Here is a 59,683-nt window from a genome sequence, read left to right as displayed (position 1 = left end):
GTAACCCAGAGTTTATCTAAGCTCATCTCGCTCAAGAATCGCCTAAGGGTGTACATAAACCCCCCGTATCACTACCACCAGTTGAAAAGGAGGCCCGACCCGGGATCCCTCCCCCAGCAGTCCCCTGCCCGTGGGGAGAAGGAAAGGCAAGGAGGCTATCTGGACCACAGGCCCAGTAGACAAGAACCTATCCAAGGAGCTAGCCAGCGTAGACTGTCTAAGCACTCAGACGCGGGCTGATGGTACCCCATCTTATATGGATCTATCTCCTGAAGTGCGCGTGTGTGACCGTTGTTCCCAACTGTCCCATCACATAGCGGCAGCTCCCCGGAACGGCGTGAGCAATTCCAAAAGATGCCACGTCCAAGTTGTAGTACGTGGCGAAAGTCGAAGGGGACGACCAACTCGCCGCCGTACACACATCCTGAAGTGAGGCTCCCTTTGCAAGGGCCCAGGATGCAGACATGCCCCTCGTAGAGTGAGCCCGCAAACCCTCCGGGGGGTTGTGCTCCTCTTTCGGCATAAGTCAACTGTATGGCTTCCACAACCCATTGTGAAAGTCTCACCTCGGTTATGGGAGTCCCTCTTCTCTGAGGGTCCCATGCAACAAACAACTGACTGCCCTTCCTAAAGGCAGCAGTCCTGTTCACATACAGTTTCAGTGCCCTGACAGGACAGAGACTGTTCAGTCTCTCGTCCTCCCGCCGATGCGAACGGGGGCGGGTGGAAAAGCCGCCAAATCTACCGGAGCACATCCGGAAGGAAAATTCTTAGGCAGGAACGACAGGTTTCGGCCTGAGCGAAAAACCCTGTTATCGTTCCCACTGAACCTCATGCAGCTTGAGCTCACTGAGAGCGCATGCATGTCACTAGATCGCTTCGCTGTAGCCAAGGCGACCAGCAGGGCGGTCTTTAGTGAGAGAAATTTCAAACCCACTGTGTCCAGTGGTTCGAAGGGGGCTCTTGACAGAGCGTGTAGCACCAAGCTAAGGATCTAGATTCCGGCCGAGCACGCTTGACACCCCTCATGAACTGACGAATCAATAAGTTCTCACTTATTGGTCTGTTGTCCATACCCACATGGTAGGCCGAACGGCCGCCAGGTTGAGTTTGACCGAGGAGTTCCCCAAGTTTCTATCCAACAATTCCTGCAGGAAGGTTAGGATAAGAACCACCGAGGCTTGAAAAGGAACCACCCGTTCCGGCCTCGCAGCACACCGGCGCACAAACACGTTTCAAGCCGTGTTGTACCGCTGTCTAGTTGAAGGGGCCCTGGCTCCCAAAATCGTCCCAATGACTCTAGGGGGCAAGCCCGTGGCTACTAGGGTCGACCCTTCACCGGCCATACCCAGAGATCTAGGTCCTGCGGGCGCGGGTGGAATATCTCGTGACCCGCCTGGGTAAGCAGATCCCTCCATAGAGGGAGCTGCCAGGGCCGGTCGTAGAGGAGGGGACAGATGTCCTGCCTCCAGGATCCTCGGGCTGGCGCCACTAGGAGCACGCTCGAGCCCTGAACCCTCACCCTGGCTAAGGTGAAGGGAATCAACTCCAGTGGAGGAAAAGCATAGAGTAGGCCCTGAGGCCACCGATGTGCCATCGCGTCCAGTCCCAATGGGAGCAGTCAGGGAGAAGAAGAGTGGACACTCCTCGTTCCCGCCTGCAGCGAACAGGTCTGCCACCGGTGTCCCGAACCTGTCCCAGATCTGTTCCACTACACCCGGGTGTAGGGACCAGTTGCTGTAGCGGAGGGGACCTCTGGACAACAGGTCTGCACCCGCGTTCAGAAGTCCCGGGACGTGGCAGGCTGTCAGTGACAGAAGACGTCTGTCGCACCAAGTCGAAAGCCTGTATGCCAACGTGTGCAGGCGTAGGGACCTCAGTCCACCCTGCCTGTTGATGTAGCACATCGTTGTCGTGTTGTCGGTACGGACGAGGACATGACAACCCCGTATGAGCGGCTCGAACGCTTGCAGCGCGAGGAAGACCGCTAGGAGTTCCAGATAATTGATGTGGGCGGACCTCAAGGTTCCATCCCATATCCCTCTGGCTGACCTGCCTTCGTGGGTGGCCCCCCACCCACTCAGGCTCGCGTCCGTAGTGACGACCTTCCTGGTCAACGGTAGACCAAGGGGGACTCCCTCCGTCAGGATCCGTCTGTCCGACCACCATCTCAGGGCGAGCGTGCATTCCCCGGGGATTGTCACTCGCCGCGAGAGGAATCTGGTGGGCACCCGTAGAGACCTCAAACAGCGCTGAAAGGGTCTCATGTGGAGTCTGCCCAACCGCACCGGAGAGATGGCCGATGCCATCAGTCCCGCCATACGTAGGCAGATCCTGAGTGGCAGTCTGTGTCCTCTCTGGAACAGGGCCACGCACTTCAGGAAGGCGTCGATCCTCTCCGGGCTCAACCGAGCCGTGAAGGAGACTGAATCCAGTGCTATGCCTATGAAGTTGATCGACTGGGCGGGCACCATAACACTCTTCTCGTGATTTATGGTGAACCCTAGGGAGGACATATGGGACACCACCCGAGTGGTGTTCCACAGTGCCTCCTGTGGCGAGCCCGCACTCAGAAGCCAGTCGTCGATGTAGCTTGCTACACGTAGACCTCGTCGCCGCAGAGGGGCCAGAGCCGTCTCGGTGCACGGTTGACGAACACCCTGGGGCTCAGGGACATCCCAGAGGGGAGAACCGTGTACTCGTACACCTTCCCCTTGAAACCGAACCTCAGGAACTTCCTGTGAGGTGGGTAGATAGGGATGTGAAAGTAGGCGTCTTTCAGGTCTATAGACGTGAACCAGTCGTTCAGGCGTATAGAGCGCACGAGAGACTTGGCTGTCAGCATCTTGAAGCGGAAGGACTTGAGGTACCGATTGAGAGCTCGTAGGTCCATGATTGGACGTAGCCCCCCCCCCCCTCCTTCTTGACCAGGAAGTAGCGTGAGTAAGACCCGCTGCGACTCTGGCTCAGGGGTACCTCTCTGACAGCCTTCTTCTCCAGCAGAGTTGATCTCCTGCTGGAGAACCTGACCCGCCTCACCGCGTGCATCGGAGTAGAGGACTTCTCCGAATGCAGGGGGTCTCATAGCGAACTGGAGCCTGTAACCTCTCGCTATGGTGCGGAGAACCCAAGGAGACGCTCCGCACAGTTCCCACTGTGTCAGGCGACGCGCAAGGGGGTTCTCCATCGCCAGGGGAGCGCGTCGTCGCGCAGGGCTGGCGCCCCCTGGTGGACCAGAGAAAATTTCGGCATGACCCGTCCTGCCAGTGGCGTTTAGGCCCGCCACAAGGCCAAGGTCCCGCCCCACTGTCGGAGAGCCCGGGGGCTACTCCTGGCAGTGGGTTCATGTCCCCCCGATGTTGTTGTCGTTGTTTTTGTTTTAATGGCGTGAAGGCCTTCATTACAGGAAATAAAACAGGTACAACATTGGAAACAACAACATGTCGATGATCGGCTGCACCCGTGGTGATGCTCCGCATCGTGAGCCCCCGCCTCTTCCTGGGCGGTCTGAGTGTGAGAAGAACACTCGAATCCAGGCTCGGGGGGGGGAGGGGAGACGTCTGGTCTCGTCTCCCCTGGGATGGGGACGGTGTCACTTGCTCTGTGGCTCCCCACGGCCTCTGCCCTGGCCTCGTCTGGGGCCATGGGGCGGGCGGCCGTGGCCACGCCCAGCCGGGCGTCTGTCACGGTTGGGGGTGTCGGCCGAGGCACCGGACGGTGCCAGCTGGCCTCCTGCCCTCTCCTGGTGGGGCTTGGAGCCAGAGCGGCCACCCCTACCACCGCTGGTGTGTTGGGGTTGGCGTGCGGAGGGAGCTCTTGGAGGAGCTTGCTGTCCGTCGTCCACCTTGAAAAGCAGCCTATCTAGAATGCTAAGCATGCTAGGGTGGCATCGGCCATCCAACGAGGTTGCTACTCCCGACCTCGAAAAGGTTAGCTAAACAGCTAAACAACCCTAGCTTCACAATGTACATACCTGTAATGTTGAGGGAAGCAGTCGGTAGTCGAGGGTCGCTGGGGAACCACGTCGAGTGAGACTCGTGCCTTTGGCCGCTGCGTGAAGTAGTAGCAGCGGTAGTTGTCGGTGAAGGCCTAGGACTGCATCCGACATCTCGTTGTCGCAACCACCCGGCTCGGGGGAGCCTCGTCGGTGGGCCGATGAGATCCCGCTGGAGGGAGAGCAGCACCCAGAGCCAGCCGGCGAGGCCTGGCTGATGTCTTGGGTCTGGCTCCACAGGCCTGTTTACCAGTGTGGTGAAGAGCGTGTGGAGCTTGTTGTTGGCGGTCCGAGCCGCCTTCCTGGCAGGGGAGGAGCCCAGGGAGGACTCGTCATGGTGTCTCTGAGACGCGTCAAGGTTGAGGGGTCTGGAGAGAGAGGACGAGGTGGTGGGCCTAGGCCTCGAGGTTTGGGGCTGGTCGGGACAGCCGGGCTCGGAGGTGTCGACCAGGGACCTGTCTTGGTGACTCTTGACGCGTGAGATGCGTCAGCTTTTCTCCCCGTCTGCGAAGCAGAAGCAGCAGGGGTAGAGACCAGAGGTCTCGAGAGCCTGGCGAGCATGCTCTAGACCCAGGCAAACCATGCAGCGAGAGTGACTGTCCTCAGGGGACAGCAGGTTGCTGCATTTGCATGAGAAAATTCCCGGTGGCGTTCCTCCTCGGGAACCCGGGAGGGCTGTTGTCACCCCTGCTGAAGGTCCTCCTGGGTCTGGTTGTGCTGTGTAGCGTCACCGCCAGTAGCCATGTTGCCTAGTGTAGTTTTCCAACTGTACACTGAGGTGTAATAAGGCTAGAAAACTAACCAGGGTCTTCCGACACAGGGAAGAGTCTTGTAGGTCAAGCACAGTTGTAGCTTAAAGAAGGAACCAGCAGTTCAAGACATTGTAGAAGCACTTCTCCTTTAAGTTATAATATAAAATTATAAAAGAAGAAGGTGGTGGAGTAGAAGAGTAGGACTCGTGGTGCTCCACTGAAAATCAGCTGTCTAAACAGAGAGGACCACGTTGTGAAACTGTGGTGGCCAGAGAGGCTGTTTAGTTGCGTGAAAGAAAGGCGCCGGACTACGGGAAGGCCGCAAAGCCTGGGGCTCGCGTAGCGCGGCCGTCGGGCTGGTGCTGTTTAGGTCTGACGACACAGAGCGATGCGGCGGTTCGTTGGGTAGTGCGGGTTGCGTAGAGCAGGCCCGTGGCCTTCGATAGCAAAAACAACCGTGCCAAAAGGAAGCTAGAGAAGCTGTAGTCAACGCCTGACGGCTGGAAACTAGCTAGTGTCTAGCGGAGCTAAAAGGCTATAGCTGCGTTAGCGGGAGCTAGCTAACCTAGGAAGGCTAGCGAAGCTGCGGCTGGATAGCAAGCTAGCGTCGTAACCCGGCTACGGTGGTTGCTTGTTGTTGGTGACGCTAAAATCAACGCCTAGCGGCAGAGGATTAGCTAGAAACACCGGTAGCAAGCGAAACAGCGTTGCAGCTTGCTGCTTATGCGGGTTGTCTGTTGCCAGGGTTCTGTTGAAGTTGCGACTGAAACATACCCACTGAGGGTCCTCCTGGTCTGGTTGTGCTGTGTAGCGTCACCGCCAGTAGCCATGTTGCCTAGTTTAGTTTTCCAACTGTCCACTGAGGTGTAGTAAAGGCTAGAAAACTAACCAGGGTCTTCCGACACATGGAAGAGTCTTGTAGGTCAAGCGCAGTGTAGACGCAGCTAGAAATATATATATACATATATAAAAAAAATATATATATATATAATAAACATATTTAATACATGTTAAATGTATATCCAATATATTTAATAAATAGCTACAGGACCACAACAACAAACCATAGATTGCATATTACATATATAATATATACATATATATATATATATATAATAAACATAATACAAACAGTAGCTAGAGGCAACAGGAGTAGCAACAGGAGTAGCCGCTAGAGGAGGCTAGAGGTAGCTAGAAAGGCTGCTAAAAGCAGCTAGCTAGTAGCTAGGGTCTTCTACCAAACTAGCCGTGGGCCGTGAGGCCGTATGGAAGCCTGTGATCGCGTGGAGCGGGGGCTTCCGAGCCGACGGGGTCTTGCGACACAACGTAGTGAGAAAGAGCGTGGTTCAGCGCGGGCTGAGGGAGTCTGTAAAACTGCGTGGTAGCTAGTAGGGTCCCTAACAGTTTTCGAGGCTTTAGCAGCAGAGAAAACAAGGGAAAACAGAGCTAACAAGCTGGGGTTGCAAAACGGAGGCTTAACAACTCACCGTAGCAGAGCAGCGCAGGTTGACGTCCGCGGATCGCTTCTTTCCGACGAGCGGCTGTCTCGTCCATTGTCGGCTGGCTCTTGTCCAAGGGCCAGGCAAAGCTTCGCGGCTAACGTGAGGTCTTCCGACGCTGGTTAGGCTAAGCGAAGAGCTAAGCTAGCGTTTGTCAACGCTAATAGAGCTATGTTCAAGAGGCCTCTCGGCACTGCTTGAAAAAGTCCTAGAAACTTACCTAGTTTCTTTTTCTATGTTCGTGAGTGTAAGACCACCGGGTTTCCACCGCGAATTCCAGGGTACAAGTGAAGCACTCGTCCAGGGGGAATAATAGTCTCAACGGAGTTATGGAAGTGGTAGTCTTAGAAAATACATCTGTGTTAGCGCAGAAAAAGGCAGGAATGACGTCTTCTGGCTGTGCGCTGCTTTATAGGCTCTGGGCGGAGCTTGCAGCCACAGTCGTGACAGACAGCTGCACGACCCAATCAGTATTGTTTCGTGAGTATATGGATTTATTCTGTGTTGGCACCATGGAAATGGCGCCACCCTTAGGCGATTCTTGAGCGAGATGAGCTTAGATAAACTAGAGGACAATCAATAAGACCAATCGAAACGTGTATGCAAATACTCGGAACTTGCACATCTCCACCCCCCCCCAAACACGGGTAAAGAAACCAAAAAAACAAGGATACTTTGCCTAATAAATGTAACCATATTTAATGAGTTTAAATCAACTATATCTGTTGGAATGAAAACCTTCTTTAACATTCGAACTGTTAATATGGAGGAAAAAAAACGAAAAAACACAAAAAACTAAATCTAATTTATTTTCTGCCTTTTCATTCTAGCCGGGTTGAGCCTCATTTTGTGAGCCCCAGTCACAAATCATGACAACAAACAAATATTTTGGGCTTAACAAAGAAGAAAAACAACAAAAAATGTGTTGTACCGTGTCCTTTTTTTCTTCTTTCTAATTAATTGTTCGGCTTGTTGTCATGATTTGTCACGATCCGAGTTGGCTTTGTTCGAGGCTTACAGATCTTTAAATAAATACTTTTTGAAATGTCAATGGGAAAAATGCATGGGGAATTATTTCCTGGGCCTGTCGTCGTCATGAAAGGGGGCGGGACTGCGACGCACTACAGCTGGGATGGGTTAAATGCAGGGGACGAATTTGAACAGTTGAACGGACATTCCCACTAGGCCGAGGAAGAAATGCCACTTGAAAATGTTGAAATCATGGTGGCGCTATAACAGGCCGATTCTTGTTATTACCTATAACTGCACCGATTTGCGTAAAACGTTGTATGCGCACTACCACGAGATCAAGGAAAAACCCTTTGCCCTAGCACCACCAGGAGGCAGATTTTTGCAAAACATTTTATTTACTACAATTTTTTTCCTGTGGCGATTTAAAATCGATATTTCCAACCCCCAAAGCAACCGATCTCGCTGTCATGATCCGCATTTGCCATTTTAGCGTGTGGTACTGTATTATGATTTTCGTTCAACCCGCGATTTCTGTCTGTGTAGTGTCTATGTATGCGTTTACGACAGCCAGTAAGCCCGCCCACCCTGTAGACTGTCTCTGATTAGCTTACCCTGAAATCTGGCCCTACGTTAGCCAATCAATGACCTCTTCTGCCACGTGCTTTTATCAAGTTAGGGTGTATCAAGCCATGTGGCCTCAGAGGCTAGTATGACTGCACAAACGAAACTGTCAACACAGAGAGCGCTCTCTCTCTCTCTGCACTGCAGTCAGCAGCACAGAGACGCCTGTATGATAGACTCACGGAGCTGCGAGACTTTTCACTGATCACATAAGTTGACATAACGCCATAACGCGGGTAACGCTCGCACAATAACTATAAGGCCGTTATGGAATGGGGAAATGTAATGCGTTAGGTTACAAGTTACTGCAAATAGTAGTTACGTTATGTAACTTAACGCGATGTAAGGGCGTTAGTCACAACACTGATAGTCAAGTGATCAAGACGAATCCGTCCGATCTTTCATATTCAATCCTGATTGGCCAATTCCGAAGTTTAAACATTGCTAGCCCACAATAACCTACTGTACCTGACCTGGCGGAGACCTGTGCTCCGAAGAGCACTTATTCTAGTTATAGGATATATGGGCTGATATTTGGGCTGATATGGGCTGATATATGGACTGATATATGGACTGATATATGGGCTGATATGAATGTAGATGGAAGTGAATGGGTGATTGAAGTGAACATGTGATTGAAGTGAATGGGTGATTGCAGTGAATGGGTGATTGCAGTGAATGGGTGATTGAAGTGAATGGGTGATTGCAGTGAATGGGTGATTGCAGTGAATGGGTGATTGCAGTGAATGGGTGATTGAAGTGAATGGGTGATTGAAGTGAATGGGTGATTGAAGTGAATGGGTGATTGAAGTGAATGGGTGATTGCAGTGAATGGGTGATTGCAGTGAATGGGTTATTGAAGTGAATGGGTGATTGAAGTGAATGGGTGATTGAAGTGAAAGGGTGATTGCAGTGAATGGGTGATTGCAGTGAATGGGTGATTGAAGTGAATGGGTGATTGAAGTGAATGGGTGATTGAAGTGAATGGGTGATTGAAGTGAATGGGTGATTGAAGTGAATGGGTGATTGAAGTGAATGGGTGATTGAAGTGAATGGGTGATTGCAGTGAATGGGTGATTGCAGTGAATGGGTTATTGAAGTGAATGGGTGATTGAAGTGAATGGGTGATTGAAGTGAAAGGGTGATTGCAGTGAATGGGTGATTGAAGTGAATGGGTGATTGAAGTGAATGGGTGATTGCAGTGAATGGGTGATTGCAGTGAATGGGTGATTGAAGTGAATGGGTGATTGCAGTGAATGGGTGATTGAAGTGAATGGGTGATTGAAGTGAATGGGTGATTGCAGTGAATGGGTGATTGCAGTGAATGGGTGATTGCAGTGAATGGGTGATTGCAGTGAATGGGTGATTGCAGTGAATGGGTGATTGCAGTGAATGGGTGATTGCAGTGAATGGGTGATTGAAGTGAATGGGTGATTGCAGTAGTACATGTGGCCACGTTGCTAAGCAGCCTCAGGGACCATTAATTACATTAAATATTCATGCCTGTTAATAATGCAGAATTCAGTCTCCAATTAGCAATTAATCACACTGAGGCAGCGTTAAAATTAGAGGAACAGATGACTAAAATGACTTAAAATTCCTTTTAAAATAATCCTGCCCCATAAGGTATAACAGTATAGAGTTAAAGGACCGCTCAGGATCTTGCTGTGTGGTACATATTTCCGTAGGGACTCTGTGTGCATGCGTGCATGCGTGTATGCGTGCATGCACAGGCAATAGCGTGTATGCGCGTGACATCATCATCATACCCGGAAGTTATGCGGGAACGCCTACTGAGTGGCAAAAAACTACTTTCTGGCCTTCATAGCCCATACATCCAAACAGAAAAGTCCTATATTTGATTGCATTAAATGACTTTAAACAACATTAAATTCACTTTGTCACTCATTTTGCCACTCGATCTGCCATTCACTTTATGCATGCGCATACCCTATAGCATCTACTGCACTCTCTGAGTATACACTCACACAGATGAACAGTGTTATGTGTCTCAGTGTGTTGTGTTTTCTCCGTTTGTGGTATGTGCTCTCTCAGTGTGGTGTGTGTGTGTGTGTGTGTGTGTGTGTGTGTGTGTGTGTTAATAGTCATGTGCACACTGCGGAGGCCTCGAGGTAGAACTTTGTCTTTTGCCTTTCTTGTTCTCTGACCTCGATCCCCCTCTCAGCAATTGGTGTAAATAACAAATATTTGGTTATATTCAAAGTTTGTATAAAACCACATTCTATACAACTACTTCACTATGAATTTGGGTGGTGATCGTGTTGATTGGCTTACTGCAGTACTGTGAACCACAACCACACCAACCACTTAGCTGTCTGCATTCTGCATTATAAGTGTTGCAGTCTACTAAGGCTTACAAAATAATATTCTCAAGGCTTTTTTCAGTTGAACATGTTTGTTCAGCGGCACGGTCCGTCAACGAAGTGCAGCTCTTTGCCCATTTTGGGCGGGAACCCCTTTTGGTGTCAGCATTATGTTATGCTTTAGCTATTCTACAAGCTAGCAGATCTACAAGCTCATAGCGTGCCACCGAGTGGTGTCCTACGAGCTTGTAGGTCTGCTATTTTTGAAAAATCGAAGAACGACTGACATAGAAACATAGCTTTTTCAGAAAACTGTCAGGATGTAGAAGACATTTTTAGAATCTGATCTCAGGTCAAAATGGGTTAAAAGTAATACAATGATCACTAGTAATATACAACGCTTTGCTTGGTGTCAGTTTATCACAACCTGATATAAGTCACACACGCCAAAACCGAACAAGTTCTCTGTGGACAAAATAGTTTCATACACAAATGCAGCCCAGCTGTTTCGTGTGTCAAACTTTAATCTCCATCCAACATTGCCGTAGGCCTATGCCTTTGTTTTTGTATCACCTCTCCAATGCTTTTGACATGAATTTGTCTCTGAGATATATAAGAGAGGTGACCTCAGGTGTGCAAAAGGACCATTTCAACAGAGAGGTAACCTGCTCTCTGAGGTGACCTATAACCTCCACAGACAACCTTTCTTCCATATAACTGTGCATGGTACATTGCTAGTATACAGCATCAATCACAATTTGCGTCTCTCTCTCTCTCTCTCTCTCTCTCTCTCTCTCTCTCTCTCTCTCTCTCTCTCTATCTCTATATAGGTCTCTCGGCCTCAGCGTCCCTCGTCTCTCTGGCGTGGATGATAGCGTCCTACCAGAAGGTTCTCAGGGACTCTCGTGATGACAAGCTGCCCATGTCTTACAAAGCGGTCGTAGCTCAGATGCTTTGGCACTTCTTCACCATCGGAGCGCGTACTGTCGCCTTCGCCCTGTTTGCCTCCGTCTTCCAGCTCTACTTTGGCATCTTCATCGTCAGCCACTGGTACGTCACCTGGTTGGTTTTTACTAGCCCATATCAATTTGGGTCTGACTCGGCCATGGTACCATCGTGCCAGCCTCTCTGTTCATAAATTACATAATAAATCAAATTAAGTTCTAACAAATTATTGTTATTATACTATATATCTTATATACTCCTTACACAGACGCGAATAAGTCTTTCCCTGACTTCCCCGGGTAGATCCACCTCAAAGTGAGACGACGGTGCATATTCCTATCAATTCTTAACTGTTAATTCTTAACAACAAAATGTTAAGTCTCAAGGTCGATTTTGATATCAGACAGGCTATTTCTATTAGTCAAGAATAAACAATGTGCATAACGTTAACCGTGTAAGTTCTATAGTCCAATTGTCATTGCTTCTACCTTTCTGCAAAGTGCAAACAGTCCCACTTGTAGAGTTTATTACGACGGTACTTGTCAACGGTGTCAACATTCTGCGTAGCGCGTATGCATTGGGTAGCACTGTAGCAGCAGTGTTCTTTCAGAACGGGGAGGTGGGGGAAATTGGGAAAGGGGGGGATCTACCCGGGGCAGTCAGAGAAAGACTCCTTCGCCAGTGTCGCCACACAGATTCAAAAATATTCAAATACAATACAATACAATACAATACAATATTGTACTTAAGGTGTCTTAAGGTGCTCTACATGCTGGCTAACCATTAGAAAAACCCTCCCTCCTTCAGCACCACCATCTTTGAATCCTATTGCCATTACCAATACTAATTCCCTGTTGCGTATGCCACTTTCATCCTAGCCTGCCTATATAAATACAGTCGTTACACACTAACAGTAGCTGCAGTTCTATCTATCCTAGTCAGTGTAATCTGCTGTGTGTCCAGGTGTGTGATGACCTTCTGGATCATCCAGGGAGAGACAGACTTCTGCATGTCTAAATGGGAGGAGATTATCTATAACATGGTGGTGGGAATAATCTACATCTTCTGCTGGTTCAACGTCAAGGAGGGCCCCAGCCGCCTGCGCATGACCGTCTACTACACCGTCACCATGGTGGAGAACGCTGCCCTCACGGCCGCCTGGTACACCTACCGTGGCCCGCACACCTCCGACTCCTACGCCCTGGCCGTGGTCTGCATGGTGGCGTGCAGCTTCGCCCTGGGGACCTTCTTCATGCTGGTGTACTATTGCCTGCTCCACCCGGACGGGCCCGTGCTGGGCTCCAGGTGGGGCGGCTGCGTGGTGGAAGAAGGGGAGGGCGGCGAGGGCGGGGTGGGGGGGGTGATCGACTCCTGCCTCACCCCGTCCCAGGGCTCCCAGACCCCGGGAGGGGGATCGGACAGTGCCGTCACCAGTCCCCCGAGAACCCTCCCCAGGACTAGAGACACCGGGGAGCCGGTCCCCGGAGAGAGGGACAGGGACAGTTGTGTGCCTGTCTTCCAGGTGCGCCCCTCGCCTTCTTCCTCTCCAGCGCTTCTCCACAGAGCTGCCTCCTCTTCCTCCCGGGCCCACGATGGCCCCGTGATCCGGATTGACCTCCCCAGGAAGAGGTACCCAGCCTGGGACGCACACTTTATCGACCGGCGGCTTCGCAAGACCATCCTGGTCCTGGAGACCACCTCACCTGTCAGTCCTCGGATACAGTACAGGAGTTCCATGATGGGAAGCAAAGAGGTGCTGGAGTACGAAACCACAGTCTAAAGGAACCAAGATGGAGTTCCATCCTTACAGAATGTGTTATGGGATTGTGGCACAGGTTTCTCATTGGACCCAGTAGACCTGTAACATGGACTGGGAGCTTGAGGAATGAATGCAGTATCTTATACTGGTTAAAAATGTATAATAGTAATGTTCTTGAACGCTGACAAAGCAGAATCTGGAAGCAAGCCTTCATATTGTCAATTAGGGCCAGGACACAGTCCAGGAGCTGTTTCTGGACACGTGTTTGAAAGGTGGTTCTCCAAAATGTCTGTGACTAAGTTTGACCCATAATTAGCACCAAGGACATACTAAAGCAGCCGTATGGATGCTGGTGCTCGAGAAAGTACGGTTCATTAGGTAACTAGTGAAGAACAACAACAGAGGGCCTTAAATAAATTCTTAAAATATTGAAAATAAAATGTGGGACTGATGTTGATCTAGAATCGCTCTCTTGGACCCAGTACAGGAGTAGCATAAATCGGTGCTAAAGAGCATATGAGGGGTACACAATAGTGCTAAACGAGATCTGAGTGGCTCTTAAACTCAATCTCACAGCGATGGACTGTAAATCATTAAAGGGAGAATGAGATAAGAGTTGGGGTGGGTTCTTTCTTAGATATTAAGAACGGCGTCTCTTCTCCTGGGAACTGGCTAGAGTAGAAGCAATCTAACCCAGGGACCAAGGACAAGGAGAGAAAAGAATATAAGTGAAGGGTGGTGTTTCTGCGAGACAACAGGGGGGTGTCAGCTTAATCAGACCTTTTAAAAAACCTGTCCCTCACCCCCGGGACCCAGTGTCATGAAAATGAGCAGTCAGTTCAGCAGAGGGATATGTAGGCCTAACAAATTTGAAAGAAATATCCAGTATTCAGTGAAACTATGGAAATGTCACATGCTATGCGTGTTGCACTGCTGTTGCACTTGTAGCTTTAGACCCCCCCCCCCCAAAAAAAAAGAATTATTGTGTCTGTGTTAAAGGGAGGTTTCCACAGTGGTTCCCATAATGTGTCATGTGATGTGTTATGTGATGACGTATCAGAAAAAGGCCTCTAATTCAACTTTTGCTACGGGCAATAGTTGGTGTGAGATTATAATATAAGCTATTACAATGGGCTGCTACAATTGGAAGAAGCTTATTTCATCAGCCTGTGTACCACCATGGTCTACAAACAGTCAAAACTGTTTGTAGACTGGTTCTATTCAAATGTCTATTCTAGCTCTATTTGCCAAGTAAAAACAAGTGCAAGGAACTGAACCTTTAGCCAAGTTACTGTGAAGCAACTGTGGAAGGAAGAGGTTTGCCAGGATAACTTTCTAGTTGTACCAACCTTTATATCATGAACGCTCCATTCTTAGGTAACACTAATTTCTCAAGACGTAGTCCGCCGGTAGTAGCGATAGGCAACAAAGGGCATGGAGTGCCTCGTTCACGGGGAATCATTGCAATTATCCCATCATGAGCAGTGAGTTACTAGCTCTCACTGGTGATAAAGTTGAATACATGCAGGATTGTATTGATGGCAACAGAAATGGCTGCTAAAGATAATAACACTAACAATGATAATAATGATTTTAACATTGGGCGCTGATGATTAATTTAATTACTGTCAAACATGACGGCACCATGGGTCAATCCACTCAGTCGTGTCTGATGAGGGAAAAAAAGGCTCTCTTTATCTGATAGGATCGCAAAATAATAATAAATAAATAAAATGAACCATGTTATCTTTTAAGGTAACAAAGCTTCGACTTCAACAGAGCAACGGTGTACGCACGCTGATCCGCTCAGTGTGTCGTGCATGCAGCCCCGGACATCTACGGGCATCACAGAACTGTTATTGCCCCTTCTTGTCTGGCTGAACGCCGCTTAATTGTCCCTCCAAGAAGTTATTCGCTGATAATGTATATGGTATTAAGCTACAATTTGGCTTTTGTGCAGCAAAGCATCAAACTGTCAACAGACAGTACTGACTACTGACTACTAACTACTACACTACTTTCTGTTTTTAAAAGGTCAAAGGCCATGGAAAGGATTTAGATCTCATATCAACCAAAAGCTGTTCCTTACAGTAAATGAATGCACTTACATGATTATGTTGTCCACCGAAAGGGCAAATATACTTTTGGATAGACGAGATACAAGTTATTCTGTCATTGTTACTGCTCTCACTGGTTAATTGAGTTAATTGATGACAACAGAAATGGCTGCTATATGAAGATAAGAATGCTAACAATGATAATGACTATAATGATTCTAACATTGGTGCTGATGATTAATTTAATTACTGTATGTCAATCACTGTCATGTCAAACATGACAAAAAAAAGCATAAAGACGACACCTGGGTCCAACCACCCAATCATGTCTGATGAGAAAAAAAGGCTCGCTTGATTGGATCGCAAAAGAATAATAATTAAAAAAAAGTGTTGTATTCAAGGTATTGACTTCAACAGAGCAACGGTGATCAAAAAAAGGCCAAAAGTAAAACAAAAAGAATGCAGCCATCCTTACTTTATTACAATGAGTATTTATGTTGCGTTCGTTATTGATTTATTTATTTTTGTATTGGTTTATATCTATTTATCTATTGTTAAGACTTGCCTGGTGAACACGTCTTTGCTATGATTCTTATATTAAGATGTACAAATGGAAATATAGATAGTTTTTTTTTTTTACTCATTCTATATATCTGTATATAACTAGAGTGGCGATATACTAGAACATGTGTGTGCCTGTATGCGCGTGTGCACTGTGCATGCGTGCTTGTGTGTGTGTGTGTGTGTGTGTGTGTGTGTGTTGTGATTTGTAAGGACGTATGTATGGACGGATGTATGATCTATGATGTATGGACGGATGGATGTATGTATGGATGTTCTATAGAATTTTTGATAAAGCTGCTTCATAACGGAAAACAAGTAGAAAAAAAAAATAGTGAAGAGATGTAAAACAAAACAGACAACTCAACAAGCTGTGCTGAAATCTGTAGATGGATCTATAATGTAGTAAACATGGCCCTCCGGCCCTCAATAAAACTGACACCTGGCGTGTGTGTGATTTCTTTAGTTGGGCAAGGAGTGTGCTTTATACGCGAGCACTAAAATATTCAGTGTCAATTAAACTAAGCATCTACAAATGTATCCATTTGGTTCCATTTGTACACAAATTAATACATAAGCACTGAGGATGAGTTAATCATCTATCTATAAATGCATGTCTGTGTGTATGTGTGTGTACAGTACGTCTGTAATCGGGAGTAATCATTTCCTCTCCCTTTGGCATGCTGAAAGGTGGATTTTCAGGCCTGTTTTAAAGGACGCCAGGGATTTGCATTTTTGTCAAGGCATTCCACACTTGGGTGGCAGTGCTGTAGAAGGAGAATTTGCCCATGTTTGTTTTGAAAGTGCGTGGTACCAGATCGTTGTTCTCGCTTCCTCTTGTATTGTGACTATGGTAGTCGCTCTGGTATGCGCATAGAGGCATAGAGGGCAAAGCTGCATTTACAATTTTACATGTCAGTCCCAATTTCAATTGCTTAACTCTGTTTTCTATCCAAAGCCACCTAGACTATCAAAATGGGTTGCAAAAAGATGGGTCATGGGCCCCAGACCGAGGAGTAGTAACATTAGTTTGTTTTGGGAGGTTTGTAGCTTGGTCTTTAGTGTCATAGGGATGTTTGAGAACCAAGAGGTGCAAGCATAGTCAAAGTAGGGCTGAATTAGGGCTCCCGCTAGAGTCTTGAGAGCACTTTTGTTGACAAACGAGGAAATTCTGCCCAGAAATCTGGTTCTTTCGTTCACTTTTTTGATTACCCTTGCCATGCTTTCACCTGTTTGTGGTCAAGAATACACCCACGAAATCAGATATGTAATCTCTTCTTTGCTGGAGATTACTATGTCGTCAACTCTGACCTCGAAATCATTTCCATTTACTTTACTGAGAGCATGTTTGGACCAAAAAAAGAAAGGATTCTGTTTTTCCGAGATGTAGTGAGAGTTTGTTATCGGTAAGCCAAGTTTGGATTTTGGTGAGTTCCGAACTGAGAACCTCCTCTACCTGCATTTTGTCCTATCCCCCGAGATCAGGAGTGCTGAGTTGTCGGCAAACAGGAACAATTTGCAGTTACAGGCAGCATTCACGTCGTTAATGTAAAGTAGGAACAGTAAAGGTCCCTGCACACTGCTGCGGTTTTTCACATTTTTAGCTGCGTTTTTCCGTGCGTCCAGTGTGCAACCACCTTAACGGCCTATAGAATGCTTCCTTGGGGAACCACAGTTCACTGGTAGGGGAGAGGACGTGGTTCCTTTGATGTCAATTATTGTTCTCTTCCCTCCAGGTAGGATTTCATTTCATCCAGTTTAATGATGCACTATCATCATTAAAGTGGCATGGCATGGCATGGCATCGTATGGCATGGCATGGCATAGTGCGGCAATGGCATGGTGATTCAGGTGATTTAATGTGTTTTTGCTATAGGTAAGATGTTTGACCTAAGGTCAGCAGCTGCGGATCCTCCTGTCATGTTTCTCTCAGTCTTAGACTCCTGTCATGTTTCTCTCTCTTCAGAGCTAAGAGCCCAAGAAGGCGAGAGAGGTGGATGGAGAACGATGACGGGAGGCAGGTACACACAGAACCAAGGAGTGAAAAAAGGAGAATAAAGTAATATAGGGAGCCAGGGAAAGGAGAGAGAGAGAGAGAGAGACCTTTGACCTTTAAAAGCACCTTTATCAAAACACTGCAGTACATAACAAATGTCACTTCACAGTTGCAGTTAACTCATATGAAAGGGTTAGAAATAAAGATGACAACACCTCTCTTTCAAAAAGAAAGGCACAATTCCCCGTCCTGCATGTCTCCCTGAGCCCAGAAAAGGCTAAAAGCCTCTAAATTGTCCACTAGTTTGTATTAGGAAAACTCCACCCTAAAGGCGTGCTGCCACCAGTCCTTCGAGCACTTGTACTGGGTGTGTCTTCCCAGTTCCCAGAGAGAGAGAGAGAGAGAGAGAGGGAGAGATGAGTTGAGATGAGATGAGATGAAGAAAGATGAGGGTATGTGCCAAACAGATGGGAAGGAGAGAGGGGGCGAGTAAAGGAGACAGAGGAGGAGAGACAAAGACAAAGAAATGACAGGAAGGAAGAAAGGAGAGAAGAAAAGGAGGAAAGAGAGAGACTGAGAAGAAAACGAGAGAGGTGAGCGAGGGTGGAGAGAGGGAGCGGGAACGCAAAAGCCACTCAAAAGATAAATGTCCCGTCTTTGTCTCCTGTTGCCTAGGTAACCGGCTGATCGTTAAGCCGCTAGCCCTATGGTCGCCATGGAGTGGTTACCTTGACGATGGCAGTAGGTGGGAGTGGTGTGTGTGTGTGTGTGTGTGTGTGTGTGTGTGTGTGTGTGTGTGTGTGTGTGTGTGTGTGTGTGTGTGTGTGTGTGTGTGTGTGTGTGTGTGTGTGTGTGTGTGTGTGTGTGCCTGCTATTAGTTTGACGTGTGTGGCAATACAAAGTCATGACCGAGAGGTTCAACTGCATGCGTGTGCGTGTGTGTATGTGTGTGCGCGTGTGTGTTTTGACCTATGGTTTTGACGTACCGGGAATCACATCACAAGATTGAATGTCACACTTAATGGCACATGAGGAAGAAACACACATGCTGCCGTTTGTGAAGATCCTGTCTGCAGAATCACTGTTCAATGCATTATTATTATTACTATTATTATTATTACTATTATATCAGGACAATATCAGTCACCAGAAAAAAGCATGTTTTCGATGAATCTATCATGGATAAAATGGAGTTAGACGTTACAATTGGTTTGTATATAAGGGCTGGGCACATTGAATATCAAATAACTAAATACTGAATCGAGCAACTTAAAACTGTCTGGGGTGTTCACATGAACCTGAGTAGAGGATAAAATGACCAAAAGTTTTTTTGAAACTGAAATATCCCTTTAAACCCCATACGGTTGACCGGAGTCCCTCAGGGCTCTGTGTTTTCCATTATTGTGGAGAAAGCTTTGGGCGATCAACAAGCTCACAATGTGATGCAAATGTGTCACCTTGCATGAGCTTGTCAATCTGATACTTTCAGCAAAATTAGCTTTCCCCATAATGTGGATGCTGCCTGGAGTTTAATTGGTTAAAAAACACATTGTAAGTTTCATACAAGATCACCATCCCTGCTCCCCCCCCCCCCCCCCCCCCCCCTCTCTCTCTCTCTCTCTCTGACACACGCCCTCATATTCTCACATATACAGTACAGCACAGCACCTGTAAACACACGCAAATGTACACATAATTTCACATATACAGTATGTCCTACATAGGTGTGCACACACTCACTCATGCACGCACGCACACACACACACACACACACACACACACACACACACACACACACACACACACACGTGTGTGTGTGTGTGTGTGTGTGTGTGTGTGTGTGTGTGTGTGTGTGTGTCCACATAAAGGCTTTAGCCATGCAGTGTTCCATCATTCTCCCCCCCACCCCCCTCTCTTTCCTCTCATTCTTCCTTGGGCAGGTTATTAGCTGTGTCAGGGTGACCTATAGGATCTGTAAGTGAAGAATGGCAGGGACAGAAACCACATCTGATGTGCATAATCATTAATATGTTTTTTAAACTATTAAATAGTGTTTCTTTAAAACCTTGAAAAGTATTCATTGTGATACTGCTAAATAGCAACTTGAGTTGAAAGTATTAGTTCTGTTGATCCAAGCCAGAACACGATTGATTGATTGATTGATTGATTGATTGATTGATTGATTGATTGATTGATTGATTGATTGATTGATCACAAGCTCTGAAAATGCATGTGGGCCACCCATCTGACCACCTAACTGGCTGCCGTATTAAGTGATCAGGAGTGTGGTCTTTTGGGATTTGGGCCCTGATCCAGAAAAGGTTGAGAACCAATAACCTCTAGCCACATCTGGAAAGCCAATGGGCCTCATTCATAAACTTAAATGATTTACTTAGCTACTTAAACCCAGTGAGTCCCCAGGGGTCTATAGCCGCCCAACCAACCCTCCACCCCCCCTACCCCTCTATACTCTTTGCCGAAAATAGCTGATCTGGAACAGTTGTTCTCAAAGTGGGTACCACCCTAGGGTACCTCAACATGTATCACTTCAGTTTGACCAACTTTAGACTCTTAGTCAAATGGACCCAAAGTTAAACTGTACTTCGTGCGTTCTTTTTCAGCCTGCTACACCAAGTATCTTCACCAGAAATAGCAAATCTACAATAAGCAGTAAGCTCACAACGCGTCACAACGCAGATTGGCTATTTTTGTGAAGCCCGCAGCATGGGATGCTGGGGTTTAGGTGGTTAAATGTCAAGTAGAAAAGTTATTTACAATCTGTCCTAATGGAAACTGATATTATCTCCAATTTTCCTCGTGACATACTGTAACTTTGGGGGAAATAATTACATATTTAGGCATTTAGGCATGTTTAATTCAAGAATAGGGTCAGACACTAAAGGGCTCATTGTTCATGTGTTTAATTAACGAGAAAGCAGCATACACATAACTAACATATGGTTGCCTGAAACTGTCATAGTCCCTTGATTTTGTGCATGCCCCCGGAGAAGAATGCCATTAATTGTCATTAGGCCTACCATACAGATGATGAATGTTCCTACATTTCAAATTTGATGCAAGTCTGCTCATATTCATTTGCAAATCGATGCCCTGGCAACACTATAAAAGGCAAGCAGACGGGTGGTGTAAGTGATATTTTGGCGTGGTTTTGTTTTTGAATAAAAGGTTAAAGCACTATATTCAAATAGTGACCATTGCTACCGGGTTTATATATTTTAGGTCAGGTTAACAATTTATGAAATGAGGAGAGAAAGTCCTTAATGGCCTCAATACATAATGCCCCCATTCCCATTATGCAATTAACAGTTTGTTGTTGTGCATATCTGGAACAAGACAAGTCTAATAATGACGTGGCCTCCCTGTCAAACCTTCAACTTTCAATATTAAGTTACTAAGAGTGATTTCTAAGCTATTTAAGCTGGGCGAAACACACAATTTGTTTAGTGGCAAAATTGCATTATACAAACTGATTGTGTGCAAATAAATGCGACACTTATTTGTTCATGGTCCATGGAAACATTAATAAATAGGCTTACCAATCAAATCAGATCTTGTTTATTGAATGAGACTCAAACGTTATCCTTGAAACCTTCTCTCTCCTCTCCTCTCCAGTCTTTGCCACAACACTGCCCCCATGTGGTCAGGTGAAAACGATCATTCTGGATCCAACAAAATTACTACAATTATTATTTCACTAATAAATTTTACTTTTTCTTGTATCTTTATTATTTGTATACATAACAAAAAGTTATCATTATGATAGTATTATATGACCTTTAAAATGCATTGTTGGCATTGGCACCATTGGTCCATCCATTGGATTACGTGCCAATAAAGTTCTGCCAACTCCCCTTCATGATGACTGTTCTGCTTCTTTCACAATAGGAGGCCCGGAACAAGCTGCAATCGTTTAATATCAAATGTATTAACAAACCATCTGAAGATTCGACAGATTCCCGATTATAGAGCTCCTAGCCTCCTCCTGTTTGTGTGTGTGTGTGTGTGTGTGTGTGTGTGTGTGTGTGTGTGTGTGTGTGTGTGTGTGTGTGTGTGTGTGTGTGTGTGTGTATATATCAGGTCAGATGAGAGAATGGACCTTATCAGCCTCTGGTGGAGTTTCCTCTCAATCAGGAAGTGGACTTCCTGTACTTCCTGTTCTCTCCTTTGTGTGTGTGTGTGTGTGTGTGTGTGTGTGTGTGTGTGTGTGTGTGTGTGTGTGTGTGTGTGTGTGTGTGTGTGTGTGTGTCCATGACCACAGGAGAGAAACAGAACAATCACAGTCTGGACAGAGAGAGAGCGCGAAAGAGAGGACAAGAGTGAGAAACCTGAAACGCAAAAACTAAAAATAATATTAGGAGACAAAAAACAGAGAGAGAGAGAGAGAGAGAGAGAGAGAGACAGACAGACAGACAGACAGACAGATGGAAAAAACTGTCTGAAAGACACTATTTCAGCTGAGACTGAAACGCATCCAGGGAGAGTGTCGGCCAACGTGTGCGCACGCGCGAGCGTGTGTGTGTGTGTGTGTGTGTGTGTGTGTGTGTGTGTGCGCGTGTGTGTTGTTCCTAACCAGCAGATCATCATCCTCAGCACAGAGTCAATAGGCCTGTCAGTCACTACAACAATGGAATATGAGCCCAAGAAACCCAAAAAGGTGAGTTTCATTTGTAGTTGTGTTGTGTTGTGTTGTGTTGTGTTGTTTTGTACGAGATGTGAGACTTGACATGAGTGGCGCACGAGTGTGTGTGTGCGTGTGTGCGTGCATGTGTGAGTGTGTGTGAGTGAGAGAGACCTATTATGAGTCTCAGTGGGGAGCTGTCACTGATCCCTACTCTCCTGCCAGTCAGAGCTGTCAAACTACTGGGTGAATGGACATGCACGCACGCACACGCAGGTGCATGCAGACACGCAAGGCATGTGCATACCAACACACACTAAGCAAGTAGAAACAAGCATTTCTCCTGTTATCAGTTACCTCTCTCTCTCTCTGTCCCCTCTTTTTTCTTTCTCTCTATCCTCTCTGTCTATTTCTATCTCTCTCTTTTCTCCTCCCAGGGTTTCACGTCTCCCATTAAGCGGTTGGTGTTTTCTAAATCGGCTCGCAGACAGGCGGAGAGGGGTGGTCCGTTTCCACGTAGACCACTGCACACAGTCCCCCTCTACGCTCCCGACTACCTCATCCACCCCGACAGACTGATCTTTGACTACGTTGAGAAGGAGGTGAAGGTGAGAACAGGACAGGACAGGACAGGACAGGACAGGACAGGACAGGACAGGACAGGACAGGACAGGACAGGACAGGACAGGACAGGACAGGACAGGACAGGACAGGCTTAGGGTTGACGACAGAGTACAGCATCTTGCAATGGGTCTGGTCCACAAGATTCGCTACACCACCAAGATACCCATGTACCTGTCTAAATACTTCCTTAATGTCAACAAATTCCACACCCACAACACCAGAGGCAGTTCAACAAACCATGTGCAACCCAGATTCGGCACAAACAAGGGAAAAGGGAAATTAATTTTGCTCCTATGCCACCAAAATGTGGAACGCCCTAACAGTCATTAAGACATGCAAATCCCTTGACTCCTTCAAAACTGCTCTCAAAGGGCACCTACGAACGGCTGCAATTCGAAACTGGCCCCCGTAAAATTTGAATCCCCACCCACCCTTTTTCCCCCTCACTGTACCTCTATGATGATTTCCTGTTTTGACTATAATAGTAGTGTAAATTCGTACGTCTCTAATTGTTTTGATGAATTGAAAATGGTGGGCCCTATTGTAAACAAGTGTAATGCTTTATGGTGTCGCCCACTCACAGTTACGTTTTTGTATTGAGTTGTACTTGAAATGTACTGTAATTCTGCAAACTGTTAATACATCAATCAATCAATTCTTTCATTACTTTCCTTGGCGCCAACGTGGAAGCTTGCCCTTGAACTTTCTCTCTGTCTTCCTAGTTCCTGGGTCACCTGACCTGGGTGTCGTGTTCTCTGAACCCGTCCAGCCGAGATGAACTACTGCAACTACTGGACACTGCCAGGGTGAGTAGACCATTACCTATCTATGAACACTACTGGACACTGCCAGGGTGAGTAGACCATTACCTATCTATGAACACTACTGGACACTGCCAGGGTGAGTAGAAGATTACCTATTTATGAACAACTACTGGATATTGCTAATAGTAGATAATATATATACCTTATCAATACCTAAATATGTGTACTATGTCCTTACATAAATGATCAATAAATCAATCGTCTGTCTGTCTGTCTGTCTGTCTGTCTGTCTGTCTGTCTGTCTGTCTGTCTGTCTGTCTGTCTGTCTGTCTGTCTGTCTGTCTGTCTGTCTGTCTTTCTGTCTGTCTGTCTGTCTGTCTGTCTGTCTGTCTGTCTGTCTGTCTGTCTGTCTGTCTGTCTGTCTGTCTGTCTGTCTGTCTGTCTGTCTGTCTGTCTGTCTGTCTGTCTGTCTGTCTGTCTAGCAGCAGTTGAAGGTTCTTCCTCTGAAGTTGAGCGTAGAACAGGACTGTATTCTGAGTATGTCAGCTCGCTGTGTGCTTCTCACCTGGAGAGACAATGAGAAACTACTGCTGAGAATCCCAACGCACGAGATTGCTGCTGCCTCCTACCTGCGGGATGATGCACTGCACCTGCTGGTGCTAAAGACAGGTAATCACAGTATTAGAAACTATATTTACTTGCGCAAGCAGAGCGCGCAAGTAATGTTTTCGCCCGGTCTCTTCCGCCGTGACAGCTGTCCCGCCATTCGATGTTTATGCAGAAAAACATCAAATCTGTGCCTGTTTTGCTGGGACCAAATGACCACAAATGACCATATTTCTTACGTCATCATTTAGAGCTAGTCATACGTATACTATATACATAATCAGTCAAAATAAAATAGCAAATTGTGCCTGATCTGCTGGGACCAGAGTACGTGGTGTGTATATGTATGACTAGCTCTTAATGATGACGTAAGAAATATGGTCATTTGTGGTCGTTTGGTCCCAGCAAACCAGGCACAGATTTGCTGTTTTCTTGCATAAACATCAAATGGCGGGACAGCTGTCACAGTTTTTGGCGCAAAGTAACCACAGTATACCGCTAATCAACTTACAACTACACACTTTATACAGTGTCAGTATAGAGTATAGAGTATATATGTATACCTATATAGTATATGCCTATATACTATATATATACTATATATTTCTTACGTCATCATTTAGAGCTAGTCATACGTATACTATATACATAATCAGTCAAAATAAAATAGCTAATTGTGCCTGATCTGCTGGGACCAGAGTACGTGGTGTGTGTATATGTATGACTAGCTCTTAATGATGACGTAAGAAATATGGTCATTTGTGGTCGTTTGGTCCCAGCAAACCAGGCACAGATTTGCTGTTTTCTTGCATAAACATCAAATGGCGGGACAGCTGTCACAGTTTTTGGCGCAAAGTAACCACAGTATACCGCTAATCAACTTACAACTACACACTCTATATAGTATATATGTATACGTATATAGTATATGCCTATATACTATATATATATACTATATATATTTCTTACGTCATCATTTACAGCTAGTCATACGTATACTATATACATAATCAGTAGAAATAAAATAGCAAATTGTGCCTGATCTGCTGGGACCAGAGTATGTGGTGTGTATATGTATGACTAGCTCTTCACCCAAACTTATATAGATAGAAACTTGAATCATACTTAATAATACTAGGTGTTTATATGCATAAAGTAGGTAGGTAGCAAATAGTTACATCTAAAAATTATACATTTCAAACGTTCCTTCACAGAGATACTGAGATTTGACAGTTTACAGCGGTCGAAAGGACTTGCGCGCTCTGCTTGCGCACTAGTTGGCCATTTATGGCCTACTAGTGTGCAACAAGCAAGTATGCACTCGACAGAGTGCAGTTCTAGTTCTATTTATATCTATTTACACTGGTATGGATTGACGGCTATATAGGCGGATAGGCTCACAGTGGTACTGTGAGCTATGCCATGTCTCTCTCACACACACACACACACACACACACACACGCACACACACACACACACACACACACACACACACACACACACACACACACACACACACACACACACACACACACACACACACACACACACACACACACACACACACACACACACACACTCACTCACTCACTCACTCACTCACTCACTCACTCACCCTGACCCCCTGCCAAGGTCTGAACGTGGACACAGTGGTCGCCGGGGGTGACAGTCTGGAGAGAAACGCCGGAGACGCCCACCGCCATCAGACGGTCAGCTGCAACGCCGACCCCAGGCCAGCAGGGGGAACCATGGAGAGGAGGCATACCATCTGTGGGCTAGACTGGAGGCCATCCCTGAGCAGGAACAACAATGCCCAGGACAAAACCCAGAACCTTGACAGAGGAGGAGAGAGAGGAGGTGGAGGAGGAGGAGAGAGGGGAGGAGGAGGAGGAGGAGGAGAGAGTGGAGGAGGAGGAGGAGAGAGGGGAGGAGAAGGGAGTTTGGAGAGGAAGAGGGTCACTGGCAGCTGGGAGAGGAGACCCCAGCAGGCGACCAGTCGCAAACCAGGCAGCTGGGAGAACCGCGGTCGGAGGCCGATGAGCGGCAGCTGGGGGGTGGGGGGAGGAGCCGGGGGAGGTGCGGGCAGCTGGGAGAAACGCTACCGGGCGGCGAGGGGAGGTGCCGGGAGCTGGGACAAGAAGAAGGGAGGGGCGGGAGGAGCGGGAAAGGCGGGTGGCTCGGGGGGAGGCAGTTGGGAGAGGAGGGGAGGAGGAGGAGGAGGTGGTGGTGGCTCGGGAGGGGGGAGCTGGGAGAGGAGGCATGCCTGCACGGGGAGCTGGGAGCGAGGGAAGAGCTACGGGAGCTGGGAGAGGAGGAACCACAACCCACTGGAACCTCAGCCCAGTCCAGATGCTTACTGTAACCTGGTCCTACTGGCTGTGGAGAGCAGAGTGAGCTATGTCTGTCTGTCTGTCTGTCTGTATGCCTGCCTGCCTGCCTGCCTGCCTGCCTGTCTGTCTGTCTGTCTGTCTGTCTGTCTGTCTGTCTGTCTGTCTGTCTGTCTGTCTGTCTGTCTGTCTGTCTGTCTGTCTGTCTGTCTGTCTGTCTGTCTGTCTGTCTGTCAAACATTGGGGGAGGGGACCCACATGCCCACAGGCATAGCTGCAAAATATCATGATGTAATTTATATATTTTTATACTGCCAAGTTAGTTGTATACCTGTGTGCGTGTGCGTGCACGTGCGTGTGTGAGAAACAGTTGAAAGGAGTGACGCTAACTCATTCTGACACACATAATGATGTTATTAAATAGTATGTTGAATTGACCTATATGATGTAATGCCTCATGTTATGTAACTGCTTGTGTGTGTGTGTGTGTGTGTGTGTGTGTGTGTGTGTGTGTGTGTGTGTGTGTGTGTGTGTGTGTGTGTGCGTGCGTGCGTGCGTGCGTGCGTGCGTGCGTGCGTGCAGGACGCGGCAGAGGAGTACTGCTCTCTGATCTGTCAGATGTTTCAGATCATTTATGGACATCAGACTATAGAATGTGTGGACAGAGCAGGTTTCCATCACTCCGTGCCTGATCGCTATTGGCTGCAGAGGAGTGAGTGACAACTGCATTCAACCTTTTAACCAATCATGTGTCTTAATATCCTCAATAGATTTCTTGAATTGATTGACACTCATGACACATAACTTTACTGTCTTACAGGGTTCAAATTAAACATGAGCTTTTCCTCATTCACTGTCTCTCTCTGCCTCCAGGTGACAGCTGTTTGACTGACATGTCTTACAGTTATGACAATGACTTCAGCTGCTGTAGTTCTTAGTAAGGAAGGATCACACACACACACACACACACACACACACACACACACACACGTGCGCGCGCGCGTGAGAGCTCGCTCTATGTCCTTGGGGACGTCAAAGGCACCTTGCCATTAAAATGGGAGTCTGGGGGTTTGAAAGCACTGTGGTGCGTCTGACTTGGTATCTAAACAAACACAGCTGGCCGTGTTCGAATGAGGGAAGCCAGGCATGCAGGGTGGGTGGGATCTTTGGATTACTGCGCTATAGCGACTCCTGGGAGGGAGTAGGACGGAGGTGCTACATCCTCCCGGTGGAGGCTCCTCATTAGCAGGTGAGCCAGTGAGGTACAACAGCAGTGGGGAACACAGAAATGCCTGGCATAACGAGTTGGCATAGCGATTAAGGTATAGGAGTCAAAACAAAAGAATGTTTTAGGTATTGTAGCTCTATGTTACTTAGCCGTGACAATGACCCTTTCCTTCATGTGGACCTGAACAGTGTCCCCACAGGTCCATGTTGACAGGTCTTTATACCATCCTGGTGGGCATGTTTCATTACAACATGGATAGTATGCTGCATAATTATGCATACAAAGCCTAATATAAACCCATGTTCTGTATATGCTCTCTCTCTCTCTCTCTCTCTCTCTCTCTGTAGTGATGGCTCTCAGGATGCGTTTGAGTTGTACTACAGTGAGACGTACAGTGAGAGTTCGTCTGTCTCTCTGCAGGACTCTCACCGTAGTCTAAACAGTGACCCAGGAGACAGTAACCCTGCTCTGCTGCTGATGCAGGAGTACATGATCACGGTGTGTGTGTGCGTGCGAGCGTGCGTGTGTGTGTGTCTTTCTGGGTGTTTCTTACTGTGTGTTTACATTTGTCTAATTGTCATTTCCTGTCTTGACTTTATCCTTTCTTCTGTGTTTCTCTCTAACCACATGCATGTGTGTGTGCGTGCGTGCGTGTAGCTGCGTAGTAAACTGAGCCCTGCAGAGCTGCAGCAGTTTGCTGTCTTACTGAGGGAGTACAGACTGGGATCATCTCATATCAGCCACTTCTGCTCCGACCTGCTGCAGTTGTATGGAGACAACCGCAAGTTCCTACTGCTGGGTGAGACATACACACACGCACACATGCACGCATGCACGCACGCACACAGCTCACACAAAAACATCTTGAAACTGAAAGCCACAAACTCTAATGAGTGGTAAAGGTGAAACCACCTCTTCCTCTTACTGTGTGTGTGTGTGTGTGTGTGTGTGTGTGTGTGTGTGTGTGTGTGTGTGTGTGTGTGTGTGTGTGTGTGTGTGTGTGTGTGTGTGTGTGTGTGTTGTGTGGCCCCAAAGGGGCCCACATGGGGCTGATGTCATGCATTCTCTCAGTGAACTCCCTATGAAGATCCTTCAATACTATCTTATGTTCATATTCTCTGTTCATAATAGCTGAACATTGAAAATAGCAGACGTACAAGCTCACTCATTGCGTTGTGAGTTTGTAGATCAGCTATTTTCTGTGATGACATTTGAAAGTACTCATTTAGCAGAATGTCCCTTAAGTACAAGTATTGAAAATTGGAAATACTCCAGTAAAGTTAAAAATATCCTAAAAAGTGTACTAAAGTTTAGTACTTAGTAAAAAGAATTACACCACTACCCATGCTTAATCCCATACCATGCTAACAGCACCTATACACAGCAACATCCTCAGTGCTGCAAGCTCGCCTGTAGCCGACTGGCTTTGATAAGGAAATGCAGAGGTGTCTGATGTGGCGTTGGTTGCGTTGTCCGACTATTACTAACCCTAACCCTAAATCTAACCCTATCGCCCTAACCTCAGTCTTAACTGGCCACATAAGTCCCTAAACCTCATATCAGTCTTAACTGGCCATGTCAGTCATTTCACTCTCGTGTTTCCTAAATCACAGTGGAGAGTACATGCAGTCAGCTCCAGGCGAGCCTGATTATATTCAAGTCATATTAAGAAACCTTCTGGTGATTATCGGTTGATTATTGACCTGAACACTTGAAGCGGGTGCACCAAAAGTCACCTTTTTGGTGGACTACTCCTTTAAAACCCATTCTGGACGGCAACCCTTTTTGGTGTTTTAACTAAGCATTGTTATACTTTCGCTATTGAAAAATAGCATATCTACATAGCGTGCCACCGAGTGGCGCGCTACGAGCTTGTAGGTCTGCTATTTTTTTTAAATTGTGAAAATATGCCTCAAATCTTTGAATAAATATTGTTACAGAGTGAACATTTTAACTCAATTCTTTGCTTCTGGGTTGGGGTCCCTGGAACAACATATTTTCAGATGGGGGACGGAGGCATATTACATATAATCTTTGGGGTCCTTGACATGAAATATTGAGCACCACTGATACAGAAACATGAGGTATTTCAGAAAACTGTCAGGATTTTGAAGACATTTTTTAAATTTCGACGTCAGGCCTAAGGTTATATGTCCTGAGCCAGACCTGTAACAGTGGTGAATGTGGTCTATTCCAGGCATGCGTCCATTCATTCCTGATAAGGATGTCGGAGCGTTCGAGACGTTCCTGGAAGGCATTGGGATCAGAGAGGGAGGGATTCTAACGGATAGCTTTGGACGCATCAAACGTAGCATGAGCAGCACGTCAGCCACCGCCATGCGAGGGTGCGTTGTTTGATTTCACGATGATATATATTATGGTTATATTGACACTATAACTATTGATGGTATAAATTGTAGTTGGTTGATTAAACACTGTATTTTGCGTACCAGGTCTTATTACTTAACTTAAGACCTGGAGGCGTGATCAATGCCATTTGGCTATTCTGAGTGGCCAAAGAGCATTGACCACGCCTCCAGGTCTTAAGTTAAGTAATAAGACACTTAAGACACGTACTAAGTACGTAAATAAGTACTTAAGACACGCAAAATACAGCCCTATATAGTGAAAGTAGCACACCACATTGCGTCGTGATTAAATACTGTGTGACCTTGTAGATTGGCTTTTTTTTTTTTTTTTATATCTATCAAAAACATTATGCTTCATCATGATTTGACAAATGCAAAAAGTAATCGATAGAATAATCGCTAAGGAAATTACCTTAATATAGTAGTTTGCATTGATATGACATTGAATACAATTTGACATTGATTGTTGTTGAACAGATATGACAGCTGGTCATTGCCCTCAGGCTCCCAGGAATTTAATCAACGCATGAGTGACATCACACATGACATCGAGGCCCTGGGATTCCAGGACACGCATGACGACATCGAGGAGGAAGATTACTATCTATGATAGAGGGACGGGTGCAAAGAGGGAGAGAGAGGCAAGGGAGTAGAGAGAAAGAGAAAGGAAGGAGAGAGAGGAAGAGAGGGGGAAAAGAGGAGGAGAATAGGAGATACATGTATACACTGACAAGATACATTTGAGTAAATCTACGACCTATGAGCTAAAGTGGATTTCGGCAGTGGAATCAAACTCTGACTGTATATCCTGTACCAACAGCCATCCAGAACACTATGTTGATATACAACCAATGTAAAAATAAATATTTCTCAGAGAGTCTGTAAACGTCTGTGTAGTTTTGGGGTTTTGAGATCAAATCTACTTTGCCTCTAAATGACATTATGAGCACATGCCAGTGTCTCCTAAAAAGCAATTATTTTCCATTTGTGGCTCTGGGCCAATAGCTTGTCAGATGTTCTGAGAGAGTTGTTGACAAAGAGCAGGAATAAAACCTAATTCATACTGTGTCGCACGACAGTGTCGTGTTCTGAAATTAGCATCCACGCACGGCACGCTGTGAGCTTGTAGATCTGCTATGAATCAGGCTTTCAGGCTGTGTTTCCACCAAAGCATTTGTGTGGGTGGGGTCTGTTTCTTAGAAAAAATATCATATATAATTTTGCAATATTCAGTCATACCCAGATTGGAATCGCATGTTTAGGGGCATCAGGGGCATCAGGGCACACCTCAAGAATGATTGACAACCCAGGGTAGACGGCAGGCCTGGCAGAAACGATGTGCACCCCATTTTCCGCACACTTTTCTAGTTATTATTTCATACTTAATAGACTGCAGGTCACACTTCCTGGCAGAGTTATGCAAAGCAAAATTGAAAGCATGGACCTAGTTGAGCTATCATTCAGGACCTGGTGTACAGTAAAACCATTACAGAAGTGTTGAAAGAATGTCATAAAATGTGACACAAATGACTGTCATACCCATGATCAACACAAGAGGGCGACTCAATCCATTCTAAATGTCTGACAGACAGTCTACACTACAGGTAATATGCACATGGTTGTATTAGCCCTACATATGGTATTAGCACCATTAGCTAATTAGGTAAGAGAAACCATTAGCAATAATGGCTAGAGCTTTATTCAGAGAGAAGAGAAGATGTTTGCAGGGGACAGAATACTCAGGATCAGGAGAAGATTGTTTTTGTAACCCCCCCACCCAATCTGTCTCCCTCCACTGTGCTGGAGGGAGAGAGATTCAGATCGAATCAGGTCAGCATCATGACCTTTCCCATGATGCATTATAGCTTCTCTGCACTGTGATCAAGTGGGGGATAGAGAGAAAAACAACGAGGGGGCTAGAGCAAAGAGTTCAAAAGTGACAGAAGTAAGGCAGAGATCTCAAAGGCTTGTATCACCCTGCTTACTTGTTTAATAAACAAAATGTGTGTATTGTTTGCGTCGGAGTTGCTAACTGTGTATGTGAAAGCATGTATGTGTGACGGGAAGGAAATACCAGTGGCAATGATGTTGTGGGTGTGCGCTCAGGGCAGGCACATGTGCACAAGCTGCACAAATATGAGACAAACTGATCCCTGACTTGGGTGCTGCCTTTAATTGGTTAATTGCTTATATAAACACACGTGCAATATTGTGCAGTATATATGATCATTGATATCAAGATTACTAGATCTGATATTGCAGGGATGGTCTGGATGATGGCAGGGATTACCGAGCACTAATCTGATGATCAACAGTGTATGCACTATACTCTAACCCTGACACGCATGCATGCACAAACACACACACGTCACACACACACACACACACACACACACACACACACACACACACACACACACACACACTCCCTGGAGTGTGCAGCCCATTTGACACACTGAAACCTCACCAAGGTTCCATAACAGAGAACCAGGCCAGCTCTGTAAACAAAAGGAACAGATAGGCAGTCATGGATATTCCCCAATACAAAATGGTTTCTTCTAAGAACAATGTTTAGAATATAGACCAACGTTGGCCAAAATAATATAAACATTATATTTTCAAGATATTTGGAAATTATGTATTTTAAGTGGACACATTCAAATAAGGGTCCAATCCAGGCCAGAAATTGCATTACTTTAGGCCCTAAACCTAAAGTAATGCAATTTCTGGTCTGGATTGGACACCAAAAAACACCAAGGCCAAATTACACTAATGACCCTAAAGTTTAGGGTCATTAGTGTCATTTGGTTTTGGTGTTTTTATTATTGAAGGAATGCCCAAATCCCAGGTCAGGAAGGCCATCAAATAAAACAAAATGTGTAAGTTAACTTTAATTTGAATGCATTTTATACAAGCCATGAGGCCCATAGGGCAGGAGCCTATCTCCTGTTTCTGTAGCATGAGGCAGCTCGATGTAAAAGTACATCCCCTGGATAAGATATGACGCTGTCGCAGGTTTTTTGATTGATTGATTGATTGAAATATTTATTAACAGTTTGCAGAATTACAGTACATTTCAAGCACAACTCAATACAAAGACTGTTAACTGTGAGTGGACGACCCAATAAAGCATTACACTTGTTTACAAGAGGGTCCACCTTGTTCAATTCATCAAAACATTTAGAGAAAAATAGACACTTATATAGCCAAAGAACAGAACAGAACAGGAATTCATCATAAAGGAGGTAAAAAGGGAAAAGAAACATATACAGTGAGGGGGGAAACAAAGGGGGGGGATTCCGATTTCATGGGGGCCAGTTTCGAATTGCAGCCGTCCTTAGGTGCCCTTTGAGAGCGGTTTATTCACATGTCTTACAGGGACTTACAGGGACTTAATTACGTCTTACCCCCACGGCCCCAATCCAACCCTTGATTCCTGAGTGCCAAGCACAGAGGCACTGGGTCAATTAAGGCCAAACTTGGGCAGAAGGAGGCAAGTTGAGTGAGTGCTACGGTGGGAGAGAGATTAATGCACTTGCTCTCCCTCAACTTGGGGGCCAGCACGCCACTTAGTTTTCAAGGCCATGCGGTTCCTGCCCTGGGCTCATGTGCCCAAAATATATTTTCAATAAATTTTCAATTTAATTTGGGTCTATAATACCTGACTGATTTATTTATTTTATTTCACAGAATGTACGTAGAATGGGCTCATTTCAAAGTCAATTCAAAAACTGTTACTTTGACTTGTTTACATCAGGGCCCTCCATTTTCAATTAATCAGAACATTTAAAGACAAATATACACACAATGCATGTGAATTATATGTGAAATTAAAATATAAATACTGGTACTGTACCTTGTCAATTGTTATGGAGCTTTTTCCTCCACCATGAAACACTACTGATATACATATTATTTAAATTAAGTCACTCAGTTATATGATGAATTCCTGTTCTGTACTTTAGCTACATAGAAATGTCTATTTGTATGTCTCTAAATGTCTGTATGTCTTTAAATGTTTTGATGAATTGAACAATGTGGACCCTGTTGTAAACAAGTGTAATGCTTAATTGGGTCGTCCACTCACAGTTGACAGTCTTTGTATTGAGTTTGTGCTTAAAATGTACTGTAAATTCTACAAACTGTTAATAAATATTTCAATCAATCAATCAAAACTCACTAAATATACTAGTACTACTTTTTTAATGTAAAATTATTCCTGAGGAGGCGCGTCTGACGCATGTCCTGACTCATGGACGGGAGACTCCAGACATAACGGATGATGATGATGATGATTATGTACATTACAACTACGAGGCCAAATTCCCTCTACCTACTCTGGAGCCAATGAGAGCAGAGGAGGGGCGTGAACCATCCTCGCGCCCGGGTAGGTTTTGTTTGACAGTAATGATGAGGGTCTCTATAGAGTTGTATTTTACTTCCTCCTCAGTGTGTGTCACAGGGTGGGAGATGATGGCGGCCGCTGCTGCCTGCGGTCCGCAGCACGGCAGCACCGCAGCGGCATTAGCCACCTCTGTCAACGGCAAGAAAACAAACACTAACAGAGACAACGTCCGCAGAAACCGTGAGAATTCGCGGCGGAGACAAGCAGCGCTCCTGTTCCTCAGTAACATTTCTCTGGACGGGCGGCCCGTGCTGCGAAGTAACGTGCCACTACTGCTGGAGAATGGAGGAAGCGGCAGCCACCACCACCAGCGCCGCCGCCACAGAGAGGTCGACATCGAGGGAGAAGACTTCGGTGCCTCCTGCTCCTCCTCGGCGGTCGCCGGTGGGCTCTCCCCGGAGACGGCTCTCGGCTACGAGGCGTTCCCCGGCGGCGTCCTGTCGACCTCCGTCAGCTGCGGGAACGTGAACGCCGGCCATGTGTCCGTGTCGCCGCGGATGGGGCTCCACAACGTCGTGCCCCCCATCCTCGTGCTCCCCTCGGACTCCGGGTTCAATGACATCGGCTCCGCGGAGGTCCTGCTGCCGGAGCCGTGTCGAGGCTCCTTCTCCTCGCAGGGCAACCTGCTGATCTCCGCCTCGCCGTCCAACACCAGCCTCCTGTCGCCCGCCGCGGGAGCTGTCCCCCCGCGGAAGTCCTCCACGCTGCTGTCGGTCCAGAGCTGTACCTCCGTCTCCTCGGAGCCCCGGCAGAGGTGAGAGTGAGACTGAACTACATCTTTATTTCTTTGTATCTCCAGTGTATTTAACGCAGTGAGCATACACATGTGATTGTCTAATTTGTACTCCCTCAGGCAGACGTTAGAAATGGAAACATTAATTTATGATGATTGATTTTAAGTAATTAAGTAGCTAAATCTAAAATATCTTCAGTAGGCATAGTAATTAAACGGCATGCCTTCTTCCTCTGACACGCAGGGGTATTTGACAGTCACTTTGGAGGAATTTAAAGTTTAAACCATGCGGGGATGTGTATAATTATTGAGATGAAGTAAGTAGTTCAAACTAAGTACTAGCAGAAGATGTAATAAATAACAGTGGATAAATCCACATAAATTATGCAAAAAATAAACAAAATACATTGTAATATTCAAAAAGATAATGCAGTAGTATAATATTGTTTGTCTTAAGTCTGAGATTCTGGATGGAGTGAATTGTATGTATCATCTCTCATCCGGACCATGACTGGCTAAAACGTATAATCCCTCTAATCCATTTTAGTCCCACATCCATTGTGATCAACCAAGGCCCTGTATATTTTGATGTAACAGTGTTTAACCTTAGATTGTTTTTTGTGATGGACGGTTCATGGGATAGAGAGACTAGAGTTTATTTGTCTGACCTAGAAAGAATATATCAACTGTCTAGCTGGTGTTTATTGTTTACCAGACTGAGAAATTAACAGAGACTCATGATGTGTTGTTGAATTACTGCATATTCATGTACAGTATTTGTTTTGTGGGTGGAGAGAGACGGAGGGACTTATGCTGCTGTAGGCTATGTGAATGTACTTATGTTAACAGGGAAGTGAGGACACTGTGTGTGTGTGTGTGTGTGTGTGTGTGTGACTGTGTGTGTGACTGTGTGTGTGTGACTGTGTGTGAGACTGAATTGGCAGTGTTTCAGACTTCACTATCATTCCATGGGGTGTGTGTGCATGTGTGAATGTGATATAACTGAGCTGGCAAGATTTCAGGTCTTTGCTGTCTCTAGTATGGTGTTTGTGTGTGCACAGTATATGTGATATGTACAGTAATTGGCAATGTTTCAGACTCTGAGGTCAACCGTGTTTGCGCGCACGTTGTGTGTGTGTGTGTTGCTGACAGACTGGCATGCCATTGTCTTGGCGGTACTACTAAGTACTAATTTAGAGAAAGATGGTGTCCTCAGGAGATAAATATCAGACAGCCTGCAAAAAAAACCAATATCTTTTTGTAACTGTTTGTTTAACACCCATTTTGGAATGAAGCCGATTTCTAGAAAGCCCTTTAAATCCTGACCTAAGCTTTCTGAAAAACTTCAAATATTTATCTAGCAGCATCAAAGTTTTTTAACCCCAACAGGGGTTCCCGTCCAGAAGGGTTAGAACCATAGACTGTAAAAAATATGGACAAAGCGTTCCCCGGGTCTAACATGAACGTAAAATGAAGCCTGTAATGATATGCTAATTCCTGATGTAAGTCGCCATCTTTCTAGATCCGTTTGGTACCAGCTGGCCATTGGCTGGCTCCGTTTTGTACCAGCTGGTCATTGGCTGCCCAGACAACGAGGCGGGACTTCCCCCCTTCTTCTCCGTTGGTTTTTATTTTGACTCGAGTGGGAGGAGAAGACCGATCATAGACTGTAACGGTAGCCACGCCCCTCAGAACATACGCGACTTTATGGTCATTTTTTTTATTAATGGGACCATAATCTTCCAAAAAGAATATTATGACATTAGAAATGAGACTTTAAACTAGTGACTGGAAGAAGAAAGTATTCATGACCATGTTTATTAAGGTAATACAGTCTAGGTGAAGTTGGGCCAAAATACATGGGCCTCTATGGAGCTATGGGGCTTTTTGGGTCCAGTCCAGCAGTCCAACAGGCCATTATATGAACTACCGATTTCAAATGAGGCTTCACGAAATATCTGGCTGACTGCCCCCCTGGTTAGAACACCAAAAAAGCTTCCCGCCCTGAATGGGTTAAATAAATCAAAGTAAAACATAATCTGAAATACAAAGATGAACCCGTGTCTACATGTATCCGAGTATAATATCATAATCGCAACATTTTGAAAATCCTTGTCAAGCCAAAATCTCATTGTGTGGATATTGTGCAGGCCTTTCCAAAGGCTGTATTGTCATGACTGAGTTGAAACTTTCTTTTGCGGTTTTTTTCTTTGTGTTGTACATCCTTATTTGACCCAAATTGACCCTAATTTGGTTAAATTTTCTTCACTGTCAGTTACGTTAAGATGATTGTTTTACTTTGTAGCCGACTGTAAGAAAAGTCTGTCTGTCTTCACACTCTTTTCCAGAGAAAGTCTGTCTGTCTTCACACTCTTTTCCAGAGAAAGTCTGTCTGTCTTCACACTCTTTTCCAGAGACCATTAAAATGAGTGAGCAGCAGCACACATATATTTATGTGTGTTGTCATGGAAAATATGACCAGGATTTATAGTTCCGTAGTGATACAAATTACAAAATAAAACTTGTAAAACTCGTAAAAAGCTGACTGTGTCATCCCTGTACTGATCCTCTTTTCGAATGTTCGAACTTGTTAGTACTGACTTGTTGAACACGGCTCATTTCCATCATGGTGAGTGAACAAACCATCACTAACAAGCAAATGGCTTTGTTTTGTTTTTAAAGGGGATGTCACTCTGATCTGTTGAAAGCTTGATGAAAGCTGAAATGTAATTTGCAAAAGCAGGCTTCACTTATGTGACAATGTTTTGGTGCACAGGCTACAGAGTCCCTTCTTGCCACATTTAGTATTTATTCACTGATTCATAACTAATCCAGTCTGGGGACTGGGGAGCAATACTCCTCCAGGCCGTTGGTTTTAAGGTCACGGTTTGCTTTAATGTCAGTAAAGATAATTCCGCCTTAACAACACTACTGAACCGTATATACTGTGTCCACCAGTGACAGTGAGTCAGCAACTCTGATGACATTTTGCTGCTTCTTGGCTGTGTAGTGGGATGGTGTAATGTTATGGTGGCTGTCCAACCTTCACCAACCTGTTGATGATGTGTTTTGTTTGCTTTAGTTTTATTTGGAATAGTTATATGATTGTATTGGCATATGACCTACGGAAACATTTAGTCTCACTTGTGTTCTTAGTGTCTCATCAAGGGAGTGTCAACAAACGGCCAACTCTGTGCTCTGTTCTTCATAGCAGTGTCAGAGACGAGATTACTTTAGGCTTCATGGTGCACAGGGTTCTCTCAAGTAATTGCGATTAGACAATTATGTAATAATAATAATACAACTTTATTTATACAGCACTTTTTTTAAACAAAGTTACAAAGTGCTTGAACAATCAAAACAACAGTAATGATTGTGACAGGCCTAGGCCGTGAAGTCGATCAGATCAGCGGTTATCCAGAACCGCCGATCTGGCGAATATGCCAATATGTGGGGCACATATAGTAGATACCTCTGGGATCTCCATATACAGTGTATGAGGGACACAGCACACAGACAGACTGATACAGAGATCTCCATATATGGTCATAAAATGGACACACACAGGCGTGCGGGTACAACTGATACTCTGACACGTACGCATTCAATGCAGCAGTTATAAGTATAACCAGTTGGGGTTGTCTCGTCTGTGGACAGCAAATGATGGGGCATAAATAAAGTCCAGTTTAGCTGGCAAGTAAGTCAGTCTGCAAACACACAGATGGCTCTGTGATCTCACGAGACTCAGTGGTCATTTTATTAAGTTTACACACCTACTACCAGGCAGGTACAACACCGATTTGTACATCCTTTTCATGGGCAATGAGTTGGCAATTCAGCGATGCTGGAAGCTCATCTTATGATACGTTAGCTTGTAGATCTGCTATTTCTGCGACTGTTTTACAGTTATTTGTGCACTACTGTACTGTGTACTCACTGTACTGTAGTCTCACTTTTAGCTTTCATGAGACTGACCATTGTCCTCTTACCTTTCGCCTTAAAGGTACTGCAGACGGGCATCGATTAACGCAGACGTTGTTGCCTGGATCAAAGACGGGTCTGCTCAAGAGGGGCGTGACAACGCAAGCGTAGAAAAAAACAGCTCAACGGAATCCAGGGCTAGTCAGTTGCGGGTCTGTGCACAAAATGCGTGTGACAATTTCATGGGACCGCGGCCATGTAAATTAGCTTGCGTTGTTGCCTTCTCCGCATGTACAGAATTTTTTTTAATGAATTACTATCACACTAAACCCAAGCGTTTAGGTTATAAACACTTATTTGTAACACTTTTTAAACATGTCAGTGTTTAGATTATAAACAGAAGAACATGTTTAATCGCCAGTAACACTTTTTAAACACATAAACGTGTTTAGTTTTTACAATCAAAGTCAGTCATAGGTGTTTAGAATTCGAACACTAGGTGTTCTCGTGAGGTGTTTGCGTGAACTTGTGTTCTACTGTATTTTATGACCATTAATAAACATTTGGCATTTTATTATTACACACTGGTGTTTAGGTTTTAAACGCGTCACATGTTCCAGGGATTTACAGTGTTGTGTTAATCGCTCCTCATCTGAAATGACCTTAAGAAGGTTGGTTTAGGCCTATAGATTCTCAGTAAACTACACACAGCAGTGTTTCTCAAACATTTGATATGCATAGGCGACAGACCCCCATTTGATACCCGATTTTCTTTTCTTTTTTTATCTGTGACCCCAATCTACACTGTAATTAGTGTAATATCCACAGTGTTCATTTCCGTGTCCATTGTTTTTCTCCAAATTGTACACTCAGAGTTACAGACCCTTAAGGTCAATTTGGTTCATAGAATTATGAGTCATTCTGCTGGGGAACCCACTCAAGGACACCTGGGGGGGTGCCCAGAAACCACATTGAGAAGAACCAGTGCTGTACAGGAGGGTATTTCTTCACAACTCTCTGTCACGCTTCTCACTATTCGTATATACTGTACTATGTACTGTACATCAGAGCTCCCCTAGGCTCCAGCCAATAGGGGTGAAACACAGGTGCGACCAGAGAGGAGTATGAACGCTCTGTTTGTCTAGCAAACATGAAGAAACTTAATGCTTGAGGCTGATGCTAATGTTTCTACTTTCTATTTGAGAACATGATGTCACAAAAAGAGCTTTACAGGGCTCCAGTGGACCCTGTAGCCTCTATTGACAGCTGTACTGTACTTCAAATCCATCATGCACGCGCACACACAGTTACAAGTAACACACAGTGGTGGAAAGTAAAGTACATTTAGTTAATTACTGTACTTAAGTACATTTTGAGGTCAATGCTTTTGTACTTTTACTCAAGTGCATATTGAATTCCAGACTTTTACTTGTACCAGAGTATTTCTATATTGCAGTATTGACAGTTGTGAGTAGTAGTACCTTTTCCCACCACTGGTACCAGTAACACACAGTGCATCAGATGGCACTCATTGCAGGAGGAAACCGACTGTGTTAAGACCTGTGGGAGCACGGTAACCTTCAGAGTTTTGCATGAAATGTACAAATGTGTTGTAAAATAATGGTATGCTTTGTTCTAGTGTCACTGCCTGAAGCACATCTAGATAACACTCAAATAGACACACACACACACACACACACACACACACACACACACCCTCTCGCTGTTGCCCTGTGTTGCACCCTTAGTTTCTCAATAGCACACGCGTGCGTCATGGCTAACATGTTGTTGCTGGTCATCCTTGATTGGAAAGCACTTTGCGTCAACTGCTGTTTTTAAGTGTGCTAATAAATTAAGATGACTTGACACACACACACACACACACACACACACACACACACACACACACACACACAGCCATTAATTTAACTCATAGTTGTGTGGATTCATCAGTGTGGACAGACAAACCAGGCGGCTAATTTCTCAATGTGAACCTCGGCGTAACTGTTAATCTGAATTGTAACTGTTAATCTGTTAATCTGAGTGATGTAACATCTAGCAGATGGAGTAGCCCAGATTATCACAACGCTCACTGGACTGTCTAACCCCACTGTGTGTGATCCTTTATTTAATATCTACCCAACTGCCCATATGTTTAATTATGCAACTGTGTGTGTGTGTGTGTGTGTGTGTGTGTGTGTGTGTGTGTGTGTACACACACTGACACACACACACGATTTGGCCAGTTCAGTGTCTGACGTGTCCGTCAATGTCATGGACGGACAATCCCTGGACAGCTTGTCCTTCCACAACATACCCATCACAGTACTGTCTGTCTGTGTCTATTCGCGCCTCCATGTGTACTCGATATTTGTGTGTTTTATGGATTTCGTCAGTGACATTTAATCTATAACTGTGTGTGTGTGTGGGGGGGGGGGGGGGGAGGATTTAATGCACAGGGTATTTAAGACGAGCTGTGTGCCTGACGTCAGTCTCTCTCTGTAGAGTGACGGCTGACCCTATAAAGCCTCTTAGATCAGAGAGAGAGGGAGAGAATGGAGTGGAGGTAGAGAGTACTGAGGCAGAAATAGGGTTGTGTTGATAACGATAACGACAGATAAAAGGGACAAATAAATGTGAAGTGAGGGCGAGAGCTCGAAGAGCGAGAGAGAGAGAGGGAGGGAGGGAGATTAAGGAAGGGGTTTTGAATGGCAGTTAGAGAGCCGGTTGAAGGAAGACAGAGACAGAGATGATGTATGTTTGTACTTTCTATTCCGAGCTAAAACACACTCCTCTATTTATAGTTGAACTACTGTGGGAACGGGAAACGATAAACAACTAGACTGATGAACCGACAGACAGACGGGGTCCCACATAAATAATATTGAGCGAGAGAGACTCAACTTTAGTTATGTCATCTTTATACAAGATCTATTTTGGGACACGTATAGACCAACAGATACTGTACACCTGTCCAAGTTAAGCCTGTTTTCAGCAGACAGTGAATGCAGAAAGATTAGCATGTGGATGAATAAAGGGCAATAAATAGAACTGTAAGGTAACAAGGTGGAATCTTCAAATATGGAGAGAGTGAGATTGCAGAATCGTAGCTTGATACGACATAAGGAATAGTGCATATGAACGTGCAGTGCAGTCATGATTAAAGTTGCCTTCTAGTCACCAGACAGTATTTACTGCTATTGTGAAACTGGAGGAGCGCTGTTTGTATTGGTTATTATTCTAATCTATTATTAGCCTCCTTTATCCCTCACTCGTTTGACGTTTCCACCAGCCCTCTGCCCAGCTGAATACATTTAGGACAGTTTTTGTCTTGCTGGAAATATCTGACGACTCTATTGTCTCATATCTACAGATCTAAGGAGAACAAGAAACTGTCCTTGTTGGTACAGCTAGTCTGATGGTTGGACAGTTGGAAACTAGTCCGTGGGGGGGGGGGGGGGGGGGGGGCACGGCACGGCACGGTGGCACAGTAGGTAGTGCTTTCGCCTCACAGCTAGAAGGTCCTGGGTTCGATTCCCGCTGTGGGTGCTGGCGGCGTGTCTCCTCCTACGCGTCATCAGTGCCTATACCCGAGGTGGGGTTGTCGAAAGGGCCTTTATGTGTGGAGTTTGCATGTTCTCCCCGTGTCCCCTAGGGTAGGTAGGTACCCTCACAAAAATAATGCAGTAATCCCGGTCTCTAAACTGCCTCCCCCTGGCCAGCCGGGGCGTCCGATGGAGGGGAAAGGAACTGGTTGGAATAACGTGTTCCTTCCATGGTCCAACCAGGGAAACTCCCCTCTGTCAGGTGTAAAGGAGCAACTTGGACACTCAGGCATGAAGGAAGCATGAGTTCAAGTCCGTTGCTCTCCCCATGTCCCCCACTAGGTTGGAAGAGGGTGTGTAGAGCCCAGGATCACATTAGATACTTGACACAGGGGTGAAAAATGGGTTACAAAATCGTGGGATAAAAAAAAAGAAAAGAAAAAAGAAACTAGTCCGTTGTCGGCGTTGAGCAGCTAGTTGTAGTGGTGGACAGCTAGTCTTAATGGTTTGACAGTTAACACTAGTGCAATAATGCCATTGGATAATTGACAAAATTGACATTCGAACTGTCTGAATTCAGAAATGTCAATCTTGAGTATCGTTTTGGGAAATTCAACAGACTAGTGCATTGTTGTAGTTCAGGGTGTGGTGGTGGCTGTTAGCGTTAGGAGTGTGTGTTTGCCTCTAAGCAATAAGGAGCATCTTGTGAGTTCTTCTCCGTCTTGTTTAGTTTATTCTTCCCTAGCTTTAGGGTCAGGATGTTTCACAGAAGCGTTGATGGTTGGTTGGTTCGTTTGTCGTGTTTTGTGTTGATCTGAACCTAAAATCTACAACTAAGTTACAACATGACAATGATCTCATCTCATGCACACATGCTGTACTATGTTATATATCAATTATCTCCATATCTCATGCACACATGCTGTACTATGTTATATATCAATTATCTCCATATCTCATGTTATCCCATTTAGGCCTGACGTAGAAATAAGAAAAACGTTCGCTCTGAAATAATTATATATTAAAAAATAGCAGACCTACAAGCTCATAGCACGCCACTCGGTGGCGCGCTATGAGCTTGTAGATCTGCTATTTTTCAATAGCTAAAGTATAACATAATGCTTAGTTAAAACACCAAAAGGTGATACCGTCCAGAATGGGTTATATATCAAGTGTGGCTGGCTAGTGAGTAGTGGGTGAGTCACTTACAGTATGGTCACATACATGTACAGTAGAATCTACACTGTTAGTTGGAATGGAATGGCGCTCTTAAGCAATCTATACAATCTCTTCTCTCCCTCCAACAGTCACTCTTTTTTTACCCCACTAACACTGATTGTGGCGAGCGAGCAAATAGGTTCTCTAAATAGGTTCCTAAAACTCTGTAAATAATGACGTCATCATCTCTAATCTGATCAGCCAATCGGCATGCTCCATCAGCACTGGAATGTTCCTGTTCCCACAGCGTTCCGGAATGCTGTGTGTTCCCATGGAAATGGAACTCTTTGACGTTCCATCTCCGTTGAGGAGCTAGTTGTAGTGGTGGACAGCTAGTCTTAATGGAACTCTTTGACGTTCCATCTCCGTTGAGGAGCTAGTTGTAGTGGTGGACAGCTAGTCTTAATGGAACTCTTTGACGTTCCATCTCCGTTGAGCAGCTTAGTTGTAGTGGTGGACAGCTAGTCTTAATGGAACTCTTCGACGTTCCATCTCCTTGTCCCCGAAGCGTTCCATTTCCTTGTCCAGTGCCAGATGGCAGACAGCACTGCCCACTGTCTATATGTTTAAGTAGACAATAGACTAATATCAACTGTATTTGTCTGATGATGATCATGTGTTTCCAATTAACAGCAGATCAAATGCAGCAGTACCACTTTAAACACAAATTCGGGCCTTTTGCTGTTTTTGGGATTGACTATAGAGCTGTGTAAACATCAATATCATTAGTCAGATAAAACGGAAGGCAACACGCCGTTCCATAGAATGTCGCCATGGAATGTTTCCTCTCTCCAGAATGAAAACATTCCACAGAACATGGAGTGCTGTGGAATGAGGCTGGGAGTGAACCCATGGAAGTGAAACGTGATGAATCGTCTGCAGATGCCGATACGTATCAATCACTAGCAACTAGGCCTGTCGCAATTATTTCATAATCGCCTAATTGCAAAATTATTTTTCTTTTTTTTCAAAAATAATAGATCTACAAGCTTGTAGATTATTTGCCATATCTGCCCTGTGCAATTTGTGATTACGAAGCGTTAAAGGAAATGGTAACATACATTCCAATGTTCAATCCAGCCTGTTCACTGGCCTGAGGGTCACAGAGTTCTGGTCACTCTATATGTTGAACACAATGAAATCGTTAATCACAATTATTTGTATGACAATGAATCATCAACTTAAATTTGTAATCGTGACATGGGCTACTACCAACATCACCATCAGTATTTTGTTCTTAACCCATTCTGAACGGGCACCCATTTTGGTGTTGGCATCATGTTATGCTTTAGCTATTGAAAAATAGCAGATCTACAAGCTCATATCGCGCCACCGAGTGGCGCGATACGAGCTTGTAGCTCTGCTATTTTTGAAAAATCGAAGAGCGACTGACATTTCTAGAATCTGATCTCAGGTCAGAATGGGTTAATCAGACCAGTGTGTGTCCAGTGGAAACCTCGTATGAATCTGATCTCAGGTCAGAATGGGTTAAATCATTTAAATCATTTTAAATCATCACTGACTCCATGCATCTATTCTCTCCCCTCCCCATTTCTTCCTTCTTGTTCCCCTCCCTACTTCTGCTCCCATCCCTGCCCACACGCCCCATATTGTCTCTTATGTCCCCGTCTTCTTCTCTCCTGTAGGAGTCGTAACCTCTCCGGTTCTCCTCGACCTCGTGTGGCCAAGAAGGTTCACTTCATCAAGAACATGAGACAGTATGACACACGTGGAAGCAGGTACACACACACACGCAAGCATGCACACACACACACACACACACACACACACACACACACACACACACACGCAGTTCTGGTCTATTCTAAATTGTAATTTAATGAATCTAATTTGAATGCTGGGCCTGGGTGAAGCTGGGTGTACACTACAGTTCAGCCAGTTCAGCGGTCTGTTCACTGGCCTGAGGGTCATAGAATACCTGGTCACTCTTATGACGATAACAACAATAATAGTTCTGAGAGTGTATTTCAAAACATTTTTTATTGTTGAAATAGACTCTGCTGTAGTTAAAAGAGGAATTCAGTTAATGTTGGGTTGTGGTGTTGGAGCCAAACAACTATAACTAGAGTGTACTCGGGAGTGGAGCGCAGACAACCACCAAGGAAACGCACTCAAATCTGTCCATTTCTTGACAATACAAGAATATTATCTAATTAGGAAAGTAAACATGTATAGTATTTCTTCAATTTAATGATGTGATAATTAATCCCTAATGAATAATCAAAATGAAATGCACATGTGTTAATTTCAGTTTAACTCCCTCCCCACCAGTGGGACTACAACTTAATTCACTGGAACAGTTCCTTGTTGAACTTGATAGTAATGTTAACACATTTGTTTTAAGTCTTGTTTTATGCTATTTTATCATTGGCATTAATATAAATCTTTGGATAATGTGATAATGATAATGTGATAGACTCTGGAAGAGCCTCCCATTGGACCTTAGGCTTGCTATAGCTCCATAGCTATTTTTAAATCTAAATTAAAGACCCATCCGTATAGGAAAGCCTTTTAACCCCCTAACAATGTATTCATTTTATTTTCACTGACACTGTAATTGTATGATGCCTTTGTTGTTGTAATTGTTATGTATTACAAATTCACTGTTGTTTTTAATGTTGTTAAGCACTTTGTGACTGTCTAAAAAAGTGCTATTATTATTATTATAAATGATCACCCAGCCTGAGCATGGACCATGATGAATGCCTGTGTGATAATCTATATATAGCCTTCAGCCTTATACAGTACAGTACATTACACTGTATACAGTATATACACCGACAGACAATATATTGACATTATGGTAAGTGCCCGATGGCATTTTCCACTGGAACTTCCCAGGCTGAGTAGGCAATAGGGGTGTGTGGGAGAGAGAGAGAAGGAATGTCTATACGCACGCACGTATGCATGCATGCACGCACACACCTACAGTATTGTGTCCACATTCTGTAATACACTAGTTACTTTTGTGTTTAAGCACACACACACACACACACACACACACACACACACACACACACACACACACACACACACACACACACACACACACACACACACACACACACACACCTAATTGTGTGTGGCATGTTTCCAAAGCAGACTTTGTTGTCATACAGGGCTGTCCCTGAGGTTAGCGGGTCATATCTCATTATTAAACTGATTTGATCCAGTGTGAAAGGTTAGGTCATTGTTTTACAGATACATTACGGAAGTGAAGTGATTAGAACGTTATTTAAAGCCAACACAACACACCATTCTGGCACTAAAATGTTTGCCATTTTAATGGTTTGGTTGTTATTACTTTAATGTTAGAGTGTGTGTGTGTGTGTTTGTTCTCCAGAATCGTGCTCATCTGTGCCAAGCGGTCTCTGTGTGCTGCCTTCTCAGTGCTACCCTATGGAGAGAGCTTTCATATCAGGTACACACACACACACACACACACACACACACACACAGAGAAGGGAAAGGGGATGACATGCCTCATCAGAGGAGGAAGGCGACAGAGGGGAGGGTGAGTAATTCTCACAGGAGGTATGTATGAGAGGCGGAAGAGAGAGAGGGATGCGATGGTTTCTCACACGGAGGAGAGGAAAGAGATGACTGTTTGTTCATAGAGAGGGAGATTCATGGAGAGAGGGATGACTGTTCTCACAGAAGGAGAAGGAGGAAGAGAGAGACAGACAGGAAGGGGGTAGCTGTGATTTTCCCACATGTCTCAGAGATCTGTCTTGACCCCGGGCTGTTTTCCTACTGCATGGCACACACACACACACACACACACACACATCCTGTTTTTTCTTTATCATCTATATTTATTTTCCAAGGCCAGCAGCACCTCACCAATACTGGTGTGCGCCCTTCTCCTGTTTGTTTACACAGGCATACTGTAACTCGCATTTTATACACAACGCTCATGTACTATAACACACACTTACTGTAACATACACACATATTTGTATTCAAAGAGTTACACATGAGCTAATACAATGGTTCCCAAATAATTTGGAGCTTCCAACAACTTCCGGTTCCCCAGATGATTATCTTGCCCGAGGGGGCAAGGAGATCAAACAAGAACTAATTATCTACATATTTACACATACTGTAGTACCTGAGATGAGATATAAAGATTGTTTTTTTAAACAAATTGTCAAATATTATTAATAATATAATCTGTCTTTGTGTCTGTCAGTGATCCAATGTTGAATCATCATCCTAGAAGGAGACATTCCTCAGGTAACATCTCCACCACTCTGGAGATGTTACCTGGACTAGAGGGATTCCAGCTGGATGCATATGGCAAGGTAACACACACACACGCACGCACACACACACGCTCACGCGATAGATTAAAACAGTTTATCTCATTTCCTTTTTCTGTGCAAGGAATAATATACTGTATGCGGTAGTTGTTGAGAAATAACACCAGACTGGATGATTAAACACAGATGAAGTCTAATACACGGCTACTTAATTAACAGCTTGAGTGACGCGGGTGTATAGCAGAGTTAAACCTACCTTTGTCCCTTTGTCCAGGGTGCCTCAGACGTAGGGCCGAGTTTTGTTTAATCCACGTTAATCGATGAATAAAAAAAACTAGACATTTGCATTTGTTTGGCATTTTTAGCTAACGACAAATCGTAAAAACGGCCAAAATCCCCGGGTGCATGCACGTGCACGCATGCAAGCCTTTGCAAGTCTTTATCGGCATTATGGCTCGTGATCTGCTCAAAATGCGACATTCAGGGCTTGATTACAGCTTAATTTAACCTAGTTATGACAAAAAATGCGATCGCACAATCAATCTGACTCCAGATCAGTGTTGTGAAAGGGCCGACTTCTACTTCCGGTTCAAACAAAAACAACAAGAGCTCGTCCGTCTTGACTTTTTCTTTAATTTGTCTGGCACCCAGCACCTAGAGACACCTGGCATCTAAGCAGTTAATACATTAATGAATTGACACAAAAGTAACAACAAAACAAAGTATTTCCTTGCTTACGGTAATGAAAGTGTTGCACTGGCCGTCCCTCCAGCGCAACACGGTCGCCTCGGAAAACAAGGAAGTGAATAGAATACATTTTTGGTACATTTATTGCATTGTCAATTTCTCGCTTCAAATGTTTTAAAATAAACATTCTTGAGAACAACGTTTAGTTGTAATTGAGTGTTTACATGGCTGTCGTGTTGGATACGGCATCAAATTCACACAGCGCAGTGGGGCTTTGATTAGACAGTCTGTTATAGAGCTGATCGGTCATTATTCAGAAATAACACACCACTGAGTTCAGCGACTGACCAATCAGAATCAAGTATTCAACCAAGCCGTGTAATAAATCTGTGCATCTCATTCTCCTTTCTTCTCCCTCTGTCTCTCTCTCTCTGTCTCTATCTATCAAGACGGTGTCGTACGCCCGGTTTCTGTACCCCACCAATGCTCTGGTGAGACAGAAGCAGTCCTCGGCAGGGGACCTCACTCTGGCTGTGTCCAGAAGCACACACAGCATGCCTGGCCCTGGACGCTCGCACACACACACTGTAGGACTGGACCTAGGTAACGCATGGACACACACGCACGACAGTTGTTCACACACACACACACACACACACACACACACACACACACGCACGCGCAGAGAGCTGCTTTGGTGAGAGTTCTGTCTGTGTGTTTGTGCACAAACATTCCAGTGATGTCACTGAGCCTGTGTTGACTCACTGTAGTACAGTGCAATGCAATTCACTAACCACTTACCGTACATACATGCACAGATGGTCATGCACTAAAAATACACTGGACCCCACACACGCACACACACACCAGCTGCAATCGGGGGTGGGGGGTTGAATAGATTAAAACAATGTGTGTGCATGACTACATGTAATGTGAATTGTACACCGTACACATGTTCATATATATGTATGTGTGTGTGTGTGTGTGTGTGTGTGTGTGTGTGTCGCACAGGTGTAGACGATGTGTCAGACTACGACCCCAACATCCTCAGTGACCCTCAGTGGCCGTGCGGAAAACACAAGAGAGTTCTCATCTTCGCCTCTTACATGGTGTGTGTGTGTGCTTATGTGCGTGTGTCTCACTGCATGTTTTCTGTCAGAACAGAGAGTTGTACCATTCAGCCTTTCTTTTTTATAATTCAAAATTGTATTTGTTTTTCAAAATCGTACAAGATCTAAGTTCAGTGCAAAGCAGCATCAACATTACAAACCTTACAAATAGCCAGTCCAAGAAACATAACAGTTAAACAAAAACAAAAAAAAGAGGAAAAATAATAACGGCAAGGAAATGAATGAATGTACATCCAGAACTCATCCCATGTTATTTTGATCATTTCTTCATTCCATTCTTTAAGCCCAGGTGATCCAGGTGACCTTCCAATGACGCAACCATTCAGCCTTTCTTATGCCATAACTCACAATTCACATAAACATGTCAGGAGAGTGAGAGACAGATGGAACGACACAGAACAGGGGAGCAAAATAAAGCACAGAGAGGGGGAGGTGGGGGGATTAGAGTTATATAGGAAGTAGAAATGAAAAGGGTAGAAACACACACACACACACACACACACACACACACAAATGTGCCTTTTTGACATCAGAGGAATATTATTCTATAGGCTGAAGGTTTAAGCTTATCCCTGAATTAACACGCACAGTCGCACACCCTCTAAAACCATACACGTAGAGTACCGTAAATTCTCTGTAAGTGCCATTGACTAGTCTGTGAATCTCTACTTGGTGAAAGACATCAGTTGAACTGGAAGTTCTCTACATGGTACTGGAGAGTAGACACACTATACTGCAGTTTAATATTCTACATTTAGGTAACTGGTTCTATACTCGTCCTGTAGGCACAGAACTGGTAGAGCAGAAAGCTACAGTACTAGTAGTCTGAGTGGAGAACCACTGGGCCAAATGCTTTATACACTGGTCGTTGGGGTGCTTTTCTTGATAGAGTAAAGCAGTAGATATGTTAATTGTATATTAATTATAACATTTACATCCTCTCACATCTCTCTCTCTCTCTCTCTAGACCACAGTAATAGAGTATGTAAAGCCGTCTGACTTAAAGAGGGACATGAATGAGACGTTCAAAGAAAAGTATCCTCACATCAAACTGACGCTCAGCAAGATACGCAGGTAACCTCACACCTTTTTTTAGACTGAAATATTAGTCCACAAAGTGTACATGGCATCTGGAAACGGTGTGCAGTTATCATCTTGTGTTCAATCGTTAAAAACGCACAGTGCATGCAGCCTTCATTAGCCCTGGGTGTGATAAAAGGACAGACTCCACAGAGAGGGAGACGGCAGATAAACCCTCAGGCAATACAAGCAAGAAAAAGGGCCACCGTGTGCTGAATTTTCACCGTGAGCAAATGTGGTTACATCATCCCCATTCCCCACTGCACTGAAATCATCCTCCTGCTGCTGATGGTTTGGTGGAATTCATGGATGTGGACTGGAGTACAGTTGATTTAGTCTAATTTTTTTTATTTTGGCAGGCCTTGATGGCAGATTTTACACTTTTACACACTGCATACTGAAAATAGCTGAACTACAAGCTCACAATGTGTACATATCTGCTATTTTCAGCATGAAACCAAGCATAAAATGAGTTGTCTTTTAGTTCTACTGGATCTCTACTGGATCTCTTTGTTGACCAAATTTACAGTATATTATTTAGTCATACAGTTTGTCATCATAGCTTAGTTTTCATTTAGTTTTTACATAGTTTTTGTCAGTGAAAAAAGGTAGTCGACGAATTCTTTTTGTCAGTTTTAGTCGACACAATCAACACTACTGTGGAGACAGTGGAGCTTATCCAGGTGCAAAGGAGAAACACAAACATGCTATGGTTGTAGCATATCTGAAGGTTTGTGCTACAGTACCTGAACGCTTTGGCAATAATCTATTTAATAACGAATTAAAGGCAGCACAGACCTTCCAACTGCTGCTCTGGTCTTACAGTATTTGAATGAGAAAGCAGTGTTGTGGAAGTACTGAGGAATATAAGACACGTGGATTGTACTGCAAGTGTTGTTTTGCTACCGTTAATTTCTTGGACCACTATTTTCTTCATTTCATAAATTCTTCACTGTGAAGGGATTTGAGAAAAACTAAAGCTCCCCATGAATTCAAGACTTCACGGGTTCAGTTATTGAAAAAGTCCTTTGTGTGTGTGTGTGTGTGTGTGTGTGTGTGTGTGTGTACTGTAATAAGATGTAAAGAAATTGTTTTGTGTAATATAAATTAGTCCGGCATTGCCAGGGTTATGGCACTTTGCAACACAAAGTGTTCAGGTTTCAGTTTGGTTATTGGGTGGGTGAAATACGCTCCCTCCCTCTCCCGTTACTCTGTCTCCCCCGCTCCCTCCTTGCCATCTCCCCATCCCTGTTTCCATTTTACCTCCACCTCTCTGTCTGTCTCTCTCTCTCATTGATTGAGCTCTGGTCTGATCTCACACACATTGAAAAGAAAAAACTGTTGCAACTAGTGCCTAACAACGACAAATCCATTGCCAAAAAATACCAATCTGCACTAATGTTCATGGCCATGTCCATTTTTGGAATCCGGGCACACAGAATAATACACCACCACAGACAAAGTGAAGTTTATAATATACAGTATATCTATACCGGTATATCTATCTATATAGATGTGTGTGTAATTAATTTCTTATGACTCTTATCCTCTCGGTTCTCTTGGTCTTTCTTACGTTGTCTTGAGAGAAAGGCAAAGAAAGAAAGTATTGGTTTACCTCTCTCACACTCATTCAGTCATTGTGTCTCTCTCTTTTTCTGTCTGCAGTCTGAAGAGAGAGATGTGTCAGGTCAAGGAGGACTGTGGCCTCCAGCCTGTTACCATAGCGATGGCGTTTGTGTACTTTGAGAAACTGGTGCTGCAGGGAAGGCTCAACAAACACAACAGGTAACTATCTATACATTGCAGAAACCTCGATGTACCGTTTGGCTGTCCCGGGCATAATTGCGATTAACAATTTAATTGTGTTTTGCCTGTATTCTGTTTGCCTTTTAGGCTTCATAATCACAAATTGCACAGGGCAGAACTTAAATATACAAAGAAATCACTGACACATTTAATCATTTTTTATAATTTCTTCTAAAGAAATGACAAAATAGTGGAAATAACAACTCGTCATAGTGTGACTGCAATTTCGTTTTTGTGTTTGAAAATGTATCAACATGGAAACGATTGACGATTATGCCCGATTATCTCCGTGATTATCTCAAAAATTGCGATTATGTAATAATGTGACAGGCCTAGCCATGATGTCTGCGCACCTGATCCACCTAAATGTCATCAGTAGTGTTGTGATGGTGTTGTCCTTGACAGGAAGCTGGTGTCAGCTGCATGTGTCCTATTGGCTGCCAAGATCAGCAGTGACCTCAGGAAACAGGAGGTCAAACACCTCATTGATGTAAGACACACTCACACTCTCACACTCATGCATACATCACACATACTGTATTCTGCATGTTGCTGTAGTTAAAACTCTTTAGTGCCAGGGATGGCACTAAAGAGAATATATTACAGACTGTACTGTTCAATTCCTCCACGGTCCCTCCGCCTTGGCTATGCGCACCAACAAACACATTTGGCTGTGTTGGCATGAACCAATAGAATAACCAACAGTATAACACACACACACACACACACACACACACACACACACAGAGAGCTGACACAAAGCAGACATGCCAGCAGGAAGCATTTAACACACAGATCCACCAGGCTCGATAGTGCAGTACAGATCAAATTATACACGCTGAGTGTGATGGAAGGAACTAAATTAAGACTGAACGATTTACAAGTGGAGAAGTGCCAAGCTGTGCCTGTGTAGTGTGTATTCTTATCTCTCACTCCCTGAACTGAAGCGGAGGCCATGAACGATGATGATGTTTCTCATAATTTCAGATACAATACACGGATTGTTTTAAATATTTCTGAGTACCACTGATTTCTCTTAATTTATCTATACTAGTCCATACCCGTGCAGGGTTATGACATACCCAATGTGTGTTTTTGTCCTCTCCTCTGATTGGATGACGATTACACGCCCCAGCCTATTATTTCCTTCATATGATTGGACAATATACTGTAGGTAGGGTGACGCCACAATATGCCCGTGTGCAAATTCAGAGGAGAAGCGGCCAATCTGGTAATGAGTACAGTATTGTGCAATGTCTGATGACGCATTTTGACGACACATTTTGACGCAATCTCTAGAATTAGTAATTATATTGATAAAGATTATGAATAACATAAAGCAGGTCTCCACATACCCATCTTTCTTTCTTTCTTATTTTCTTTCCTACATATGCCTTTGTACAGTTTTTAACTCTTTTTTTGCTCTGTCCGTCTGTCTGTCCTATTCTGTCTCTGTCTGTCTCTCCATCTTTCTGTCTGTATCTATGTAGAAACTAGAGGAGCGTTTTAGAATCAGTAGAAGAGACTTGATACCGTTTGAGTTCACCATCTTGGTCGCCCTGGAGATGGCGCTCTACCTCCCTGAGAGCAAAGTCTTGCCACACTACCGACGCCTGGTACAACAGAAGCCATTATAGCAGCGTCTGTCTGGCTCACTGGCACAACCGCACACTGATCTTTCTGCTTCCTCGGTGGGCACCTCTAGCACCTTACGACTCTCTGATCACGACTCATTTCAGCATAGATATGCAGCTCAAAGACACAGCGTGCATCACAGGAATATCTTCTACAACATCATCAGCCCATGGTGGTGTCTGGCTCTGTATAGCACAATGGCATTGCAGGAATCCTTCCATCCTCTTTCCTCCCCCAGACAACAAAGTTCAGCAACACTGTGATTGATTGACTTGCACAAACCTGTATTGGCACCGTGGCTCAATGGGCCCAGTGGCCATACGGGACTCATCTCCCTCTTCATGGCAACACCTGCTGTTGCTTTTCTGTTGTTTCCTTTGGACTCACCCTCTCCTCGTCATTTCACAAAGATCTCTGTTCCCCTGACGGCCTCCTTCACCAGTAGTTTGTTGTTGTTTTGTATCTTATCCTGACGCCATCCTTCATTCCTCCTACAGTATGACAGAATATAATTCTAGCATACTGATATTCTACAGTTTGCCTCCCTCTAGTGGTCTCTTCGTGCCACTGTTTCCCTAGGAAATGATCTGTCGGGGAAAGTCGAACCAAAACTTCCGTTTCACAACTGACTATTTTTGTGTTTGTTTTTGCATTGTCGATCATTTAAATCGCACGTTTACTAGAGACAGGGAAGAGAACTGTGAAATCACACTGACATCAGCTTGCATATGTCATGATGAACTTACGACAGCACTTGCCTGTAACAAACTGACAAATCGCTTCCTGAACGTTTAATGGTGGGAATACACTGTGTTGACCTCCTTTTTTTATTTAACCTTGTACCACTGTGAAATAGACTTACCACAAATACTTTTCTATTAACATAAACGTCCATATATCCATATAGTATACTGTCCTTTTCATTCAAATGTTATTTATTCTCTTATATTCCACTGCAGATGGATAATCATGTAATCATGACATTTTATTTTTGCACTTTTGCTTTTATGCTTCACAATCCTATATCTTATTCTAGCACTCCTTTTGAGGAGAATATTATATTTTTTACAGTGTTTATACTGTACATGTGCTGCAGATTGAGATAAGTGACTAAAGTAAGTTAATCCTTCAGAGGAAGAATCATTTCAAGTTTGCAAACTTTCTTTTGTTTTGCAAACTAAACTTATTAGTTGAGCCACAAGGCGATACAATTAGTTTGTGTCATGTATGTGTATTTCATTCCGTCTGCAAATCTGTCCACCAGGGGGGGATGAACACCTGCACTCCCTTTATTTTAAACATTTAAACATTGTATATCAGGGATGTGCTCTCATACTTAAAGGAACATTTCGTCATTCTGGCGGAAGCACTGCCCAAGTAGACACTACCCCTATAGACACTCTTCTGCATTAGGTTGAGACCAGGCTTTCTCCTCTGAGATGCATGCGTGAAGGTCAAGTTGAGGACCCCCTCGAAAACCAGATGCTGCATCTCAAGGGGCTTATTCTCTAGTGAAATTCCTTAATAAATAAATGCTTGGAACGAGGCAAGGTAACAAATAAAGTTAAATAGAGCATTTTAACATCACTGAGAGAACCCTCTTCAATTTACAATTTAGGCATTTAGCAGACGCTCGTAATCCAGAGCGACGACTTCAGAACATAATTTATAAGTTCAAGCGGCACAGTGATTTAAGACTAAGCACCAGATATCTAATAAACTGCAGACTGGAATGAATTACCATCTTGGAGGCTTCAATGCTGATGGAGCCAATTTGCGATGTTATGTGTTTTAGGCCTGTGTGTGAATGTCCCTTTTTACAGTACAGCACATATGTTTCTGTCTCCAAAGAATTGTGTCTGTATGTTGGTGGTTGTTTTGTTCATTTTGAAGCTGACTTCCAGTATCTGGCTCTTGCTCTGAAGGGATTACATCCATGTTCTTCCACTGGCTTTATTCATCAACTAAATCTCATTGATTAAAGGGATATATTGTAGCTTCCAACCTGGATTAATCACCTGAATGTTAGATCAGGAGGGGATGGCCCACTGTTAGTTGTTCCTCTGTAAGTAAAGTAGCCTATTTGATTCCAAATGACACACAGGCCTGTTTGTGGTGATGTAACAAGCCAGTTGAGAGACCATATCAAAGAGACTAAGAACAACACTGGTTTATGTTCTCTCTCTCCAAGTCAAAGAAACCCTGCTTTCACATGTCTGTATGGTTAGAATTCACAGAGATACACGGAAGCTAAAACAGGGTTTTAGCTTCAGCTGATGGCTGGATTAATTTACCAAGCCTATAAGGACTGGCTACAGTAACACAAAGAACTAGAGAATACCAGTTTCTAGTAATGAAAGTAATTAAAACGTAAATAAATAAATAATGCACTTAGATTGCTGACTCTACATTATAGCAAATGATTAATTAGAATCTTATTTCTCAATCAGCAAAATTCCCAGGGTTTCCTTTACCAGTAGGTCCATTGTTTATATATATTTTTAAGTTAACACTGAGCATTTGTCTAGAGGGTAGGCCATATTCTACAAATCAGTCGTGATCTATTAGTAATGTGTTGTTGCTCTAAGATTATGTGACTGACAACCCACACTCCAGGAGTTACCTGAGAGCATATCCTATATTTTAAACTGGTTTGTTGCAGGAAATACTCAAAGCGATAAATTGTCTGATCCTCATTGTCTTTGTACTTATGGCTGCGTCAATCTATTTGAGAATACTAGGTGTAAAACACTTTATGGCAATAATGACAGTCTGGACAGAATTGATGTGAAGTGCTGTTCCAAAATCAAAGCTTTGGCATTGGCATTCATCATTTTTGGGCAATTTGGATGAGAAATGTAGTTTGGAAGCTTGTATGTACTACTGTAGGTTGACACGCTATCGGCGAGGTTTAAAAAGGAACAAGATCAGCATGATTTCAGAGTGAGTCACCTGTGTCAGAGTTGAAAAATATCCTCCTGGTGAGTTGCATTGCATTGCTACAGTAGCTTAAAGATCCCTAGTTTTGACAAGCACACTTTGTGTGCCAACATATACTGTAACATAAACGTAAACATTTAATCACTGCAGAGGTATGGCACCTCTGGGGCGGCCGTAGCTTCAGTGGCAGCTGTTCTTTCCCCTTTCTGACTCCCTCAGTGACAGAAGAGGGTCCCCTTTTCTGACTCCCTCAGTGACAGAAGAGGGTCCCCTTTTCTGACTCCCTCAGTGACAGAAGAGGGTCTGCTTCACAGTCAAAACAATGCACCTTATCCTGTAATGTTCTCTATATTAGAGATTGGTGAAATGGATCCTATGCAGCTTTATTCTGCGTCAGAGATTACCTTCCTTCCTCTCTGTCCTCCGTACTTTGTGTGTATACTTGTGCATGTTTAATGTTGTGCCACAGTGTCTTCACCTTAACCATAATTTAGCACATTTTACATTTAATCGTGTTTTGTATAGAATTATTTTGATGTCGTATTTTGTCACATATCGGCATAATCGTGAGCACTGTAAGTCATTTATAATATTTGTTTTCATGTGGAACGTAGGTTTTATTCATTTTCTGTTTTGTGTTACTGTTCTCGAGTGACAACATAGGCAAGTTCCACAACTACCAATGCAGAATGCACAATACAGATGATGTTGACAGTTCAAATATTCCTTTTGGCAAGCTACTTAACTTTGGAAACTCTGGGTCTTTGATTCATGGCTAACACAAAATACATGTCTTAGTACCAGTTTTTTTTTATTATTATTGTTGTACTATGATGATAATAAAAATAAATGCATTGAATTTCACATGTGAATCATCACTCTGTGCAGCTGTTTATACACAGTTTTAACACAGCAAAACTCAAGTAACATTTAAACATTTATTTTAGCCAAACATGAAGAAATGATGACTATTCCAGTAATTCCATACCATTTGGTACTGTAGTTTATTGTTTGTTGTTTACTCTGCTATGCAGCTGCTAGCATTCCAGCTCTGATATAATTATAGTCAAGAAATTATTCCATTTGATGTTTGTTTTATTGTGTTGAAACTATTAATGTGTTTTAACACATTAATAGTTGATCAGGTTGTATGTTGACCGCTGCACAGAGCTGGTATGTGAAAATCAACATTGAAAGAAATAATATTCAAACCATTTTCATCCTAACCAATCGGTAATCAGGATACGGCCAGGAAACTACAACCCAGGTTGGGAAACATGAAAATAAAAACTCACGTGTCCACTTTTGATATAATGATACTGTTTTCTTGTCCGGTTTCTCTCTGGCTATTTACCGACATGCGTTGATAATTACTGTTGATTCATTACATTATGATTAGGCTTAAAAGAGGATTGCCATGGAATGTGGAGAGAGAGAGTGGTTGCATGTGCATGGTTACGGACATAGCACCATGTTGAAGACAGAGAGCACATAGTGAGAGTCACTGTGTCAACACTAGCACTTTGTCCCTGTCTGCTAATATGTCTGTTATCAGTATCCACCAGTGGTTCCCAAACCTTTTAGCCTGTGACTCAAAATACTTCTTAAACATTTGTTTTCTAATTTAGGGAATGTCTTTAACAAAATGTTGATTTCTTCATGAAATGACTGAAAAAACGAAATCATTGATTTTTGTTTTGTTCATGAAAGAGTTGGCCTTTTTTGGGCAGTGGTTTTTTTTTTATGTTTTGAAAAAGTAATGAAAAACAAAATGTAGGAAACAAAAAATAAAGGGACCCTGCAGTGTTTGGTAAATACATGTAATATGGTCATAAAATTAAATAATTTCAATATTCAATATTAGGGCAACATGTAGAAAACATACGATACGCTTAATTAAATCATGTTTTGTTAAGTTACGCTGATATCAAATTTATTTATTTTTTAAGAATGAGCTCACAATCTCTCCTTTCTCATGCAAAACATGATGGGTGTGTGCCTGGCAACCTTTCTCTGAGCATTCGATTATATTCTACATCTACACCATCTAGGACTCTCATCCGAATCTCCTCCGCTGAATCTTTTCTGAATATTCTGTCCACACCACACCAGTATGTCCCTGTGTCAGACTTTCTCAGCTGTCTGATGGTTACATGGAACACTCCCTCACTAAAGAATCCACCTTGTTCATTTCTAATACTGTATGTAGCATTCGCAGCATAGGAGTCAGCTGTTCTAATGAGATATGTGGTGCCTTCAGTGA

At 44.2% G+C, this 59,683-nt stretch overlaps 3 protein-coding genes across 3 annotated transcripts in view; all 3 read left to right on the top strand.

Moving 5' to 3' along the window:
* The window catches only part of xkr7b (XK, Kell blood group complex subunit-related family, member 7b), a 57,435-nt gene extending 44,457 nt beyond the window's left edge, over nucleotides 1-12,978 (top strand). The window contains exons 3-4 of the mRNA XM_083768550.1: nucleotides 10,993-11,212; nucleotides 12,071-12,978. Coding sequence (XP_083624676.1) covers nucleotides 10,993-11,212; nucleotides 12,071-12,887 — 1,037 coding nt within the window. The 3' untranslated portion in view covers nucleotides 12,888-12,978. The remainder of the gene's footprint in view (nucleotides 1-10,992; nucleotides 11,213-12,070) is intronic.
* Nucleotides 12,979-21,811: 8,833 nt separating this feature from the next.
* On the top strand, nucleotides 21,812-31,273 carry ccm2l (CCM2 like scaffold protein). Its single transcript, XM_083768771.1, has 11 exons — nucleotides 21,812-22,155; nucleotides 22,557-22,727; nucleotides 23,466-23,549; nucleotides 23,993-24,176; nucleotides 25,746-26,503; nucleotides 27,023-27,152; nucleotides 27,314-27,377; nucleotides 28,016-28,166; nucleotides 28,326-28,467; nucleotides 29,866-30,013; nucleotides 30,515-31,273. The coding sequence occupies exons 1-11, from the start codon at nucleotides 22,126-22,128 to the stop codon at nucleotides 30,645-30,647; spliced, it is 1,995 nt and encodes a 664-aa protein (XP_083624897.1). The 5' UTR covers nucleotides 21,812-22,125; the 3' UTR covers nucleotides 30,648-31,273.
* Nucleotides 31,274-34,433: 3,160 nt separating this feature from the next.
* cables2b (Cdk5 and Abl enzyme substrate 2b) lies at nucleotides 34,434-56,740 on the top strand. Its single transcript, XM_083769169.1, has 10 exons — nucleotides 34,434-35,196; nucleotides 45,506-45,598; nucleotides 47,224-47,301; nucleotides 48,073-48,184; nucleotides 49,279-49,432; nucleotides 49,841-49,938; nucleotides 50,927-51,033; nucleotides 52,705-52,824; nucleotides 53,251-53,335; nucleotides 54,336-56,740. The coding sequence occupies exons 1-10, from the start codon at nucleotides 34,445-34,447 to the stop codon at nucleotides 54,480-54,482; spliced, it is 1,746 nt and encodes a 581-aa protein (XP_083625295.1). The 5' UTR covers nucleotides 34,434-34,444; the 3' UTR covers nucleotides 54,483-56,740.
* The last annotated feature ends 2,943 nt before the right edge of the window (nucleotides 56,741-59,683 follow it).

This window comes from Protomyctophum parallelum, assembly GCF_964188405.1.
Source record: "Protomyctophum parallelum genome assembly, chromosome: 7".
Taxonomy (NCBI): Eukaryota; Metazoa; Chordata; class Actinopteri; order Myctophiformes; family Myctophidae; genus Protomyctophum; species Protomyctophum parallelum.
The sequence above is the reverse complement of the archived record's forward strand: the minus strand, read 5'-3'. Positions and strand labels throughout refer to the sequence as shown.

Bases quoted from the DNA above. Each gene is read 5' to 3' on its own strand.
- ccm2l (XM_083768771.1), top strand. From the start codon at position 22,126: ATGGAATATGAGCCCAAGAAACCCAAAAAG. The intron at 23,550-23,992 runs GTGAGTAGACCA...TCTGTCTAGCAG, and splicing joins AACTACTGGACACTGCCAGG to CAGTTGAAGGTTCTTCCTCT. The intron at 28,167-28,325 runs GTGTGTGTGTGC...GCGTGCGTGTAG, and splicing joins TGCAGGAGTACATGATCACG to CTGCGTAGTAAACTGAGCCC.
- cables2b (XM_083769169.1), top strand. From the start codon at position 34,445: ATGATGAGGGTCTCTATAGAGTTGTATTTTACTTCCTCCTCAGTGTGT. The intron at 49,939-50,926 runs GTGTGTGTGTGT...CTCTCTCTCTAG, and splicing joins TCATCTTCGCCTCTTACATG to ACCACAGTAATAGAGTATGT. The intron at 51,034-52,704 runs GTAACCTCACAC...TTCTGTCTGCAG, and splicing joins ACGCTCAGCAAGATACGCAG to TCTGAAGAGAGAGATGTGTC.